At 39.4% G+C, this 72,089-nt stretch overlaps 1 protein-coding gene, 1 non-coding gene and 1 pseudogene across 3 annotated transcripts; 1 reads left to right on the top strand and 2 right to left on the bottom strand.

Annotated features, from left to right (window-relative positions):
- Positions 1-20,909: 20,909 nt before the first annotated feature.
- On the bottom strand, positions 20,910-24,245 carry LOC114406314 (transcription factor HY5-like). 2 transcript variants are annotated; one of them, XM_028368999.1, is made up of 4 exons: positions 23,898-24,245; positions 23,062-23,251; positions 21,712-21,868; positions 20,910-21,194 (listed from the first exon to the last, which is right to left on the bottom strand). In XM_028368999.1, exons 1-4 carry the CDS (start codon positions 24,049-24,051, stop codon positions 21,123-21,125), a joined length of 573 nt encoding a protein of 190 aa, XP_028224800.1. In that variant the 5' UTR covers positions 24,052-24,245; the 3' UTR covers positions 20,910-21,122. The 2 variants fall into 2 exon arrangements, with proteins under 2 accessions (XP_028224800.1, XP_028224799.1); XM_028368998.1 differs by having other exon boundaries at positions 23,062-23,254; positions 23,898-24,238.
- A 2,949-nt stretch (positions 24,246-27,194) lies between these two features.
- On the top strand, positions 27,195-56,667 carry LOC114405043 (annotated as a pseudogene).
- Positions 39,915-40,021, bottom strand: LOC114407885. Its single transcript, XR_003665698.1, has one exon. It is a non-coding gene; the product is annotated as a small nucleolar RNA R71 (small nucleolar RNA).
- Positions 56,668-72,089: the final 15,422 nt, after the last annotated feature.

The following is a 72,089-nucleotide window of genomic DNA, read 5'->3' as shown; positions in this document are numbered from 1 at the left end:
GTCATGGAAATAATGTGGGGCATCCCTTTTATCCTTGAACCAAACCAAACCCTGACATATACCATGCCTAGTCATTCTACAAGTCTTGAGCCAAGATCCTGACTCACCATAAACCTTGACCCAGGGTGAGAATGTCAATCCTTATCCTCGAAAGCAAAAATAGAATAGAGGGGAAATTTCCAATCAAAGAAAAAGAGAAGGAAAATTTCCAATGAAAGCAAAAAAAGAAAAGAAGGAAAATTCCCCAATCAAAGAGTGGGAGAAAGCAAAAAAAGAAAAGAAGGAAAATTCCCCAATCAAAGAGTGGGAGAAAGCAAAAAGAAAAGAAAGGAAAATTCCCAATAAAAGAATGGGAGAAAGTAAAAAAGGAAGAAGAAGAAGGAAAGAAAGCTCCTGATCAGGGATCGAAGGAAAAACAGAAGAAATGTGCAGAGAGGTCTTTGGACCGGACAATATCTGAACAATACAGAATTGTCACCAAATGAACAAAAAAGAAGGAAAGGAAACCACGACCTAAAATGGTCTTCTCCCTTTGATTACCAACCAAAATCCCGTGCGCTAGCGACTTTTTCGCCCCGCACTAAACAAAAAAAAAACAGAAAAAGAAAAAGCCAACAAAAATCAAAAGTCAAAAACACACAAAAGCCGAAAAACCCACCAAAAGAACCCATTCCCGAGGGAAGTCCTATTGATCCATGATCACACATGTAATTTTTGATTTGATAGGAAATGATTTGCAAAGTCAAGTCATGATATATCTATGGTTCGGAATTAGGATGAAACACTTACCTGTGCGAGATTGATACACTTTGAGTGATTTTCTTCTATTTTGTCGAACCCAGTGTTTCCTCTAAATGTTCATTTAGAAAACGAAATGCTAACATCCAAAATCTCAGTTAAGGTTATGGGGGATTTCATCAGCAGACTCTCCTTCCCCGGTAAACGCATTGTTTTTTTTTTTTTTTTTACTCAAAAAAGCGTATGCTGCTCTAATCAGTTGGAATATTTATCTCTTTACTAAAGCATGTTTGCATTTTAGTAAAGAAAACACCGAGACTTTTTCAAGTCTCACAAGTTATCTAGAACTACGTAGGTCCTCATTGGAGGATACGTAGGAGCAAGAGCCTTGCTTTTGTCGGCCGCCCCATAATCTTTGTCATACTGACCCTGAGGTCATGTGACATGCACCCTTGTGTCATCCAGAGGCGGCGGGCCCGATGACACGCGGAGATACCTTACGGTTATCCGCACCCTTTTGTCATCCAGAGGCGGCGGGCCCGATGACACGCAGAGACAAAATTTGGTCATTCTGCACCCTTGTGTCATCCAGAGGCGGCGGGCCCGATGATACACGGAGATACCTTATGGTTATCCGCACCCTTTTGTCATCCAGAGGCGGCGGGCCCGATGATACGCGGAGATACCTTACGGTTATCCGCACCCTTTTGTCATCCAGAGGCGGCGGGCCCGATGATACGCGGAGATACCTTACGGTTATCCGCACCCTTTTGTCATCCAGAGGCGGCGGGCCCGATGACAAGCAGAGACAAAATTTGGTCATTCTGCACCCTTGTGTCATCCAGAGGCGGCGGGCCCGATGATACGCGGAGATACCTTACGGTTATCCGCACCCTTTTGTCATCAAGAGGCGGCGGACCCGATGACACGCAGAGACAAAATTTGGTCATTCTGCACCCTTGTGTCATCCAGAGGCGGCGGGCCCGATGACACGCAGAGACAAAATTTGGTCATTCTGCACCCTTGTGTCATCCAGAGGCGGCGGGCCCGATGACACGCGGAGATACCTTACGGTTATCCGCACCCTTTTGTCATCCAGAGGCGGCGGGCCCGATGACACGCGGAGATACCTTACGGTTATCCGCACCCTTGTGTCATCCAGAGGCGGCGGGCCCGATGACATGCAGAGACTGACATAGTCTTCTGCACCTTTTGTTCCTCCGGGAACAACGAGTCATTTACATGCGGAAATTTTACGGTCACCCGCGACTCTCGTCAACCGAGAGGAACGAAATTAGTGTCATACCCTAATTTCGTCCGGGGATCTTTGCTTGATGACATGCGACCTTTGTTTGGTCCTTGTGAGGTGCTTGGCACCCATCATTAGGCAATTTGTGAAATTCCGGGAACAACAAGTCATTTACATGCGGAAATTTTATGGTCACCCGCGACTCTCGTCAACCGAGAGGAACGAAATTAGTGTCATACCCTAATTTCGTCCGGGGATCTTTGCTTGATGACATGCGACCTTTCTTTGGTCCTTGTGAGGTGCTTGGCACCCATCATTAGGCAATTTGTGAAATTCCGGGAACAACAAGTCATTTGCATGTGGAGATTTTATGGTCACCCGCGACTCTCGTCAAATCGAGAGGAACGAAATTAGTGTCTTATCTTTACTTTCCTTTTATCTCCAATAAAAGACAAGTAAAGAGGGGCAACTGTCATACCCTAATTTCGTCCGGGGACCTTTGCTTGATGACATGCGACCTTTCTTTGGTCCTTGTGAGGTGCTTGGCACCCATCATTAGGCAATTTGTGAAATTCCAGGACATGCCGGAAAACCAAAAAATATTGATGCACAATTCGTAAGTTTCCGTGACACACCGGAAATCAAATGGAAGCATCGTTGCATAATTAAATGAGATTCCGTAACATTCCGTAAGTCAAAAAGGGGATGATTATGTAATCCGCAAGGTTCCGTAACATTACGGAAAGAAAACAAGTATCGTTACGAGATACGTAAGTTTCCGTAACTTTACGAAAAAAGAATCACCAAAAAAGGTAAGGGGGTGAACTTATCAAGATAGGGGTGTAAATAGCAATTCAAATATAGGCCCTTCCAGAACATTTTGGAAGTTGGGTTGCTTAAGGAGGAAGCAACTGGGCGGCAAGCTCCTCCACGTTTTTGAAAAATGGTTTTCGGGGCTTCCGCGGCTTCCGTAATACTTCCGTAAAATTTCCGAAAACCTTGGGTAAGCATATTCCACTTAACATTGGTGAAAGGGAAGAGAAAAAAGATGAAAATCAAATTCGAAAACAGTTCCGTAAGGCTTCCGTAACTTTTCCGTAAAATACGAAAAGGGGGGTGAACTTAGTAATTCGGGTGCGCTTAGAAATCTTCTTCATTAAGTCTTTGGGCGGCAAGCACCTCCTTTTTTTTCTATAAATAGGGGAGGGGGGAGCTGTTTCAAAATGTTCAAGACCCCTTTGGCTATGCATTTCGGCTATTTTGGGCAAAAAACACGTTTTCGTGAAGAAAAATCAAGTCGAAGTACTTCCGTAACGCTTCCGTAAGCGATTCTGTGGAAATTCTTCATCGTTCTTCGTCGTTCTTCACCGTTCTTCATCCGTTCTTCGTTCGTTCTTCGTTCTTCAACGGGTAAGTTTTCGAATCCGAGACTTTCAATTCATTTCTTGTTTTGTGTACTTTCACTTTAATTTCGTTTACTTTCAGTTTTCTTTTCTTCCGTTTTTAACGTGCTTTAACCATTTATTTAAGCCGTTTTCTCGTCTAATAAATGATAAAATGAACTTCAACCGATCATTTGTGTTGTAATCTCGTTTAATCACTGTTAAAACGAAATCTAACCGATCGTTCACGCTATAACCTCGGTTAAACCAAAAAAAGTAAAATAATAATAAAATAATCAAAATATCTTTGAATAAAATAATAAAAAAAATCAATCGGACGTTTTTCTTTGGAAGTTTCCTTGAATGAATTGATTAATAACCAAAGTGAAACTAAGACTAAAATCAACTCACAAATCAAGTTTTTTTCCGAAAAATCACTAAAAACCGTTTTAAGGTCCAACGCCTTAAACGGTCCTCTTTGCTTTTATCGGTTAACATGGACCGTTCAAAAGCATAAAATCAACATGTGACTTTACCGCTTTTGCAAGAACTACGTAGGTCTGATTTCCTCATCGCAATTGAGGATACGTAGGAGCAAAAGCCCCGCTTTTGTCGACCACCCCAAGAGATCGTTAATGGTCCAATGCCTTAAACGTTTCTCTCCTTTCAAAAACAAGAGGTCGTTAATGGTCCAATGCCTTAACGTTTCTCTCCTTTCAAAAACAAGAGATCATTAATGGTCCAACGCCTTAACGTTTCTCATCTTTCAAAATCAAAAGACCGTTTAATGGTCCAACACCTTAAATGACCTTTTGTTCAATAAAAACATATTTTACAAAAAAGAAAAAAACAACTTAACCAAACACTTTGTTCCGAAAGAACTACGTAGGTTTGATTTTCTCATCCCAATTGAGGAATACGTAGGAGCAAAGGGAAACACCCTTGTCGACCACAAAAAGAGAAAAAATATAAAAAGGGTATAAAGGATATAAGGACATAAAAGGGAACGTAAAAATCAAAGTCATGTTTGCACATTCGATTAAAGGCTGCCGTCCCTTGTGACGGACGTGTGGGGTGCTAATACCTTCCCCGCGCGTAAATACAACTCCCGAACCTTTCACTTAAAAGTTCGTAGATCGCGTCTTTTCCGGTTTTTCCGACGTTTTCCTCAAATAAACGTTGGTGGCGACTCCGCACGTATTCCTTTCATGGAACACGCATCCCGCGAGTCACGCGTCGCCCTCCCGCCGAAGGGTAGGTTGCGACAAATGGCAACTGCACATTTCTTTCCGGAATAATCTTTCCGCCAAAAATATTGTTTGTATAACGATCCCATGCTTTTGGGGATGAAAATTTGTGTCTATCATATCTTGTTTCAGAAGATGAAGAAGCAGGGGCTTTTCTTTTCTGAGATGCCATCTACAAAATGTAAGACAAAACGCACAAGATTAGCACAGGTTCATTCTCAAGAAAATAGAAAAATTAAACTAAAAACAGAACTGGGCGCTTAGCGCAGCATACTGGCGCTTAGCGCGCCTTATGAAATTAACACAAGCGTTAGCTCGAGGACACAGAAAACATTTTTTTCTGCAGAATAGGCTTAGCGCACTGGGGCGCTTAACATAAGTCTACAATTTTTGAAACAGTAGAGGACTGGGGCTTAGTGCCACATGCAGGCGCTTAGCTCAGACTCAACAGAGAGACATTGAGGCTTAGTGCATAGGCGCGCTTAGCCTTATTACAAAGGTTAAAGAAACAGAACCTAAGTGGCGCTTAGCTCAGTGATGTGTCATTATTTTCTCCTATTTCTTAACCCTTTTTGTCACCATTTTAATTACTGATTAGCCTTAATTGTCAAATTAATTATGTAGTTTTATCATTTGGGCCTACTTGACTAATTTTGTGTTTTTTAATTTAATTTCCGGAGAATTATAAGCAATTGGGCTTGAATCCGGAATTGGGCTTGGACTTGAAGAGAGCAGACAATTTTATTTTATCAAATCTTATCTTATCCAGATTTTATTTCATCTAGATTTTATTTCGTCCAGATTTTATTTCGTCCAATCTTATCTTATCTTGTCCAGATTTTTATTTTATTTCGTTTATGGGCTTGGACTTAAAATAGATTTGTAAGCTTTGGGGCTGAGGACCTATATAACAGCACCAGGGTTTTAGTTTAGGAGTTTTTTTGGAGAGGAGAATAGTTCTAGGGTTTTAGAATTCTAGTTTTTACTGTTCATGCACACTGTTCACGTAGAATAAAATTTGTTTTCTGCAATTTTGTTTCTGCTTCAATCTACAATTTCGTTTTCTTCTTATTAATGGAAGGCTAAGTCTCCAGCGTTGTTTTCTCTTGAGGATCAAGCACATCTCTCTTTGAGGTTTTGTTATTACTATTGAATACTGATCAGTTTTTCCTCTTCACCAATTACTCTGTATTTGTTGCTATTAATCCATGCATGCTTAGTGCTTGATTAATTGTCTCTGCGCTTAATTTATGCTCATGCTTAATGATCAGTTTCCTTCATGATTAATTGGTGTATGTGTTGTTTAATCACATAATGACAGCCTTATGTTAATTTTCGCTTAGTAATTTAATTTAGGGTTGGATTAAGTGGTTGAACTGGTTAGGGATAAATCCTCGTAACCTAGGATAAGAGACTTACTTGTGAATCAAGGGGAAATAACATGTTTTAATTCTGTTATTTTCTAATTCAAATTTGCTTGTTGTTTAATTTACAAAAACAAACAACCCCCCCCCCCAATTCGTTACTGTTTTATTACTATCTGTTATGAACATTTGGTTGACCATTGCTCGTTGAAAGACGACCTAGGATCACTTCCTAGATACTGCATTTTTAATGTTTATTTGATTCGGGTATGGCCTCGATCAAATTTGAAGTTGGGCTTAGCGCCTGAACTACACTAGGTATCTCAGTGTACCATTGATGCTTAGTGCACAGACGTGCTTAGCGTCTTCATCGTTTTGGTTTAACAGCCAAGATGAATGCGCTTAGCGCGACATGGTCCGCTTAGTGCGATCATCGAAAATCTGAAAAATTTAAATAGTTGCGATTAATAGGTTAAGCGCAGCAGGCGCGCTTAGCGCGCTCATCGTGAATCCCAGAAGATACTCAGGGGTTTTCACCCTCATTTTAACCACATTGCCCCTAATGGGCTTCTAAACTACCTAAGGTCCTAAAATACCTAACCCTAAAACTAAGTAACTTAACCTAACAACAATGCTAACTAAGAAAACATAAATCCACTATCCTAAGGTGTGAAGAATGAAATACAAAGTAAAAGAAATCAATAGACTTACTTGGATTGTGTAACGCAGAGAATGAAGAAGCAAATGATGCAGAGGGTCAGTAGCACACAACAGAAAAAAGAGAATGCTCAAGGATGTGAGAGTGTAGAGGTTTGGGTGCCAAGGTAGCAACCCAAGTGTCTCTGCCTCTACTTTTTAAAAACTAAATTTCATATGGCGCGCTTAGCGTGCCAACGTGACGTTTAAGTTTAAAACACTGGCACTTAGCCTAGCCTCACACTAAGCCCAACTTGAAGTTGTAACTTCCAGTAAGTATTTGGGGCTTAGCGCAGCAGCGGTGCTTAGCGCTTTCTGCAACACCAAAAATCTTTCTGCAACATGCGCTTACCTGAGATGCGAGGCTTAGCGTACGTCAAGCTTCAACTTACAGTGAGTGATTCAGGCTTAGTGCAACTACCTGCACTAAGCGCACTTCCAATGACTTCAAAACATAATGATGTTGGTGCTTAGCGCACCTTTTCTCACTAAGCCCAGCTTGATAGCTAATCTTACAAAATGAATTTGGGGCTTAGCGCAGGATGGCGTGCTTAGCGCAACTATAATAAATTTTCACAGAGAGGAAGTGGCGCTTAGTGCATCATCCACGCTAAGCCCACTGCTTAAGGTGCAACTTACAGTGAAGATGTTGGGCTTAGCGCAGCGATGCGTGCTTAGCTGAACCATTCAGCTAATGAATCAGGGGTCCTTGCGCTTAGCCCAAGCAAGCTCGGCTTAGCGCGTGAAGAGATGGTGCTTAGCGGAAGGTTTGCGCTTAGCGAATAAGCAATCTAAAAATTTTCTAAGTCATTTTCTGCTTATCTCTTCACACATAATTTTAACAACCCTTTTTGTTCATTACTAAACAAGCTGAAATCAATCACAATCACAAGCAAGATGTCCTAACTACATGCAAGTAATAAAAATGAAGATAGAGAATGGAAAGAAAAGCTAGGTTGCCTCCATGTAAGCGCTTCTTTAACGTCATTAGCTTAACGCATCATCATGTTATCCAAGATCCAATAATGTTCTCACTTCAAGGACCTTCTTCTCAGGTCTTCTTTCCTCCATCACATGAACTTTAAAACAGACATTCAGGTCAGGTGGCTCTTTTTCTTCATGAAATAAAACAAAGTTGATTTTCTGATCTTCTATGCCCATTTGCATCATCTTCTTACCCATATCTACTACACAGCTTGCAGTAGACATGAATGGGTGACCAAGAATGAGAGGAATATCAGTGTCCTTTTCTATGTCTATCACAACAAAATCAGCTTGGAATATAAGGTGTTTCACCTTCACCAAAACATCTTCAATCATTCCATATGGTCTTGCGATGGAGCAATCAGCTAATTGGAGGGTCATGCGTGTAGGTATTATCGTGACAACTCCAGGATCTTTGTGCTTAGGTGGAAGAATGCATTGAATCACAACATTGCAATTGCCTTCCACCACAATTTTGTCACTGTGGATGTACCGGTTCTTCTTTGTTAGCATATCTTTTAAAAATTTGGCATAGAGTGACATTTGTTGAAGTGCTTCTCCAGAGGGTAAAGTAATTTCCAGTTTCTTGAAGATATCAAGAAATCTGGCCAAATGTCTTTCTTTCTCTTTCCGGGAAGGTACCAAAGGATAAGGTACATCATTGCCTTCATTTAGAGTAGTATCCTTCTTCTTGTCAATGTTTGCCTCACTCTTGCCTTTCTTCATCTCATCATCAATAACTTTCTCTTTTAGTTTTTCATTTTTCAACTTTTTTTATTTTTTTTCTTCTTCTTTTATTGGTGCCTCTTCTTCCTTGTCATCTTCAGTCTCCTCATTAATCTCTTTAAGTTCTACAAAATCAGAAACATGTTCAAGTGATGGCTTAGGTGCCAACTGTTGTTTATGTTCCTCCATCTTCTTTCCATCTTCACTATCATCTCTTTGGATGGCCATTCTACTTCTAGTCATCACAACTTTACATTCCTCCTTGGGATTTTTCTCTGTATTAGCTGTAAAACTGCTTGATGATCTATCCGTCAATTGCTTTGCAAGCTGTCCCACTTGGACCTCAAGATTCTTTATGGCAGACTTTGTGCTCTTCTGATTGGACATGGAAACCTGCATGAACTGAGCTAGAGTCTCTTCCAGCTTTGTTGTGCGATCATAGAGACTAGGCCTTTGTTGCGATGGCCTTGTGGATGGTCCACCTTGATCTCTGTTGAACTGATTTCCAGGGTGGTTCCTCCATTGTCCCTACTGTGGATTATATTGTTGGCCATGTTGGAATCCAGAAAATCCTCCTAAACTGAAATTGTTCCTGGGATGATTTCCCATGTAATTGACTACTGGATTCTTCTCCTATCTTCTTCTGTCCACTTATCTCTAGGTTTTTGGGTTGTAGTGCTTGTGCTTACATCTACTACAGTGGGTATGTGTGGTCCTATTTCTATTGCTTCCCAAATATTTAGATCTATGGCTTCAATGAATATCTGCATACGGGTTTTCCAATAATGGTAACCCTCACCATTGAAAATGGGTGGTCTGTGAATGGAATTTCCTTCAGGAAACAAGGGATTTGAAGAGGCCACGAATCTTGAAGTGGTTAGACTTTCTGAAGAAGTCAAAAAACAATTTGAAAAAGTCAAAAACCTTTTTGAAGAGTTACATCTTTTGATTTATCAGAAACAGTCACTGGTAATCGATTACCAAATAAGTGTAATCGATTACACAAAGCTTTTGAGTGAAAGGATGTGACTCTTCACATTTAAATTTGAATTTCAACGTTCAAGGGCACTGGTAATCGATTACCAAAACATTGTAATCGATTACAGCCTTTTGAAAATAATTGGAACGTTGTAAATTCAGTTTGAAAACTTTTTCAAACTCATTTTGCTACTGGTAATCGATTACAACTATATGGTAATCGATTACCAGAGAGTAAAAACTCTTTGGTAAAGGTTTTGTCAAAAACTCATGTGTTATTCAAAGTTTTGAAAAAACTTTTTTAATACTTATCTTGATTGAGTCTTTTCTTCATTCTTGAATCTTGAGTCTTGAATCTTGATCTTGATTCTTGAGATCTTGAACCTTGAATCTTGATTCTTGATTCTAGGCTTTCTTCTTGAGTCTTGAATTCTTCTTGATTCTTGAACTCTTGAATTGTTCTTGATTCACTTGAGTTGTTCTTTTGATTGATCTTTGAGCTTTTTGTCATCACCTTTGTCATCATCATTGTTATCATCAAAACACCTTTGAATCACCTTTGATTCACCATGAAGCTTTGCTTCTACACTTTCTACAAGATACCTGCTTTGATACCACTTGTTGGATCAAGTGGCCTCAAAATAATTAAGAAGGGGGGGTTGAATTAATTATTCCTAAACCTTTACTAATTAAAAAATTACTCTTCTAAGGCTTTTACTATGTTGTTAAGAGAATAAAGAGTAGAAGATAAACTTAACCAAAAGTAAAAGAGGAAAAATAAAATGCACAGCGGAAATTAAAAGAGTAGGGAAGAAGGAGACAAACACACAAGAGTTTTTATACTGGTTCGACAACAACCCGTGCCCACATCTAGTCCCCAAGCGACCTACGGTCCTTGAGATTTCTTTTCCAACCTTGTAAAAATCCTTTTACAAGCAAAGATCCACAAGGGATGTACCCTCCCTTGTTCTCTTTGAAAACCTAGTGGATGTACCTTCCACTAGAACTGATCCACAAGAGATGTATCCTCTCTTGTTCTCAGTCAACAACCTGAGTAGATGTACCCTTTACTTGTACCACAAAGGATGTACCCTCCAATGTGTTAAGACAAAGATCTCAGGCGGTTAAACCTTTGAAACTTTATGAATGGGGATACAAAAGAATTCTCAGGTGGTTAGTCCTTTGAAATCTTTTGTATAAGGGAAAGGGAAGAATAAAAAGAATTCTCAGGCTGTGCCATTTTGAATTCTTTGACAAGGGAGACACAAAAGAATTCAGGCAGTTAGTCCTTTGTTCTTTTGGAAAAGGCAGAAGAGAGACACAAAAAGAATTCAGGCGGTTAGTCCTTGGCGAATTCTTTTTGGCAAAGGGAGAAGAGATGAAAAGATGAATAGCACAGTTTTCAAGGTTTGGAAAACCAGAAAACTTTGAAAAGTTTTTGGCAAAAGGAAGAAGAAGAAGTTCAAAGAGACTCATAAATGAATGTGGAAAAATTGCTTGTGTAAAGAATGAATTGGAAAAAGATAGATTGATGGATTAGATAGATGTGAAATGCAAATCAAAGTCTTGCTTTTATAGACTCTTCATGTCTGGTCAAGAGAACCATTTAGAAGAGTTATGACTTTTAGATAAACTTAAAACCAATTTGAAAAAGACAAAAACCATTTGAAGAGTTACATCTTTTGATTTATTCAAAAACAATCACTCTTAATCGATTACCAAATCAGTGTAATCGATTACACAAAGCTTTTATGTGAAAGGATGTGACTCTTCACATTTGAATTTGAATTTCAACGTTCAAAGACACTGGTAATCGATTACCAAAACATTGTAATCGATTATAGCTTTTTGAAATCAATTGGAACGTTGTAAATTCATTTGAAAGCTTTTTGAAAAACATTTTTGCTACTGGAAATCGATTACAATAATCTGGTAATTGATTACCAGAGAGTAAAAACTCTTTGGTAAACATGTTTTGAGAAAAATCCATGTGATATTCAGTTTTTGAAAAAACTTTTTCATACTTATCTTGATTAAGTCTTTTCTTGATTCTTGAATTTTGAGTCTTGAATCTTGATCTTGATTCTTGGAAGCTTGAACCTTGAATCTTGATTCTTGATTCTTGAAATCAAATTTCCTCTTGCACCTTGAAGTGTTCTTGATTCAATCTTGAACATCTGGAACATCTTAAACTCATTCTTTGATTATCATGAATTGACCTTTGATCTTTTTGTCATCACCTTTGTTATCATCACAACATCTTTGAATCAATCTTGATTCATCATGAAGCTTTGCTTCTACATGTTCTACAATAGGAAAACTAGAAGATGCCTCAGAAGATTGAGGTTCTTCCTCTGGAATTGCTGCTGCCTCTAAGTCTTGCAAAAATTTGCTAATTCTCCCTTGATTATGCCTTCTACAAGTGGCGTTAATATCCAAATCAATGGGAATCAAATCACCTGCGGAAGATCTGCTTTGCATACAAGAACAGTACAACAGTTATCCAGTTCAAAAGAACAATAAATATACTAAACTACTATGTGATGTAAGCTCCATTGGAGCTTGTAGGCCTAGGATATTCTTCATCAATGGATTCCTTTGCTTCTTGGAAGATGAATGGCAGCGGAATGGAGAAGGAAGAGAGAGAGGAGACGCCACTTCAAGGAGAAGATGAGTCTAGAAAAAGCTCACCATCATAGGAGGCTATGGATAAGAGCTTGGAGGAAGAGGGAGATGAATGAAGGGAGAGGGAGAGAAGAGCATGAAATTTTGTGCTCTAAAAGAGCTCTGAAATATGAAGTTAATATTCAAATGATCAAAGTTCAAAAAAATGGACACACATGACCTCTATTTATAGCCTAAGTGTCACACCAAATTGGAGGGAAATTTGAATTTCTATTCAAATTTCACTTGAATTTGAAATTGAATTTGTGGAGCCAAACTTTGGAGCCAAAATTTCACTAATTATGATTAGTGAATTTTAGTTATGGTTCAGCCCACTAATCCAAGATCAATTCCAAGATTCTCCACTAAGTGTGCTTAGGTGTCATGAGGCATGTAAAGCATGAAGGACATGCACAAAGTGTGACTATATGATGTGGCAATGGGGTGTAGCAAGCAAATGCTCACCCCCCCCCTCTAAAATTTAATTGGATTGGGCTTCTCCCAATTCAATTAAATTTATTTTCCAACACACACATCAAATATTCACTTAATGCATGTGAAATTACAAAACTATCCCTAATACAAAAACTAGTCTAGGTGCCCTAAAATACAAGGGCTGAAAAATCCTACATTTCTAGGGTACCTTACCTACATTATGGAGCCCTAAATACAAGGCCCAAAAATAATGAAACCTTAATCTAATATGTACAAAAATAAGTGGGCTCATACTTAGCCCATGGGCTCGAAATCTACCCTAAGGCTCATGAGAACCCTAGGGCCTTCTCTTGCATCTCTGGCCCAATCTTCTTGGAGTCTTCTATCCAATGCCCTTGCGGGGTAGGATTGCATCAGAATCTTCCACTTGTATTTCGAGGCATTTTGAGTAGTCTTTGTAGTAGGGATTTTTTTTTGTATTTTCATGTATTTTGTCATGGGGGTGAGCTTAGCTATTATAGGGGGTGTGTAGCTAAGCTCTAGCTTCTCATCTCAAGGAGGTGAACTTAGCTATTAGAGAGGTATGTGTAGCTAAGCTCTAGCTTCTTTAGGAATCTTCTTAAGGAAGCTTCTCAAGGAGGTGAGCTTAGTTATGAGAGGGGTGTGTGTAGCTAAGCTCTATCTTCTCAAGGAAGTTTTCTCAAAGAAGCTTCTCAAGGAAGTTTTCTCAAGAAAGCTTCTCAAGGAAGCTACAAAGTCTATAAATAGAAGTATGTGTAACACTTGCTGTAACTTTGATGAATGAGAGTCTTGTGAAACACAACTCAAAGTTCAACTTCTCTCCCTTTTTCTCCCTTCAATTTCGTGCTCCCCCCTCTCTCTTTCTCTCCCTCTTTCTTTTCCTCCATTGAAGCATCCTCTCCAAGCTTCTTATCCAAGGCTCATCTTGGTGGTGAAGCTCCTTCTTCCATGGCTTATTCCCTAGTGGATGGCGCCTCCTCTCACCTCTTCTCCTTTGTCTTCCGCTGCATCTCCATGGTGGAAAATCACCATTAAAGGACCTCATTGAAGCTCAAAGATCCAGCCCCCATAGAAGCCCCACAAGCAAGCTTTCATCAACTGGGCTGTAAAGACCTACAACTTCTTTATTGATCAGGCTAGAGAGGAAAGGAAGTTGCAACTAAGTGAGCTAGATGAGATCCGGTTAGAAGCCTATGAGAATTCCAAATTCTACAGAGAGAAGACCAAGAAGTTCCATGACAACTTGATAGCTAAGAAGGACTTCGTGGTTGGACAGAAAGTTTTATTGTATAACTCTAGGCTCGGAATCATGAGTGGTAAGTTAAGGTCAAAGTGGATTGGTCCTTTTGTGGTGACTAATTTTTTTCCTTATGGTACAGTTGAGATCAAAAGTGAATCCACAGATAAGAGCTTCAAGGTCAATGGACACCGACTGAAACCATTCCTTACAAATCCCTACTTAGTGGATGTAGTAGTGGAGGAGACCTCCTTACTTCACCCTACTTCTCTTCTGCCATGACTTAGGGAGTTTTCTTTTTCTATCTCCTTCTTTACTTTTGTTGCACTTGTCCAAATTTATTGATTGTTTTGATTGTTCTTGATCTTATGATTGTGCTACATTGAGGACAATGTGTTGTTTAAGTGTGAGGGGGGGGGGGGGAGAGAGAGATTGTTCTTTAATTTTGTTGGGTATTCTAGTTTTATTTTATTAGGTTTTTTTTTCTAGGTTAATTTTGTTATTTTGGTTTTATGTTTTGTGTACAACATTGCATGTTCCTTTTTGAATTTTTGGTTATGTACATGTAATGGGTTATTGTTTTTGAAATAGGAGTTTCTTGGCATTTTGTGAATTAAAACCCTTGTTTTTCTCTACATGTCAAGTTAGTTTTGAAAGTTCGAATTGAAAGTGATAGATTTACCCTTGGTGAGAATTTGAGCCATCATCATCTATTTTATTCGGTGTGTTTTGCCCCATTGATTGCTTGCACAATAGCCTTGGCTTGACTCTTGTTGATACTTCTTGCTTCACATGCATGTTGGGAGATGATTTAGGCATTTTGTTATTGTAAGCCTCTAGCCAAATAAGCCTACCCTGAATTAATCCCTTTCATAGCCCCTTTGAGCCTATGTTCCCCTTTCTTTGTTTTGAAGCTCATTACAAGCCTTAAGTGAAAAACCATGATTTCACCCTACCCTTAAGGAATTTTGGAGCTTTGGAATTGTTTTGGGAATAAATGTGAGGGGGGTATGTTTCATTGGATGATATGTTTTTATTGGCCATGCTTGATGATGTATACATATATTGCCTAATTGTTGCTTTACTTTTCAAATGCTTTCAATTGCTACTGTTCACGTTCAAAAAAACAAAACAAAAAAAAAACAAAAAAAGAATGAAGTTGAAGTTGAATAAATGAGATCTTGGTTTGAAGACTTGGATTGGTTGAGGACTTGGTTGATTTTGTTTTGGGTTTACTTTTTAAAACATAATTTGTAATTTTGGTTTTGGGGTTTACTACTTTTTCTTACTTCCCACTTATTCCCCATTGCTCCTCTATTCCTTTGGGTTTTAGCTACTATCCCATACTTTCATCTACCTTGTCCTTGGCCCCATTACAACCTTGAAAGACCTTTTGATCCTCATGTGCATGTGTTTGTGATGTGGTTGTCAATTTTAGAGTCTTTCCAAGTCTATGTGGTGTTTGTTTTCATGGGTGCTCTGAGAGTAAACAGTAGCCTAGACACTTGAGAGATAGAGTGCATATCTTGTGAGGCTTTATCACTTTTCATTCTTGAGCTGATTGACTATCTTGCCATGTTTGAGATGCTTGGATGATTTTCATGATGGCCTTGATTCTTTAACTCTTTACGTGTTGGATGTTACCCATTCTTTCCATTCCTTGAGATTCATTGAGAAATATGTAATTGTTTTTGTGTCTGTTTGTTTCTCTTTAGTGTCTCTGGATTTGTCCCTTGCTTTGTTTTTTTTTTATTTTTCCCAGGAGTGCAAAAGGCTAAGTGTGAGGGGATTTGATGTGTCATCATTTTCTCCTATTTCTTAACCCTTTTTGTCACCATTTTAATTACTGATTAGCCTTAATTGTCAAATTAATTATGCAGTTTTATCATTTGGGCCTACTGGACTAATTTTGTGTTTTTAATTTAATTTTAGGGGAATTATAAGCAATTGGGCTTGAATCCGGAATTGGGCTTGGACTTGAAGAGAGCAGACAATTTTATTCTACCAAATCTTATCTTATCCAGATTTTATCTAATCTACATATTATTTCATCTAGATTTTATCTTATCTAGATTTTATTTTATTAAATCTTATCTTACCTTGTCCATATTTTATTTTATTAATGGGCTTGGACTTAAAACAGATTTGTAAGCTTTGGGGGCTGAGAACCTATATAACATCACCAAGGTTTTAGTTTAGGAGTTTCTTTTCGTTTTGGGAGAAAGAATAATTGTAGGTTTTGCAATTCCAGTTTTTACTATTCGCGTAGCAATAAAATTTCGTTTTCTACTTCAATTTGCAATTTCGTTTTCTACTAATTAATGGAATGCTAAGTCCCCAGCATTGTTTTCCCTTGAGGATCAAGCACAACTCTCTTTGAGGTTTTATTATTACTATTGAATTATAATCAATTTTTCCTCTTCACCAATTACTCTGTAATTGTTACTATTAATCCATTCATGCTTAATGCTTGATTAATTGTCTTTGCAATTAATTTACGTTCATGCTTAATTATCAGTTTGGTTCATGATTAATTGGTGTATGTGTTGCTTAATCACATAATGACTGCCTTATGTTAAATTTTGCTTAGTAATTTAATTTAGGGTTGGATTAAGTGGTTGAGCTGATAAAGGATAAATTCTCGTAACCTAGGATAAGAGACTTGCTTGTGAATCAAGGGGAAACAAAATGTTTAGATTCTGTTATTTTCTAATTAAAATTTGCTCGCTATTTAAATTACAAAAACAACAACCCCCCCCCCCAATTCGTTACTGTTTTATTACTATCTGTTATGAACGTTTGGTTGACCATTGCTCATTGGGAGACAACCTAGGATCACTTCCTAGATACTGCATTTTTAATGTTTATTTGATTCGGGTACGACCTCGATCAGTCTGTCAGGTCTCTCCCTTCTAATTCAGGTCCAACCCAAAAAATATTTTAACACGCAAACTCTTTCTATGAACTATACAAAACACACGACGCCTCAATTGTTCTCAAAATGATTTTAAGTTGTTGTGCCTCAAAGTGATTAAACTCGACAGGTTCCCAGAGAGGATCCCATCATAAAACTCGTCACGCATTAACTTGTCGCCTTAAAGTGTCTTACAGTTGTGTGATTGTACTATTCATAGCCCACAACTCAATGCACACAACATCTTAATGCACATATGATCTCACAATTTAACACATACTCAACTTGTCACTTACAATTCATCAAACTTTCATAATCCCAAGACATCACGTTATCATGCATCATGCACCATATACATATCACATAGTAATAATATTAATATTTACATGACACAAAACGTGTATATACTAAATCAAACTATATTATTTTCAATTGAAAAGAGTTAATAAATAATGAAACTAAAAATGCATTGAAAGTGTTTATCGTTGAATCTTAATATATTAATTTCTTTCAATTTAATTTTATTATTTGAACTATTAATTCCTAATATATTTTAACAATTCATATGTGTGTGTGTGTGTGTGTGTGTGTGTGTGTGTGTGTGTGTGTTATAATCATCAATTCACGCTAATTAGAAGAAAAAAAATATCAATGTCTAGGGTTCACACTTAACTCAAGAACACATCAATTTCATAGCAATTTTGCATTGGGACATCAATTGGTCCATCAAACATAAAAAAATCAGTTATAACTGTAGAGATAATATCAAAATTGTAGACACACTCTAAAATAAACCTTAATTTGATCCTCTAAGAATCCCTACACATGTTCATTATAACTCCAATTGTGATAAACTCATCCCTTACCTCTAAGTGAGCTCACTTGTGTAGTCCGGTGGCCATAAGAACATCTCTAGTGGTTCCCTAAGATTCCTCTAGCTTTTCCTCTAGTTGTTATACTAGGGTTTCCAAGTGTTAGAGGGAAGGAGAACGGATTGAAGCCTCAATTTCATTGTCTCCTTTCGAGGTGCAATGATTCAAAGGTGTTTTGATGATAACAATGATGACAACAAAAGATGATGACAAAAGTGATGAACAAAAAGCTCAAGTGAATCAAAGAACATCCATCTCAAGTGAATCAAAGAACATTCATCTCAAGAGAATCAAGAACAAGTCAAGAGTTCAAGAATCAAGAAGAATTCAAGACTCAAGAAGAAAGCCTACAATCAAGAATCAAGATTCAAGATTCAAGATCTCAAGAATCAAGATCAAGATTCAAGACTCAAGATTCAAGAATGAAGAAAAGACTCAATCAAGATAAGTATTAAAAAGTTTTTTCAAAACTTTGAATAGCACATGAGTTTTTGACAAAACCTTTACCAAAGAGTTTTTACTCTCTGGTAATCGATTACCATAATGGTGTAATCGATTACCAGTAGCAAAATGAGTTTGAAAATGATTTCAAACTGAATTTACAACGTTCCAAATATTTTCAAAAGACTGTAATCGATTACAATGTTTTGGTAATCGATTACCAGTGCCCTTGAACGTTGAAATTCAAATTTAAATGTGAAGAGTCACATTGTTTCATTCAAAAGCTTTGTGTAATCGATTACACATATTTGGTAATCGATTACCAGTGTTTGTTTCTGAAAAATCTAAAGATGTAACTCTTCAAAAAGGTTTTGACTTTTTCAAATGGGTTTTAAGTTTTTCTAAAAAGATATAACTCTTCAGAATGACTTTCTTGACCATACATGAAGAGTCTATAAAAGCAAGGCTTTGTCTTGCATTTTAAATTAATTGATTCCAAGTCTTTCTAAGAATCTCTTACAATCCTTTACAAGCCTTGAATCTCTTTGAACTTCTTCTTCTTCTTTGTACCAAAAGTTTTCTGAAGTTTTCTGGTTTTTCCAAACCTTGAAAACTAGTGTTATTCATCCTTTTCATTCTCTTCTCCCTTTGCCAAAAAGAATTCGCCAAGGACTAATCGCCTGAATTCTTTTTGTGTCTCTCTTCTCCCTTTTCCAAAAGAAGGAAGGACTAACCGCCTGAATTCTTTTGTGTCTCCCTTCTCCCTTGTCAAAGAATTCAAAAATGACACAGTCTGAGAATTCTTTTGATTCTTTCCATTCCCTAATACAAAAGCGTTCAAAGGTTTAACCGCCTGAGAATTCTTTTGTATCCCCATTCACAAAGTATCAAAGGTGTAACAACCTGAGATCTTTGTCTTAACACATTGGAGGGTACATCCTTTGTGGCACAAGTAGAGGGTACATCTACTTGGGTTTAACTGAGAACAAGAGAGGGTACATCTCTTGTGGATCAGTTCTAGTGGAGGGTACATCCACTAGGTTCAAAGAGAACAAGGGAGGGTACTGTTAGTGCTTAGCTTTACTGAGTCTTAAAAGATTGGCTAAAATTTTGTTAAAACATAAGCACTTAGACAATGAAGGAAAGCTGGAGTTGCTGCACATGATGTCTAACATTATGTCAAGGAATCAGATCGGGCTGCACAATGCACAAGGCAAGATAAAATGTCAAATGAAGAATTGAAGCTGCAGGATCCACGATGTCGGATACAATGTCCAGGACATCCTGCCCGAAAATACTGGACACATAAATCTGTTATACCTTTAACAGATTAATGTGCAGTCAGCAACAGATTAGGCGATCTATCTTTAGGAACGAATTAAAAGATAATTAAAGTTCGAATTACAAACTTGAATAGTTCGTTCAGGGATTAAAGATTAAAGATAAAAACTAAAAGATCAAACTTTATCTTTTAGATCTTTAAGTGCAGATTTTTCAGGAGAATGATAGATCTTATCCAGCGCAAGTTGTTGCAGCCCAGATACGCACACTGCTATATAAACATGAAGGCTGCACGAGTTTTCTACCAAGTCCGAGATTGAAGAGTTATTTTGTGAGTTTTGGGACTTGAGTGTTTTGTGAGCCACCTTGATGTTACCCTAACATCAAGTGTTGGACCTGAGTGTGTAGAGTTGATCTCTATTGTTCAGAGAGCAATCTCTGGTGTGTCTTTGATTTGTTTGTAAACACGGGTGAGTGATTGAGAGGGAGTGAGAGGGGTTCTCATATCTAAGAGTGGCTCTTAGGTAGAAGTTGCATGGGTAGTGATTAGGTGAGAAGGTTGTATACAGTGGCTGTTAGATCTTCGAACTAATACTATTCTAGTGGATTTCCTCCCTGGCTTGGTAGCCCCCAGATGTAGGTGACGTTGCACCGAACTGGGTTAACAATTCTCTTGTGTTATTTACTTGTTTAATCTGTTCATACTGTCATATATAATCTGCATGTTCTGAAGCGGGATGTCGTGACATCCTGTACGACATCTGTCCTCAGTATCAGAATTTCAGGTACATCCCTTGTGGATCTTTGCTTGTAAAAGGTTTTTACAAGGTTGAAAGAAATCCCAAGGATCGTAGGTTGCTTGGGGACTGGAGGTAGGCACGGGTTTGTGTTGAATCAGTATAAAAATCCTTGTGTGTTTGTTTCCTTCTTCCCTACTCTTTTACTTTCCGCTGTGCATTTAATTTCCGCTTTTACTTTTTGTTAAGTTTCTCTTCTACTCCTCTTTCTCTTAACAATTTAGTAAAAGCCTTAAAAGAGTAATTTTTAATTAGTAAAGGTTTAAGAATAATTAATTCAACCCCCCTTCTTAATTATTCTGAGGCCACTCGATCCAACATGGAGATGTGCAAAACTGAGTTCTGAAGGTGATGTCCACATTTCAGGATGATTCAATGGTTAACACGTTCGGGATCGTAATTTTACTGGAACATGTTTGAGTGTATGCAAGAAAATGAAAGGGTTTTGGGAGAGGAGAAATTAATTTGGAAGGAAGAGAGAGCATAGAAATATATCATAAATGTAAAAACTCACCTAATATATCTCTATTTATAGTTGAAGTACTCTGAGTCTATTATTTATTCTATTTTTATTTATTTTATTATTTTATAAAAAAAATGCTTTATTTTACTCTTATCAAATGAATAAATAAAACATCATTTTATTTTCTAAAAACACATATTTATTTTATTTACCTTAAAACCATTATTTTGATTAATAAAATTATTTCTCTTTTATTTAATTATAAAAATATTTTTTTTTAAAACTCTATTTATTTTTAAATAAAATCTTTATTAATTTATTTTACGAAAAATAAGATGTTACACCTTTCAATAGAAAATACTCCCACACCTAAGTGTGGGTCGATCTAGACGGGAGAAACCTCATAATGAGAATGACAAATTGTAAATGGCTTTTTATATATAGTCTGACTAAAACTTTACATCACAATAAAGTTTCTTTTTAATTCAAATCTATAGTCTTGAGGGAAGTATAATAACGAGTAAAGAAATAAAGTAATAATATATTTATAAATTTATAATTTCTAGTGTCTAAAATAAATCATAAATGCATCTCTTGAATGCCTTACTTTGACGCACCCTCTAGCTTTGCTTGTTAGCTCTTACTTAACTGGTCTTGCTTTTGTTCAATGCTGTCATCATTTTTTGGCCTCGCATTCATAAGAACCTGTTGGTGAATGATGGTTAGTATACATACCACTATCTTTTTTCCCTCAATTTTACAATGTCATGAATTTTGCCCCCTCAAAGAATTTTTCTCTCACAAATTTGACTCTCACATACAAAAATTGTTAAAATTAAGATATTTTATGGCAGTTTTACTTTAAATCGCCATAATTAAGACAATTTTGTAATATTTTCATTAATTGTTGGGGTATATTTTTGCATAGGGATAAAATTCATGATATTTTCAAAATTGGAGTGGGTGAAGTTTGCGGGAAAAATTTTGGAGGACAAAATTTGTGACATTATAAAACTTTGATGATAAAATATGTAATTAAACCTAATATATGAGTTTAATAAACATGTTTTATCTGTATAAAAGTTTTTACACTGTTGATTAATTAGATATAATCTTTAAATGATAGTGATTTGTAATTAGATAATAGTATATAAAATCTTTTAAGTGTGTATATTATTTATTCTTAATAAATATACAAGACTAAAGTTCTACAATGTGTTACCTTCCGCAGCATGGTGTTCTCATTGATTAAAGTAGAGATACGCTCTTCTAAGATAGCGTTTTTATCTTGCATCTCTTTAGCTCTTGATTCCAAGTCATTCACATAAACCTTCTTTCTTTCGCGGGCTTGTTGAGCAGAGACCCTATTCCGCAACAACCTGTTTGCAATAATATCAAAATGTCATATATACACCCTTTATGGTTTATGATAATTTTATATTCATAGCAAATACTTTACACATTTAAAAAAATGGGTTTTAAAAAGTTTGTACAATTCAAACGCGTGCACACCATAAATATATGTTTATAGTATTACCTTGAACTGGTTGTCTATATTTATTATATGGTCCCGCCAATGATTTTTCAAGATATTTTGTCAAAGAATTAAAAATTAATAAAAGGTGTAACTTTTAGTATATTTAAAATTTAAAAAGTGTTACAACTACAACAACAATAACAGGAACTTTTTCCTTATTAGGTGAAATCAATTATATGGATTAGATGACATCATTGAACTCAATTAAAAACTATATTTTCAAAATTAATATTCTCTATGCATGAGATTTTTTTAATAATTTCTTTCAATGTAGTTCTTAGTATTCTTCTATCTATTTCACATATTATCTTCTTGTCTAAAAGTAAGCTACCAATCTTTTGATAGAATCAGATGATAAAAGAACAAAATTTCAATATTTAGTTTTTTTTTATATAACAACAGATTCAAAATCATGTCATTAAAAAAATGGAAATTTTTCCATTGAAATAAACACATGTTAATAAATTTATACATTAATCTAATGACACGCATAAATTTGTATACATTGAATATTTGTATTTTGAATGGCTTAGTATATTAACTCTATAGTAACAAGAATTTCTTCCTTCGATCACCCATTAGTTGAATACCTCAAAAACTTATATTGTGATTGCCAACTATTTCAGATCAAATCTACAATCAAATTCTATATCTCAATTGATTCGACACATACACTTATACATTTCTATAAAGAATTACCCGTCAAGGTCAACCTAGTGATAAGAAATTTAGATAATATGCATAAGTCATAGGTTTCAATCAGAGTCTCACCAAAAATACTAACCAAAAGAAGGTTAGACCTTTTAAGACCCAATTCTCCTCTTTGCACTTGTTTCAGCCACCAATTTATGAAAACATTTGAATAAGGTAGCAAAAATATGCAAAATATATACAAAATATGTGTATGTATATACTAAGGGATCTAGCTTAATTGGTTGAACAAGTGTGTGAGTGTCCTAAACTCCCTAATACCGTGTTTAATTCATGTAAATAAAAAAACAAAAAAAAAAAAAACTACTCTATATGTATATGTACCTCTTGAGGCGTCTATGTTCCTTATCTGCAGGATTTCTTCCCCTGCGGCGCTTTCCAGGAAAGCCAGATTGAAATTGAGGGTCTGTTACATTACGTTGATTAAGGTTACTATTTTGAAGAGTCACTGCAGAATGAACATTAATTGGTGTGGCTTCCACATCTGGAACTGTGAACATATCCTCATCACTGTCTTCTGGATTAGTAAAACAGTCCACCAATTAGTTCACCATGCTTAATGTGCATACATAAAAACATTATCTTTACTGCACAAAAACTCTTTATTGTCATGTAACATTCTTTCTTTATTTCCATTTTTTAGAAGAAAAAGAAAGTTAATATTTAAAATTAACTCTCTTGAAGAAAATGAAAGAAAGGAAAAGAACTAGCATTATATGTGATGCATTTGAAGAAGGATAAAATTTAGATACAGTTCTTTAAGGACACGTGATTTCTCTTCCAAAATCTATTTAGTTTTAAAAATTGTTTACAAAACAAGTGTTTTAAAAACCAAAAACAGCTGATAGATATTTTTTCTTCCTCTTCTGTTATCTTGATCAAGTGCCCAAAGGACAAACTTTTAGAAAGCAGAATGTGTTCAGAGAGAAATACTTTCAAATGTAGGTACAAATAAATTTTAGAAAACAGAAGACTAATGAAAATCCAGCAGGTCACCGAGATGTCGACCTTAATCGAGCAGGTCACCGAGATGAAAATCCAGTTTTAATTGAATAACAACAAAATTACCTAATAAAACTGCCCTTTAATTTAGTCCTTTTAAGAACTGATTAGTGTTATGTTGTGTTCCATAACACACAAAAAAAGAATGTGCAACCTACCAATTTTGCTATTCTTGTTGTGTAGAGATAAAGGAGGAAAAGTGTTTAGCCTATTATTCCATGAAGAAGAGGTTGAGGCTTCAGCAGCAGCAGGTGCTACTCCTTCTTTCAGCTGAGAAGGGGCTTTACCCTCACTGGGTCTTGGAAGAGACATCTCTCTCTCTCTCTCTCTCTTTGCTCTGAAGGGTAGCTACAACAACAAAGGGATTTTGGAAAAAGGAAAAAAGTGTATGTGTAGTACTAGTACGTGTGTGCAAGATGGGGGCCATGAAGTCTTTTAAGTCTTGGATGGAACCATCTCATCCCAAAACCATTGACGATGAAGCATGGGAATGGGGCCAAAAAGTTTGGTTCATAAGTGAACACGTTGATGTACACAGAACCGCCCCTTTCCTAACACCATTTGTAATGGCAGTTACACAAATGACAAATACTCTGCTTCTAAATTCTAATTTCGGTGGTCCACTATTTCCACCTATTTTTGCTGATGACAGCATTCTAAGGTGCCGTTAGCAAATATAATAAAATTGGTATGGAACCTCAAATATCCTCCGTACCACAGGAAACAATTATGTTGTTCGAGTTAGGTAATATCATCCTGAATGGCATAATTCTTTATGTGAATATTTAACTCGAAACTAGTTATTAAAAATAAAAATAATCTCGTATTAGTGGATTCGCATGCTCGTAATAATTCTGTCTTCACATATTTTGCTGCATTTGACATGACTTGTTATCCTAACAGAACACACATAGCATGTGACTTGTTACCAAGTTCTTGGACTAACTCATGCATGGAATATGATTGCTTAGAAACAATTTGATGCAACTCAGACAACATGAGCTACTGATACCAAATCAATGCTCGTATTTGATGTGTAAATTCACCATTAAGATAAGTTTATGAATTTAATCTAAACGTCTAAAGTAAGGTGCATAATAAATTGACACATTTTCTCACTTAAAAGTAGGTAAATCTTAAGTGTTCAACTACAAAGAATAGTATTAAATGAACGGGTCAAATACAACCTGACTGGGTGAGCTTTGTAAACCACAAATGTATGATAAGCTCACAAAATTCAATATATATATATAATCAATTCATATGTTCGTCTAACACAATTAGTCTCTTTCACCACATTATTGTTAACTAAAATTTATTAAAAATTATATGAATTTGTTATTAACATTTATCCCTAATTTTAAAACTATGAGTGAGACTTATTACATAAAGAGTGAGACCCGTAAACTTTTATGATTTATAATAAATTTTGATACATATTAAAAATTATATGTTCAAAAAAACTTGCTTGAAAATGTGTTGCTAGCGCTTCTCCCTAATACAATTCTTATTCTTGTGTACTTTTCAATGATAGAACTGTTTAGATAGTTTTTAGATTTGAAAAAGGATTTGAATTAAGAGATATTATTAGTGCGAAAAAAATTAGAGTCGAGTTGCTCAAGTTTTTCAAGAAAAAAAATTGTGACATTATTAGCTGAAGAGCGTGGGCATTGGTTGTGGCTGCCTTTGTTGAGAAGTTACTTTATTCTCGTGAAAAACTGACAGTGAATGTATGTACTAACAATTATAATTACTTTAATGGCTTGGATGCCCATGTCTTAAGTATCCTGTGCATACGTTATTACCATTAAATGGAGTAAATATTAGTCAAAACTTGCATTCTAAGCATTGACTTTGAAGAATTTGCAGATAATGAACGCAAATTCAAAAGAAAAATCACCTTGCCTCAAATAATAATTCTTTTTTGAAGGGAGAATAATAATTTCTTTGACAATCGCAAGATACACATGAAAATGTAAGCTTATCAAGTCAAAATGCATGGCAACCCAAATGCTGTGGTTTTGGCTGGTTATATGGCATCCCTTGATCATTAATTTACACGTGATTGATTTGACACAAATTGCCGATGTAAATTGTTTTTGCACAACAAAGCGAAGAGATTGTTCAAAGGATTTAATGGGAAAGCATTTTCGGTCTAAAAGTTTTTATACTATTCAATCAAAAGTTATTTTTAATATGATTTTAAAATAGTTATTATAAAAATTAATAAACTTTATAATGTTTTGTGATTGGATAATAATATAAAAAATTAAAAGACACGTTATTATTACATATTAAGTTCTATAAATTAAAATAAGTTTAAATATTTTTTTATTTTAATACTTTATTTGAATTTGATATTTTAAATAAAATTGATTTAAAATCATATAAATTTTACTAACGCAGCGCAGAGGCTTACAAATTTTGAGTTAATTATGTTGCTAGTGTCGGAAAAAATTGGTTCATTGGTGGATTTGGTTTTGTCTGTGCCATTGAAGATTAGGATCTGATTTGTCTTAGCGGGGAAAGGGTGAGAAGCAATTTCCGGCAGTTGAAAACCGCCTAAATCTGTTTAATATATTTTAAACTCTTTAGTCAAGCAATTTCTGGTCAACCGTCAATGGATGCCAGATAACTAAACAACCAAAATCACAAGTTTAAGAATCCAGGGAATCAAATGTATCAATTAAAATATAGAAGACCAAAATTGTAGATTTATAAAACTAGAGATCAAAATTAGAATTTAATCTTTTAAAAATTAATACTCCACCAAACAAAGATCCGTTCTAAATTTCCACTCCTTTTCCCTTCCTTCAAGCTTTGTCCTGCATTTTATTTTCATCATTTTTCTTTACTTCTAGAAATGATTATGATTAATAATCAATTCAATGTACAACCTGTGACACTATTTATTCATTGATGGATTTTCTTATTATCTATAGTTAAGAAAAAGAGATAATAGACATCAGTGTTCATGACCTCGTGGACTTGAGGGATGGTGACTTCTTTTTGTTTTGCAGCTTCTGGTTTGTCACTTTCTGTGAACAAGATGGTATGTATGTATATATACTTTTTTGAGACCATTCACAACATTAAGTATTGAAGCTGGCTTCCTTTTTTCAAGGTATTATTCTCCATTTGGTTTCATATATGTTAAGAAGTGAAAATGATGAGCATGATTTTAGCTTTGTGGCATGTACTTAAAAGTAGGACATTACCTGGTAAATGTTCTCTAAAATGCAGTGCTGGTATGAAAAAGGTTACTGTTTCTTTGCATTTTCTCAGCAATTAATAATAACTTTTGTACTTATGTTGTTTTACACTATGATTGATGATTCCATTGTTTGAATGTCAAAGACATGACCAAATTTCTTAGTAAGGTCAACCACATGTAATTTTAAATTCTTATAGATTTTCTTCAACAAAATAAATAAAAAAATAAAAATAAAAATCTCATGAATTATCAATGGACAAATTTCTTGAGTCTTTCTTGTGGTGGAAGAACCAGTTTCAGGAATTCATCTAACATTTCATGGGTACCAGACACCACCTACATAACCTCGGACAAGACTACTACCATCACTTATATTGATGGTTCCTCATTATTGAACATCTCATCGTAGTTCTTCCCGAATTCCAAAAGGCGAAAATGTTACAGAATACTAGCAAACAATTCAACAACTTTGGTTCTAGTTAGAGCAAAATTTGTGTACAAGAACTATGATGGACTTGGGAAATCCCCTAAGTTCTTTGTTTGTATTGGGATAGCTATCGCTGCAAGCATAAATCTTGTTGAATCAGATCCATGGAGTGAAGAGTTTCTATGGACTTTCCACAAGGATACACTGTCATTTTGCTTAAATGCAATTCCAAAAGGAGGTTCACTTGTAATTTCTTCCCCTGAAATTAGACCACTTCCTCAAGGAGCCTACACGAATGGCATGGAAGATTTTCCTATTAAGTTGATAAGGAAGAGTTATAGAATTAATTGTGGACACTCCAATGATTCTATAAGGTAAGAAATGCTAGTAACAACACACTTTTTTAACATACACTTTATTATTGGTTGTAATTTATTGGAAATCATCAAATTTTGTGGATCACACTTCTTATTTAATGAGTCTCACTCATGATGTATATAGTTTTCAATAAGTTTTAACTAATAGTAGAGAGAGTGTGTTGCTAGCACTCATTTCTTTCACATTAGTGGTTAGCCAAGGTTTTAAAGTTTTAGCTTTATAAAATACAGGTATCCATTGGATCCATTTGATAGAATATGGGATGCTGATAGAAGTTTCACACTATTTCATGTTGCAACTGGGTTTAAGATTCAACTTAGCTTCAAACAGTCTAGTCTTGTCAAAAAACCACCACCAGTTGTTCTTCAAACAGGGAGAGTTTTGGCTCGAAGAAATACACTGACATACAGTGATGCAATCCTTCCAAGGAGGGGATCCATCACTAGAGCCATGGCTAGGAGACTCCAAGAATATTGGGCCAGAGATGCAGGAGAAGGTCACAGGATTCTCATAAGCTTTAGGGTAGATTTTGGACGCATGGACTAAGTATGTGTCGCAACCTACCCTTCGGCGGAAAGGCGACGCAGGGCTCACGGGTGCGTCTTCTAAGGAAGGAAGGCGCGTGGAGTCGCCACCAACGTTTATTTGAGGAAAACGTCGGAAAAATCGAAAAAGGTGTGGTCTACAAACTTTAAGTGTGAAAGGTCCGAGAGTTGTTTTTACGCACGAGGAAGGTATTAGCACCCCACGCGTCCGTCACAAGGGACGACAACCTTTAATCAAGTGTGCAAATATGACTTCAAAATATTTTATTTTCCCTTTTTTATGTCTTTTTGTGTTTTTATGCTTTTTATGTTTTTTGTATTTTTTTTACCTTTTTGTGGTCGACAAGGGTGTTTCCCTCGCTCCTACGTATCCTCAATTGCGATGAGGAAATCAGACCTACGTAGTTCTTTGAGAACTGAACGTTGGTTAAGTTGTTTTGATCTTTTTCCGCAAGATCAATTTTAACCGAACAAAGGTCATTTAAGGCGTTGGATCATTAAACGATCTTTTGATTTTGAAAGGAGAGAAATGTTAAGGCGTTGGACCATTAACGATCTCTTGTTTTTGAAAGGAGAGAAACGTTAAGGGGTTGGACAAGGAGAGAAACATTAAGGCGTTGGACCATTAAAGATCTCTTGGTTTTTGAAAGGAGAGAAACGTTAAGGCATTGGACCATTAACAATCTCTTGGGGTGGTCGACAAAAGTGAGGCTTTTGCTCCTACGTATCCTCAATTGCGATGAGGAAATCAGACCTACATAGTTCTTGCAAATGTAGAAGCAAAGACTTTGCCTTTGATGATTTTGATGATGCCATATGTTCGTGATGTTTTGATGACATATGAAAATGCGCTTCTCAAGTTTAATTCAAGACAAAAATCCAAGAATACAAGATACAACATCAAGAAGATCTCTAGTGTTTTAGGAAGGGAATTCCAAATTGAAACTGCAAAAGGTTTGGCCAAGAAATTTAAGCAAAAATATCTTTTTCAAGAGATTTACTCTCTAGTAATCGATTACCAGAGGATGTAATTGATTACCAGTGACCAAAATAATTTATAACAGGTATTAGAAATTTGAATTCAAATTTTACACTATGTAATCGATTACACATGGATGGTAATCGATTACTAGCAGTTACTGAACGTTTTGATTCAAATTTTAAAGTCTGTAATCGATTACACAAGTCTTGTAATCGATTACCAAAGGAGATTTTCAGAAAATTATTTCCAAGGGTCACAACTTTTCAAATGGTTTTTACATGGCCATCAAAGGTCTATTTATATGTGACTTGGAACACGAATTTGCTTAGAGTTTTTCAGAACAAAAATTCTTATCCTCTCAAAAAGCAAAATCATTTTATCCTCTTAAGAATTCCTTAGCCAATACACTTGTAATTCAATAAGGAATTATTTGAGTGCTCAAATTGTTCAATCTATCTCTTTCAAGAGAGATTTCTTCTTCTCTTCTTTCTATTTCTCAGAAAAGATTAAGAGACCAAGGGTCTCTTGTTGTAAAGAAATTTGAACAAAAAGGAAAGGTTGTCCTTGTGTGGTTCAGAACTTGTAAAGGGATTTTGCAAGATAGTGGAACTCTCAAGCGGGTTGCTTAGGGACTGGACGTAGGCACAAGGGTGTGGCCGAACTAGTATAAATCTGAGTTTGCATTTTCTCTTTCCTTAAACTCCTTTACTGTTTATTGCTTATTATTTTTATTTAGTAAGATTAATTTGCATTATTATCTAGGAGTTCATGTTTAAAAGGAATCTTGGGTTGTTGGGTTAAGTTAAAAGTAGAATTTTTAATTAGGGAATAGTTTGTGATATCTTAATTCAACCCCCCCTTCTTAAGATATCTGAGGCCACTTGTCCAACAACAAAAGTGGTAAAGTTACATGTTGATTTTATGCTTTTGAATGGTCCATGTTAACCGATAAAAGCAAAGAGGACCGTTTAAGGCGTTGGACCTTTAAAACGGTTTTTAGTGATTTTTGCGGACAAAGCTTGATTTGTGAGTTGACTTTAGCCTTAGTTTCGCTTTGGTTATTAGTCAATTCATTCAAGGAAACTTCCAAAGAAAAATGTCCAATTGATTTTTTTTATTATTTTATTCAAAGATATTTTGATTATTTTATTATTATTTTTTCAAGATATTTTGATTATTTTATTATTATTTTGCTTTTTTTTTATTTAACCGAGGTTACAACGTGAATGATCGATTAAATTTTGCTTTAGTAGTGATTAAACGACACTACAACACAAATGACCGGCTGAAATTCATTTTATCATTTATTAGGCGAGATAACGACTTAAATAAACGGTTAAAGCACGTTAAAAACGGAAGAAAAGAAAATTGAAAGTGAACGAGATGAAGATGAAAGAAAACAAAACAAGAAATGAATTGAAAGTCTCGGATTGGAACACTTACCAGTTGAAGAACGAAGAACGAACGAAGAACGGAGGAAAATCTTCACAGATTTGCTCACGGAAACGTCTCGGAAGCGTTACGGAAGCACTTCGACTCGATTTTTTTCACGGAAAATGTTTTTTTTACCCAAAATAGCCGAAATGCATAGCCTAGGGGTCATGAACATTTTTGAAACAGCCCCCTCCCTTATTTATAGGGAAAAAGGGAGGTGCTTGCCGCCTAGAGGCTTCTTGAGGAAGATTTCTGAGCGCACCCCAATTACTAAGTTCACCCCCTTTTCGTACTTTAAAGAAAAGTTACGGAAGCCTTACGGAAGTGTTTCATATTTTATTTTCCTCTTTTTTCTCTTCCCTTTCACTAATATTAAGTGAAATATGCTTACTCAAGGTTTTTGGAAATTTTACGGAAGCATTACGAAAGTCCTGTAAGCCCCGAAAACCATTTTTCAACAAAACGTGGAGGAGCTTGCCGCCCAGTTGCTTCCTCCTTAAGCAACCCAACTTCCAAAATGTTCAGAAAGGGCCTAGATTTGAATTGCTATTTACACCCCTATCTTGATAAGTTTACCCCCTATTTTTGTTTTTTTGGTTGTTTTCTTTCCGAAATCTCATGAAACTTTACGGATTCCACTACGATGAGTGTTAAGCCTTCCGAAGCGATCAATAATGGTCCTCGGATGAAATTAGAGTGTAACAGTTTATTTACGCACACCCACTTTGCTAAATACACTCCTATTTTCGTGTTTTTGACCCGTTTCTTCCTGAAACATCTTGGAACTTTACGGATTCCACAACGATGGGTGTTAAACATTTTGAGGTGGTCAAACGAAGTTAGTCACTGCATGCTATCGGGCTTTGAGTCTAATGGATAGCGAATGAGTGTGTGCGGGTTACCATATAGGGCGTCTCCGCGTGCCAACGGACTCACAGGTCATGATAGCAAAAGGTGGGGCGGTCAACAAAAGCGAGGTCTTTGCTCCTACATATCCTCAATTTCTGATGAGGAACTCAAACCTACGTAGTTCTTGATTTTGTGATGTGTGAGACTAAAATAGTCTCGGTGTTCTTTCACTAAAATGCGAATATGATTTAGTAAAGAAACAAAACCTCCAACTGATCAGAGCAACATATAATTTTTGGTGAAAAACAATGTGTCGACCGGGGAAGGAGAGTATACTGATGAAATTTTCTTATAACCATAAATGAGATTTTGGATGTTAGCGTTTCGTTTCTAAATGACCATTTAGAGGAAACTCTGGGTCAATAGGACTTTTTCGGGAATGGTGTTTTTTTTTTGGTGGGAAATTTGGCTTTGAGTGTTTTGGCCTTTTCCTTTTCTGTTTTTGTTTAGTGCGGGGCGAAAAAGTCACCGACGCACAGAATTTTGGTTGGCAATCAAAGGGATAGGACCACTTCAAGTCGTGGTTTCCTTTATTTTCTTATTTGCTTGTGACAATTCAAATATTATCTGGTCCAAAGACCTTTTTGTATATTTCTTTTGTTTTCTTCCAATCTTCGATCGGAAACTTTTCTTTTTCTTTTGTTTTCTTCCGATCTTTGATCGGGAATTTCTTTTTCTTTTGGTTTCTTCCGATCTTTGATTGGGAACTTTCTTTGTTCTGGAAGCGTGTTAGCAACTCAATAGTGAATGACTTTTTTTTTTCTTGGGAGACCCCATTGTTCCTTCTTCCGAGGACAGGGGTGGAAATTCTTATCCTGGGTCAAGGTTTATGGTGGTTTGAGGTCTTGGGTCAAAAGGCTTGCAGAACGGCCGAACATGATGTATGTCAGGGTGTTGGTTTGGCCAACAGTTCAGGGATAAAGGGGATGTCCCACATTTATTTCCATGACACACATACAACAATGATGATTTGGAAATTTTATGCAAAACTGGTCATGCATGCACCCATGTGGACACTCAAGCATCAAGTTTTTATGGTCATGTGACACTAGGGCTCAAGATTCATGTTTCCTATTTAAGTCAATCCAGTGTTTCCAAAACATGTTCTTTCATCAATTCATGCATTCATCCGAGTCCATTTTGGGCGTTCGGGAAAATTTTCACAGCATTCACCCTTTAGGTGCATACACATTTTTCTTCAAAAACCTTATGTTATGATCAGTGAATCTTTTTCAAAGAAAAGCTGGAAGTTATTTCTTTTCAAAAGCGTGCAGGCTTTTCAGCCGAAAGATATATTTTTGTTCTTGTTTGTTTTTGTATTTTTCTTCAAAAGATTAAAAACAGCTTGTAACCTGGGCACGACTGATGCCCGAGATGACATCTTTTTGAAAAAGGCGTGCGAACGAAAGTGCACAAGACCTACACATTTTTTTTGTGTTTTAGACAAATCGTTGTAAAGTAAGTACGACTATATGCCCAAAGCGATAAATTACTTGCAATGCAACAGATAACTGCATGTTCAGTTTAATCACAATGGACATAATAATTGGAAGCAGATAATGTCAGATCACAAGGCAAATAACAAAATAATAGAAGAACTGAAAGCATTAATGAAGGATAAATAATAAGTTAGACGATCCCAGTTGTATGGCTCCGCCTCCTCCAAGGAAGTGCAGAAATTCATCATCCCTTAGCTGCCCCTGTCTCTGTCTGAGGAATGAACATCCTTTGATGGCCTCGAAATGCTATTGATGTTCCACGCTCTGGAATCGGTGTTTGTCAAAGCCTGTATTGGCTTGTGGGGCCACATTGGAATCCTCTTCGATGGTGCCCTTCCTGGACTGCTTCGCAGGGAGCTTCTTCGTAGCCAATTCTAGGTTTCCTCCTAGTAGTGCTTCTTTAATGTGTTGAGCCAGACGCGTCATGACTTGTTGATCACGGACCTAGTACTTTTGCTTACCTTTGGCTTTGGACTTGGTCGCCTATTGGTTGGCCACGGGTCATAGGAAACGCTCCAACCTTTGTAGATGAGGGGCTCTGAAGGTGGTGGCGATGGCGGTGTGTCTGTTGCCCGCTGCCGACCATCCACAAACTGTTATGGTGTCTCGCCCTGTGCCTGCCTGGGGGCGCAGTACTTCTTGATGAAAGCTCGGTTAGTAGGGGGCCTGATGACCTTGCTGGGGGCGACGGGCACTCCATAGAACTAACAGAGGCCCGTAATCAGAACTGGAAACCCCAGGACCCTGTTGAAATTCTCCGGGTCCACTGGGTGTCTTGCGGGCGCAATTCCTGCAAACAGTAGATGACATCAGAAAACAATTGAGCCATGTGCATACTTACCTATGTCACGATGGCATGACCTTGCTGGGGGGGACAGGCACCCTGTAGGATTGACAGAGGCCCATGACCAGAGCCGAAAACCCCAGGGCCCTATTGGACTTCTCCGGGTCCACTGGGTGTCCTGTGGGTGCGATCCCTGAAAATAGTGGATAACATCAAAAATAAGTTGAGCCACGTTCATACTTACCTATGTCATGATGACTCAGATCAACTAACAATTCGGTAGGGGGAGATCAGAGTTGTGGTGGTGCGCATGATCCACACTCGTCTTCCTGTCGCGGTCTGGGCGAAATCTTGCCCCGGCATGTATAGTAGCTGCATGATAGCCTCCCTCTTTGGTTGTGCTCGCACAGTTGGCCCTCCTCCGGGATCAGGGGGTGGCCAAGGAACTGATAAAGGGAAACTATTGGCCCCTCACTCGGGAGCACAAGACTTGGTTAAGCACTAAGGGCAGAGGACTTTGAGTTCTCTAAAGGCGCAAATTTGGAGCCTCAGAAGGCGAGGGTGTGTAACCCCCTAAAGGCGAGAACGTGTAGCCTTCTAAAGGCGAGGGTGTGTAACCCTCTAAAGTTGAGGACGTGTAGCCCTCTGAAGGCAAGGGCATGTAGCCCTTTAAAGACGAGGGTGTGTAGCCCTCTAAAGGAAAGGACGTGTAGTCCTCTAAAGGCGAGGGTGTGTAGCCCTCTAAAGGCGAAGGCGTGCAGTCCTCTAAAGGCGGGGACGTGGAGTCCTCTGAAGGCGAGGGCGTGTAGCCCTCTAAAGGCGAGGGCGTGCAGCCCTCTGAAGGCGAGGACGTGTAGTCCTCTGAAGGCGAAGGCGTGTAGCCCTCTAAAGGCGAGGGCGTGTAGTCCTCTGAAGGCGAGGACATGTAGTCCTCTGAAGGCGAGGGCGTGTAGTCCTCTGAAGGTGAGGACGTGTAGTCCTCTGAAGGCGAGGGCGTGCTACCCTCTGAAGGCGAGGATGTGTAGTCGTCTGAAGGGAAGGACTTGTAGTCTTCTGAAGGCGAGGGCGTGTAGCCCTCTGAAGGCAAAGGCGTGTAGTCCTTTGAAGGCGGGGACGTGGAGTCCTCTGAAGGCGAGGGCATGTAGTCCTATTAAGGCGAAGGCATGCAGCACTCTGAAGGCGAGGGCATGTAGTCCTCTGAAGGCGAGGGTGTACAGCCCTCTGAAGGCGAGGACGTGTAGTCCTCTGAAGGCGAAGGTGTGCAGCCCTCTGAAGGCGATGACGTGTAGTCCTCTGAAGGCAAGGGCATGTAGCCCTCTAAAGGTGATGACATGTAGTCCTCTGAAGGCGAGGGCATGTAGCCCTCTGAAGGTGAGGACGTGTAGTCCTCTAAAGGTGAGGACATGTAGTCCTTTGAATGTGAGGACATGTAGTCCTCTGAATGTGAGGTCGTGTAGTCCTCTGAAGGTGAGGATGTGTAGTCCTTTGAATGCGAGGACGTGTGGTCCTCTGAAGGTGAGGGCGTGTAGCCCTATGTTGGTGAGGGCGTGCAGCCCTCTGAAGGCGAGGACGTGTAGTCGCCCTACGAAGGTGAGGGCGTGTAGCCCTTTGAAGGTGAGGGTGTGTAGCCCTCTGATGGCGAGGACGTGTAGTCCTCTGAAGGGGAGGATATGTAGTCCTCTGAAGGCGAGGGTGTGTAGCCCTCTAAAGGCGTGGGCGTGTAGCCCTCTGAAGACGAGGACATATAGTCCTCTGAAGGCGAGGGCGTGCAGCCCTCTGAAGGCAAGGGCGTGTAGCCCTCTGAATGCGAGGATGTATAGTCCTTTGAAGGCGACGACGTGCAACCATCTGAAGGCAAGGGCGTGCAGTCCTCAGAGGGTGTGGACGTGTAGTCCTTTGACGGTGAGGACATGTATTCCTCTGAAGACGAGGACGTGTAGTCCTCTGAAGGTGAGGGCATGTAGCCCTCTGAAGGCGAGGACGTGTAGCCCTCTGAAGGTGAGGACGTGTAGTCCTCTGAAGGCGAGGGCATGTAGCCCTCTGAAGGCAAGGGCGTGTAGCCCTCTGAAGGTGAGGACATGTAGTCCTCTGAAGGCGAGGGCGTGCAGCCCTCTGAATGTGAGGACGTGTAGTCCTCTAAGGGTACTAGTACCCAAGGGTCCACCCTTATGAGATAACAAGAGATTGACTCATTGAGAGGGCCGGTCCTTTGAAATTCTAAAAGATTGGACAGTAAATGTAAGGAAATCTATGTAGTTAACATGATTTTTAGGGATCCAGATGCGTGCAACCTTTGTCTTGAAATGCGGCAAATGCGGACTTCGTATGCAACAATGCAATGTAACGTAATGTTGTACAGTGTTCATGACATTCTTTCCCTATTTTGTGATTTTGATTTGATTTAATTTTTTTGGAAAACACAGATTGACTGTCCTTTTGAAAGAGGTGATAATTCATGCAACCTTATCCTATCTTTTGCAAATCTCTCCAGGAACTCCCTCAGAGTGTATGCTCTATTTGATTTAAACACTTGACCATTTTGGAGTGACGCAATGGAGCTGTTTTACGTTTAATCAATCCATTGAAATCCTAGGGTTTGTCCCCCCTTTTTTTGTTTAAAAACATCGACGGGTGAGAACTTTTGATCTGCCCCTAGGTTCGCTTGAGGCTCATGCACGGTGCCCCTCATTGCCCTAGTGTAAGGCTTTCAGGTACCAATTGTTATCTTTCATCATGAGCTTGTAGCTGGGAACCTATTGGGTGAGAACTTCTAATCTGCCCCTAGGTTCGTTGGAGGTTTATGCATGGTGCCTTTCATTGCCCCAGTGTAGGGCTCTGAGGTATCCATCGTTGTTTTGTTTTCACAACCTTGTAGCAAGGAAGAATGAAAGAAGCGATTGATTCTCGCAAAAAGAATTTTTCAAGGACGAGAAATAGTTGAAGGATTTTTTCAGTTGACGGGTTAAGTCAAATGACTCCTATTCTTGATAACTCACTTCTCTCTAAAAAAGACAAACTTTCCAGAATGATAAAATGAGGTCACATGAACGTCTATATTTTACTTGAAAACACAGTCAATCAAATGCTTTTTTTCCTTTTTCTTTTTTAACCTTTTTTTTCCGCTTTACTCACAGCACCCTTACCAAATGTGTAGCACGAATAATTTCTGATTGAACGGTCTTGGAAGTCCAAACTCAGGAGCGTAGGTCGCTTGAGAAAACAAACCAATGGCTTGCACCCACATTCTACTGGAAGCAAAGATGTAATTACGAGAGGATGAGGGACAAAGATGTCAAATTTATCCATTTTATTTAGCATTGTAACTGTGGTTTACAATAATGGCATAAACTTGAAAATCCTAATGAGTCATTAGAGACATCTAACAACAGCTTTCAAAATTTCCCCATGTCTGGTGTCACTTGTCAATGTTAGGATTCACAAGCGATTCTCCTCAAATTTCAGCCAGCCCTCATCAATTAGACTTTGCACCTTACGCTTCGAGGTCATACAGTGCTTAATGGAATGTCCCGAAATACCTCCATGATATGCAGATGTAGCATCATTTTCTTCTATTTTCTAAACCCTTTTTGTACCATTTTAATTATTGATTGGTCTTAATTGTCAATTAATTAGGCAGTTTTATTATTTGGGCTCATTTAGCTAATTTGATGTTTTTAATCTAATTTCAGGAATTAATGAAACATTGGGCTTAATCCGGATTTTAGTTGTGGACTTGAAGAGGGCAAATAAAGCAGCGCTTACCTTAGTTAATTTCTAATTAGGAAATTTCGCAATTTTATTTTATGTTGTTAAGTGTTTATTTCGTTTTGGGCCAGAGTATTGTAATAGGGCCCAGTGACTTTGAGTGACTCTTTTTAAATAGCTGCCTTGGGATTCGTGCAAGGCATTCTATTCTGCTATTTTTCATTATTCAGAGCTTTGGTTTTAGGTTTTCACGTTTTTCTGATCCCTTGTTACAATTTTCGTTCTTAATGCAAATTTCCGTTTTCTGCTTCTAATTACGAGTTCATTCATGCTTCTTCTTCTACTTTCATTTACATTTCTATTCATTTACGTTTCTGTTCATTTATGTTTCTGTTTCATGTTTCATTTGCGTTTTCTGTTTGAATCCATGGAAGGCTAGGTTTTCTGGTGTTGTTTCCTTTTGATGACGAAGCCAACTCTCTTTGAGGTTTCGCTTGTAATGTGGGTTCCTGGCAGTTTTCCCTTCACCAGTTATCCCAATTTCGTGAATATTAATAAGTGCACGCTTCGTGTTCGATTAATTGCCTCTGAGCCTAACTTGCGTTCATGCTTAATGGACGAAGGGCTAACTAGTGTATGTGGTGCCTAATCACGTATTGAAAACCCTAAGTTGATTTTCGCTTAGTAAATTGAAACAGGGTTGGATTAAGTGGTTGACTGTTAGGGACGAATTTTCAATAACCCAGGATAAGAGAATGGCTTCTGAATCAGAGGAAACAACCCGTTTTTAATATTAGTATTTTCGTATTCCAGTTTACTTGTTCTGCTCTTTAATTACCAAACAACCAAACCCCCCCCCCCAATCGTTACTGTTACTGCAAGTATATTATGAACATTTGGTTTGTCACTGCTCGTTGGGAAACGACCTAGGATCACTTCCTAGTTACTGCATTTTCATGTTTATTTGATTCGGGTACGGCCTCGATCAAATTTGGCGCCGTTGCCGGGGAGCAGTGTCCAAAGGTTCATAATAGCTAGCTAGTGTTGTGTGTTTAATCCTTTCGTGTTTTATGTTTAAATTGTTAGTATTGTGTTAGTATGTGTGTTAGTGTTGTTTAGTGTCCTGGTATTTTGTTTAATGTGTGTTCTGTTTCAGTTTTTCCATTAAGCATTTCCCCTGTTTCGGTCTTGGGTGTTTTGCTGTGAAGAGTGTGCTTGCGGCAAAAACAAAGTAATAGTAGAAATCAATTAGAGACGGATTTTAGCGACCACCCATGCTGAATTATTTGAGATTTTTTGTTTTAGTAGCTAGGGTTGTTATTTTTGGCTGAATTTTTTTGTGGTAACTTCTTTTAATCCATATTTTGTGGGAAAAATAGCTAGAGCCTTTAGTTTGGTCAGATTTGAAAGTTCCAAAAAACTAGCAAATTTTGTGTTTGTCAAAACTTCAAACGGCCATAACTTTTTTATTTTTCAAGTTTTATTCACTTATTTTTCTTAACTTACCATTTTTAGCTTTCATAGTTAGACTTTGAATTTTTGTCTGAAATTTTTTGTGCTATCTTCTCATCATTTTATAAGGTTGCTCACAAAATTTAAAGTCATTTGGATATCATTTGAGGGTAGCTGTAGTTCAAACCTACACCTTTATTTACATGATAAGGCAACTAGTTGTGTGCATGCTGAATGTAGTGTATGACTAGAGGCAATCCATCTGACTTACAACCCTTTGATCCTGAGATAGATAGGACATTTCATAGATTAGTTAGGCATCATTTTATACCTTTTGATCATTCTGAGCATTCCATTACTGGTGAATATGTGCATTCTGTTATTGGTGATTTTGAACATCCTGATCTTGAGCATTATAATTTTGAGCATTCTGATTCTGAGCATTCTGATTTTGCACATTCTGAGAACATGGCACAACCTCCACCCCGTGAGAGGACTCTAAGGGAAATGGCTGCACCTGATTTCACCTACGAAAGCTTGTGCATCCAATACCCTGATGAGGATGTCCCATATGTTCTTAAAACTGGACTGATTCATTTGCTTCCAAAGTTTCATGGCCTTGCAGGTGAAGACCCGCACAAACATTTGAAAGAATTTCACATTGTCTGCTCCACCATGAAACCCCCAGATGTCCAAGAGGATCACATATTTCTGAAGGCTTTTCCTCATTCATTAAAGGGAGTGGCAAAGGACTGGCTGTATTACCTTGCTCCAAGGTCCATCACGAGCTGGGATGACCTTAAGAGAGTATTCTTAGAGAAATTTTTCCCTGCTTCCAGGACCACAGCCATCAGGAAGGATATCTCAGGTATTAGACAACTCAGTGGAGAGAGCCTGTATGAGTACTGGGAGAGATTTAAGAAACTATGTGCCAGTTGCCCCCACCATCAGATTTCAGAACAGCTTCTTCTCCAATATTTTTATGAAGGACTCAGTAATATGGAGAGAAGTATGATAGATGCTGCCAGTGGTGGAGCCCTTGGAGACATGACTCCTGTTGAAGCCAGAAATTTAATTGAGAAGATGGCCTCCAACTCCCAGCAGTTTACCGCCAGAAATGATGCCATAGTCATTAGAGGAGTGCATGAGGTAGCTACAAACCCATCTGCATCATCTGAAACTAAGAAGCTTGAAGGCAAACTGGATGCATTGGTTAACTTGGTAACCCAGCTGGCCTTGAATCAGAAATCTGTACCTGTCACAAGGGTTTGTGGTTTGTGCTCCTCTGCTAACCACCATACAGACCTTTGCCCTTCCATGCAGCAACCTGGAGCAATTGAGCAGCCTGAAGCTTATGCTGCAAATATTTAAAATAGACCTCCTCAACCTTAGCAGCAAAATCAACCACAGCAGAGCAATTATGACCTCTCCAGCAACAAATACAACCCTGGATGGAGGAATCACCCTAACCTCAGATGGTCCAGCCCTCAACAACAACAACAGCAGCCTGCTCCTTCCTTCCAAAATGCTGCTGGCCCAAGTAGACCATACATTCCTCCACCAATCCAACAACAGCAACAACCCCAGAAACAACCAACAATTGAGGCCCCTCCACAACCTTCCCTCGAAGAACTTGTGAGGCAAATGACTATGCAGAACATGCAATTTCAGCTAGAGACCAGAGCCTCCATTTAGAGCTTAACCAATCAGATGGGACAATTGGCTACCCAATTGAATCAACAACAGTCCCAGAATTCTGACAAGCTGCCTTCTCAAGCTGTCCAAAATCCCAAAAATGTCAGTGCCATTTCATTGAGGTCGGGAAAGCAATGTCAAGGACCTCAACCCGTAGCACCTTCCTCATCTGCAAATGAACCTGCCAAACTTCACTCTATTCCAGAAAAAGGTGATGACAAAAATTTACCTAACAATTTCTGTGCAGGTGAATCTTCTTCCACAGGTAATTCTGATTTGCAGAAGCAGCACATTCCCCCTCTTCCATTCCCTCCAAGAGCAGTTTCCAACAAAAAAATGGAAGAGGCAGAGAAAGAGATCTTGGAAACGTTTAGAAAGGTAGAGGTAAACATACCTCTGTTGGATGCAATAAAGCAAATTCCAAGATATGCCAAATTCTTGAAGGAGCTGTGCACTAATAAGCGGGAGCTTAAAGGAAGTGAACGAATTAGCATGGGCAGAAATGTCTCCGCATTGATTGGTAAATCTGTTCCTCAAATTCCTGAAAAATGCAAAGATCCAGGTACATTCAGCATACCTTGTATCATAGGGAATAGTAAGTTTGACAATGCCATGCTAGATTTAGGAGCTTCTTTTAGTGTTATGCCTCTGTCTATTTTTAATTCTCTATCTCTAGGCCCCTTGCAGTCAACTGATGTGGTAATTCATTTAGCTAATAGAAGTGTTGCCTACCCTGTTGGTTTCATAGAAGATGTCTTAGTTAGAGTTGGTGAACTGATTTTCCCTGTTGATTTTTATATTTTGAATATGGAAGATGGATTTTCTCAAGGATCAGTTCCCATCATTCTAGGCAGACCCTTTATGAAAACTGCTAGAACTAAGATAGATGTTTATGCAGGCACACTGTCTATGGAATTTGGTGACATAACTGTTCATTTTTATATTCTGGATGCTATGAAATACCCATCTGAAGATCTTTCTGTATTTCGTGCTGAAATAATTAACCATGTTGTTGATGAATACATGACTGATCTTTATTCTAATCTGCATGCCTCTCACTCTTCATGCATTGACTCTGAAATTGTACTTGATCATATGTCTGAATTTGATGCTGAGAGTGAATCTGAGAGTGATATTGATTGCGTGCCTGGTGGTGGTGTTTTACCTCTTGAGATTGATTTTATAGAGTCAGATAGGACTAACCATGTTTCAGGAAGTACACATACCTCTGACTTTCTTTATGAGGTAAAGGCTGAGAAACCATCCCCTTCCACCACTGTCTAGCCGACCACACCAGAATTGAAGCCTCTGCCATCAAATTTAAAATACGCTTACTTGGATGATAGCAAGAGTTTTCCAGTGATTATATCTGCCTCCCTTGCTGATGAGCAAGAGGAGAAGTTGTTGTCAGTTCTCAAGAAGCATAAGAAGGCTATAGGCTGGACCCTGGTGGACATTCCTGGTATTAGCCCATCCACATGTATGCATCGAATAAATTTAGAGGATGGAGCTAAACCAGTAAGACAACCACAGAGAAGACTCAACCTGGTGATTCTTGATGTAGTGAAGAAGGAGATAACCAAGCTTTTGCAAGCTGGAATCATTTATCCTATCTCCGATAGCCAATGGGTGAGTCCCGTCCAGGTAGTCCCGAAGAAGACTGGCCTCACAGTGATCAGAAATGAGAAGGAGGAGCTGATTCCTACTCGGGTGCAGAACAATTGGAGAGTCTGCATTGACTATAGGAGGCTGAACCAGGTTACCAAAAAGGACCATTTTCCCCTGCCATTCATTGACCAGATGCTTGAACGCCTGGCAGGTAAATCCCACTACTGTTTCCTTGATGGTTTTTCTGGTTATATGCAAATTACTATTGCTCCTGAGGATCAGGAAAAGACCACATTCACCTGCCCCTTCGGCACTTTTGCCTATAGGAGGATGCCTTTCGGCCTGTGCAATGCCCCTGGTACCTTCCAGCGGTGCATGATTAGTATTTTCAGTGATTTTTTAGAAAATTGCATAGAGGTGTTCATGGATGATTTCACTGTATATGGATCCTCTTTTGATGGTTGTTTGAATAGTTTGGAAAAAGTTTTGAATAGATGCATTGAAACTAACCTTGTTCTAAATTTTGAAAAATGTCATTTTATGGTTGAGTAAGGTATAGTTTTAGGCCACATTATTTCCAATAAGGGTATTGAAGTAGATCCTGCAAAAATTTTTGTTATTTCACAATTGCCTTACCCCTCTTGTGTGCGAGAGGTGCGATCTTGGTCATGCAGGACTCTACAGGCGCTTTATAAGGGATTTTAGCAAAGTAGCCCTTCCATTGTCCAACTTGTTGCAAAAGGAGGTGGAGTTTGACTTTAATGACAGATGCAAAGAGGCTTTTGATTGCCTAAAAAGAGCGCTGACTACCACCCCCATCATCCAGGCACCTGACTGGACATCCCCTTTTGAGCTTATGTGTGATGCATCAAATTATGCATTGGGGGTTGTCCTTGCTCAGAAAATTGATAAATTGCCCAGGGTGATATATTATGCTTCTAGGACTTTAGATGCTGCCCAAGCAAATTATACTACTACTGAGAAAGAGCTTCTAGCCATAGTTTTTGCTCTTGAAAAATTTCGATCTTATTTGCTTGGTACTCGCATTATTGTTTATACTGACCATGCAGCTCTAAAGTACTTGTTGAAGAAGGCTGATTCTAAGCCTAGGTTGATCCGATGGATGCTCTGGCTCCAAGAGTTTGACTTGGAGATCCGTGATAGGAGCGGAGCACAAAATCTAGTTGCTGATCATTTGAGTCGGATCGAACGTGTCTCTGATGCAGATTCACCTATTCGGGATGATTTCCCGGATGATCATTTGTATATATTGTATAGTATTTCTGACTCTCTTTCTACTCCCTGGTTTGCTAACATTGTCAATTATTTAGTTGCCTCTGTTTTTCCTCCCTTAGCATCTAAGGCCCAAAAAGATAAAATTAAAAGTGATGCTAAGCATTTTATTTGGGATGACCCCTACTTGTGGAAATTGTGCAGTGATCAGGTCATTAGACGGTGCATTCCAGATCATGAGACTGACTCAGTCCTATAGTTCTGTCATTCTTCCGCACCGGGAGGTCATCTGGGTGTTCAAATGACAGCTCGCAAAGTGCTTGATTGTGGTTTTTATTGGCCCACCATCTTTAAAGATGCGTGGAAGATCTGCAGCACTTGTGAGCAGTGTCAGAGAGCAGGAAATACACTTACATGGCGACAACAAATGCCTCAGCAACCTATGCTATTCTGTGAGGTGTTTGATGTCTGGGGTATAGATTTCATGGGTCCTTTTCCTGTCTCTTTTGGTTATGTTTACATTCTCCTTGCAGTTGACTATGTTTCAAAATGGGTGGAAGCCAAGCCCACTAGAACTAATGATGCTAAAGTTGTCGCAGACTTTGTCAGGTCTAATCTATTTTGCAGGTTTGGAGTACCTAAAGCAATTGTTAGTGATCAAGGAACCCATTTTTGCAACAGGACAATGCATGCCCTGCTTAAAAAGTACGGGGTGGTACACAGGGTATCCACACTATACCACCCCCAGACTAATGGACAGGCAAAAATTTCTAACAGGGAAATCAAGAGAATTCTAGAGAAGATTGTGCAGCCAAGCAGGAAAGATTGGAGTACCAGGCTTGATGATGCTCTCTGGGCACATCAGACTGCCTACAAAGCACCTATAGGAATGTCTCCTTATCGGGTTGTCTTTGGAAAGGCATGTCATCTTCCAGTAGAAATTGAGCACAAAGCATACTGGGCAGTGAAGACTTGCAACTTCTCTATGGATCAAGCTGGCGAGGAAAGGAAGTTGCAACTGAGTGAGTTAGATGAAATCCGCCTGGAAGCCTACAAGAATGCCAAGTTCTACAAAGAAAAGACCAAGAAGTTCCATGATAGTATGATAGTTAAAAAAGACTTCGTGGTTGGGCAAAAAGTGTTGTTGTATAATTCTAGGATTGGACTCATGAGTGGTAAGTTGAGGTCTAAGTGGATTGGTCCTTTTGTTGTTACTAATGTTTTTCCTTATGGTACAGTTGAGATCAAAAGCGACTCCACAAACAAGAGCTTCAAGGTCAACGGACATCGACTTAAGCCATTCCTCATGAACCCTTCTTTAGTGGACGTAGTGGTGGAAGAGACTTCCTTACTCCACCCTACTCTTCCTCCACCATGACTTAGGGAGTTTTTCTTTTCCTATCTCCTTCTTTGCTTTTATTACACTTGTCTGATTCTCTTTGATGATTTAATTGTTTTTAATCTTTTAATTGTGCTACATTGAGGACAATGTGTTGTTTAAGTATGGGGGGGGGGGGAGTGTTCTTTGGTTTTGCTAGTTTTGTTGGTTTTGTTAATTTGTTAGTTGTGTTAATTTGTTAATGTTGTTAGTTTCGTCGGATTTTTAGTTTAATATTTTGGGTCAATTTTGTGTGCACGTACGAATTTGCATGTTTTTCTTTGAATTATAGGATATGTTCAAGAAATGGGTAATTGTTTTGAAAATAAAAGTTCTTGACATTTTGTGACTTGAAATCCTTGATTCTTCTCTACATGTCATGATAGTTTTGAAAGCTCAATTTGAAAGTGATGATTTTACCTTTGTGAGAATTTGAGCCATCCATCATCATAATCATTTGGTGTGTTTTGCCCCATTGATTGCTTGCACAATAGCCTTGGCTTGATTCTTGTTGATGCGTCCTAATTCACATGCATATTTGGAAATGATTGAGGCAATTTTGTTCTTATAAGCTTCTAGCCAAATGGACTTACCTTGAATTAATTCCTTTGATAGCCCTTTTGAGCCTTGTTTCCCTTTCCTTGTTTTGAAGCTCACTACAAGCCTTAAGTGAAAAAACATGATATCACCATATCCTTAAGGAATTTTGGAGCTTTGGAATTATTTTGGGAATAAGTATGGGGGGTTTTTGTTTCATTGGAAAACTTGTTTTGTTGGCTATGCTTCATGATGTATTTTGGGCCATACTTGTTGTACATTGTATATTGGTTAAATGTTGGACATGCTGAATGAAATGTTGTTTCTCAAAGGCTATAGAGTAAATATATATATATATATATATATATATATATATATATATATATATATATATATATATATATATATATATATATATTAAAAAAAAATCGAAAAAAGAAAAAGAAAAGCAATAAAGTTGAGTGAATAAGATCTTAAATGGCACAAGAATGATGAAACTCTTGGTTCTACTCTTCATGTTTAATTTTTATCTTTACTTCTTTTTATTTTCTTATTTTTTTTCTTAATATGCATTTATTCCCCTTTGCTCCTCTATTCCTTTGGGATTTAGCCACTTATTCCATATTTATCCATACCTTGTCCTTGGCCGCATTACAACCTTAAAAGACCTTTTGATCCTCATGTGCTTGTGTTTGTGGGTTGATTGTCAATTTTAGATTCTTGCCAAGTCTATGTGGTGTTTGCTTTCATGGGTGCTTTGAGGGTAAATAGTAGCCTAGACACTTGAGAGATAGAGTGTATATCTTGTGAGGCTTTATCACTTTTCATTCTTGAGCTGATTAACTATTTTGCCATGATTGGGTTGCTTGGATGATTTTCATGAATGTCTTGACTTTTTGGATTTCCTTATGTTAGATGTTACCCATTCCTTTCATTCCTTGATGTTCATTGAGAAATATATGAATGTGTTTGTTTGTCTCTCTTTGATATCCTTGGATTTTGTTCTTTGTTTCATTTTGCCCAGGAGTGCAAAAGGCTAAGTATGGGGGGTTTTGATGTGCCATCATTTTCTTCTATTTTCTAAACCCTTTTTGCACCATTTTAATTATTGACTGGTCTTAATTGTCAATTAATTAGGCAATTTTATATTTGGGCTCATTTAGCTAATTTGATGTTTTTAATCTAATTTCAGGAATTAATGAAACATTAGGCTTAATCCGGATTTTAGTTGTGGACTTGAAGAGGGCAAATAAAGCAGCGCTTACCTTAGTTAATTTCTAATTAGGAAATTTCGCAATTTTATTTTATGTTGTTCAGTGTTTATTTCGTTTTGGGCCAGAGTATTGTAATAGGGCCCAATGACTTTGAGTGACTCTTTTTAAATAGCTGCCTTGGGATTCGTGCAAGGCATTCTATTCTGCTATTTTTCATTATTCAGAGCTTTGGTTTTAGGTTTTCACGTTTTTCTGATCCCTTGTTACAATTTTCGTTCTTAATGCAAATTTCCGTTTTCTGCTTCTAATTACGAGTTCATTCGTGCTTCTTCTTCTACTTTCATTTACGTTTCTGTTCATTTACGTTTCTGTTCATTTATGTTTCTGTTTCATGTTTCATTTGCGTTTTCTGTTTGAATCCATGGAAGGCTAGATTTTCTGGTGTTGTTTCCTTTTGATGACGAAGCCCAACTCTCTTTGAGGTTTCGCTTGTAATGTGGGTTCCTGGCAGTTTTCCCTTCACCAGTTATCCCAATTTCGTGAATATTAATCAGTGCACGCTTCGTGTTCGATTAATTGCCTCTGAGCCTAACTTGCGTTCATGCTTAATGGACGAAGGGCTAATTGGTGTATGTGGTGCCTAATCACGTATTGAAAACCCTAAGTTGATTTTCGCTTAGTAAATTGAAACAGGGTTGGATTAAGTGGTTGACTGTTAGGGACGAATTTTCCATAACCCAGGATAAGAGAATGGCTTCTGAATCAGAGGAAACAACCCATTTTTAATATTAGTATTTTCGTATTCCAGTTTACTTGTTCTGCTCTTTAATTACCAAACAACCAAACCCCCCCCCCCAATCATTACTGTTACTGCAAGTATATTATGAACATTTGGTTTGTCACTACTCGTTGGGAAACGATCTAGGATCAGTTCCTAGTTACTGCATTTTCATGTTTATTTGATTCGGGTACGGCCTCGATCAATGCACATGTTGCGTTTGAGTCGTATCCTCAGAAAAATGGAGGTTGAGGAACCCTGGCAGGGGTTATGGCTACCATGGCATTATCAAGTAGATATGGGAGCAAGTTAGCATATGACACCGGAATTTGGGGTGAATCCTACGGGCTTTTTGCTACAAAATTCCTTTTTGGTTGGTGTTTTGGCACCGGATGTGCGGCAGGCAGGCTTTGTGGATGGTTGGGGATGACCTTTGTGGATGATTGGGTGAGAGGGACTGTTATTGGCTAAGTAATGACATTGTTGGGCTGATGGGAAATTTGACCGTGTAGGAATGACAGTCATAGCAAGGGTTTCTCTCTCATTCTCATCCTACCCTTTTGCGGGCGAGCGAGGCGAGGCTCACGGGTGCGTCTTCCAAGAAAGGAAAATGCACGGAGTCACCACCAACGTTTATTCGAGGAAAACGTTGGACAAACCGGAAATACGTGGTCTACGAAATTTAAGTGTGAAAGGTTCAAGAGTTGTATTTATGCACGGGGATGGTATTAGTAACCCATGCGCCCGTCACAAGGGACGACAGCCTTTAATCAAGTGTGCAAAGATGACTTCAATTTGTTTTATTTTCCTTTTTATGTTTTTATGTCTTTTTATGCCTTTTTGTATTTTTTTTATCTTTTTGTGGTCGACAAGGGTGTTTCCCTTGCTCCTACGTATTCCTCAATTGTGATAAGGAAATCAGACCTACGTAGTTCTTTCAAAAGGGGCGAATCAAGTGATTCTTTTTACTTGGAAGGTGGTCATTTAAGGCGTTGGACCTTAAAATGATTCGGTTTACTTGGTGAGAAAAGATGAGGCGTTGGACCTCTAACCATCTCACGATGTCGACAAAAGCAGGGCTTTTGCTCCTACGTATCCTCCATCGAAGAGGAAATCAAACCTACGTAGTTCTCGCAACTGCGGTAAAGTTACATGTTGATTTTATGCTTTTGAACGGTCCATGTTAACCGATAAAAGCAAAGAGGACCGTTTAAGGCGTTGGACCCTAAAGCAGTTTTCAGTGATTTTTGCGGACAAAGCTTGATTTTGTGAATTGATTTTAGCCTTAGTTTCACTTTAGTTATTGGTCAATTCAATTAAGAAAGAAAAATCCCAAAGAGAAACGCCCGATTGATTTTATTTGTTTTATTTTACTAAAAAATATTTTTTTATTATTTTACCTCTTTTTTGGTTTCCAATGTGGTTACGGCATGACCGAACGGTCGGATTTCATTTTAATAGAAATTAACGGATGTTACAATTCAAATGATCGGTGGAAATTTACTTTATTTTTTGATTAGGCGAGAAAATGACTTAAATAAATGACTAAAGCACGTCAAAAGGGGGTATGGAAAGTAAATGAAAAGAAAATAAAACTGCGCGAAACAAGTGGGGACCACCAAGGGTACATAGAATGAATTAAAAAGTTCAATTTCGGGAACTTACCGGTTGAAGATCGAAGAACAACGAAGAACGAACGAAAAGACGGCGGAAAATCTTCACGGATTTGCTTACGGAAACGTCTCGGACGAGTTACGGAAGCGCCTCGGCTTGGATTTTCTTCACGGAAATGATTTTTTTTTCACTAATTTCAAGTGATCCCAAGATACCAAGAGGGTTGAACGTTTTTCTTCTTCTCTCCTCCCCCTATTTATTGGAAAATGAGGAAGGAGCTTGCCACCCAGCTCGCCCAGGCGAGGAAGGAGCTTGCCACCCAGCTCGCCCAGGCGAGCTAGGTTGCTTCCTCCAGAAGCAACCGCCTTTTGGAGGAACATCCTGGAAGGCCCAAATGGGCCTTGTTGCTATTTTCACCCCCTATTTACTAAATACACCCCCTGCTTTTTTTGCTGATTCTTTTTCCGTAACGTTACGGAAATTTATGAATTCCGTAACGATACTTGTTTTCCTTCTGTAATGTTACGGAACCTCACAGATAACGTAATCATCCCTTTTTTGGCTTTCGGAATGTTATGGAACCTCACGGATTGCGTAACAATGCTTCCTTTTGATTTCCGGCATGTTACGGAATTTCACGGATCGTGCAACAATGCTCTCTTTTGACTTCGGGCACGTTATGGAACTTTAAGTATTGTGCAACAATGGGTGCCAAGTACCTCGAAGTGGTCAAGCAAAGGTTGCATGCCATCAAACAATGGTCCCGGACGAAATTAGGGTATGACAATCAAATTTGTCTTTTTCCAGACCCATTTTGATCCTTTGGCCGGTGAAGACCAAATCCGCAAAGCTTGAAGGTGTGTAACCCACCATTTTTCCATAGAAGGGTTGTGGTTGGGGGCGAAATTGAGGCCCCTCCAAAGTGTTTTGCAGGGGTATACCACCAACTGCTTGCCCTTCAGTGGCATATCCGAGGCAAGGCTCGGAGTCAGCTAGATTGTGGTGGGGAATTTCATGTGTCTCCCCCATGAGTTGAGAGACATGTACATGATGAGGTTGTCGGCTCTCAATGAGTATGGGAGTGGAGTTATTGACATCCTCTTTGGGAGTGTATGCCACATTGGGTGGTGTATAGTTGGGAGGCAAGCCATATGGTGGGAAGGCAAGCTCGTTTTGAATTTGCACATCATGGGGCCATTCGTACTTCCTAGATCTTTGCCTACCATATCTGAGGCTGGATGATTCATTTGGTTGAGATCAGATGGGGGCATCGGGTTCACCTTAGCAACAGCACTGGTAGTGGCAACTGCAACCGCATTGGCTTCCATTATCTTCTTCATGCTCATCATGGCCTCCATCATTGTGGCCATTTGCGCTTTCATGACCTCCATGTCGGCCTTCATTTGCTCTTGCACCTCCTCTGCTTCACCCATTATTCTAGCTCTTGCACGAGTTCGGTAAGGGCACCGTAAAACGTGTTCTTTTATTTTTGATAACAATGATTGAGTTCATTTTTTTTCAAGGAAAGAATGCAATGAGCAATGTAACCAATAAAAAGCATGGATGTATGCGAATGATGCATAGTTGAAGTATTGCAAATTTTTACGCAAGACATGGGGTTGAATCAATTTAGATTTTCAACATGGTCCATGACATCTTTGTAAAGGTGAAACTGGAAGTAACAAGGACATCAACAATTCTAAATTTGTTTGGCAATAGACGAAGCAGCGATGTAACCCAATCCATCTTTTGCCCCAATTTTTGCAAGATGGTTACTTCTATGTTTCAACTTGACTTGATGAACCTTTTCATAAAAGCATGATCTTGGTTCAACCCCATAACCCAAGGAATGGCAATTTTGATCGCCAATACTCGATAACATTTCATAGAGATGAAAGACTCGGGAATACGTATGCTATGCATGGAAAATGTAATTATGAGATTGAGATGCCCGAAGAAACATCATTTCCTAGTTAACCACACATTAGGTACCATGCTCAATCATTTTGTTTTGTTGTTTTTTTTTTAGAAATGGGTTTATGATCCCAACATGGTTAGCTCATGGTACCTAACACATGCAACTAAGAATGTAGTGTGAATTTTCACACTTTCTTTTTTTGTTTTGCAGAGGAAAACGCAAGGATCATGCATGAGCAAACATGAAAACAAAAGGTATGCAGTTTGTAGAACAAAAAGTATGTTGAACGCATATGCATGATGATGTAATGACTCATGCAAAATTTGATGCTGGAATATGATAACGGACAAATGCAGGAACGATATGTTTATTATGACGCCATGAAGAGATACTTATGCGATGCATGATATGAATGCATTAACAAACACGAGAGCCCGAAAAATTATCTCTTCTTACTTGCGCATTCGGGGGCGCAGTGCCCCATGTGTACACAACATGACAATATCCTCAAATAATCATACAGCAAAGGCGTACATGACATTTAGGTTATATGCATGGCAGTGATTAAAAGGCACGCAGCGTATTCACTTCGTGCCCCTATTTTAGGGACCTAAATGGGAGGAACTAAAAGGCTTTTAGTGATAATTTCCAAGGTGGTCATATCTCTCTTGATGGTTTCTAGAGGTATCATCCCCTTCGAAAAAACATATTGCGGCAGTAGGGACTACCAACAACAACATGCTATCAAAGAGAAAAACTCTAGATGAGGGTTCACTATTATCAAGCAAGTCGGAGACCCAGCATGACCACAAATTCACATCCACTCCTTATGTTCCCATGGACCCGGGTATTGGGCCCCTTTTCAACTCACCGTGTGTACAAATAGTGTTGGTATTTGTGCGCATCAAATGAATAAATATCTATCTCATACATATATTTCAAAAAACACACTAAAAACATCAAAGAGTTATATACAAGAACATAAGAGAAATACAAGGAAACCGACAAAAGAGGAAGTCATGATATTGCACGAGATTATAAGGCCTAACTCTCTAAAAACAGTCCCTAGTGGAGTCACCAACTGTCGCAACCTACCCTTCGGCGGGAGGGCGAAGCGGGGCTCACGGGTGTGTCTTCCAAGGGAGGAAGGTGCGCGGAGTTGCCACCAACATTTATTTGAGGAAAACGTCAGAAAAACCGAAAAAGGTGTGGTCTACGAACTTTAAGTGTGAAAGGTTCGGGAGTTGTTTTTACGCACGAGGAAGGTATTAGCACCCCACGCGTCTGTCACAAGGGACGACAACCTTTAATCAAGTGTGCAAATATGACTTCAAAATATTTTATTTTCCCTTTTTTATGTCTTTTTGTGTTTTTATGCTTTTTATGTTTTTTGTATTTTTTTTACCTTTTTATGGTCAACAAGGGTGTTTCCCTCGCTCCTACGTATCCTCAATTGCGATGAGGAAATCAGACCTACGCAGTTCTTTGAGAACTGAACGTTGGTTAAGTTGTTTTTGATCTTTTTCCGCAAGATCAATTTTAACCGAACAAAGGTCATTTAAGGCGTTGGACTATTAAACGATCTTTTGATTTTGAAAGGAGAGAAATGTTAAGATGTTGGACCATTAACGATCTCTTGTTTTTGAAAGGAGAGAAATGTTAAGGCGTTGGACCATTAACAATCTCTTGTTTTTGAAAGGAGAGAAATGTTAAGGCATTGGACCATTAACGATCTCTTGGTTTTTGAAAGGAGAGAAACATTAAGGCGTTGGACCATTAACGATCCCTTGGGGTGGTCGACAAAAGCTGGGCTTTTGCTCCTACGTATCCTCAATTGCGATAAGGAAATCAGACCTACGTAGTTCTTGCAAAATTGGTAAAGTTACATGTTGATTTTATGCTTTTGAATGGTCCATGTTAACCGATAAAAGCAAAGAGGACCATTTAAGGCGTTGGACCTTTAAAACGGTTTTTAGTGATTTTTGCGCACAAAGCTTGATTTGTGAGTTGATTTTAGCCTTAGTTTCACTTTGGTTATTAGTCAATTCATTCAAGGAAACTTCTAAAGAAAAATGTCCGATTTATTTTTTTATTGTTTTATTCAAAGATATTTTGATTATTTTATCATTATTTTTCAAGATATTTTGATTATTTTATTATTATTTTGCTTTTTTTGGTTTAACCGAGGTTACAACGTGAACCATCAATTAGATTTTGCTTTAACAGTGATTAAACGACATTACAACACAAATGATCGATTGAAATTCATTTTATCATTTATTAGGCGAGATAACGGCTTAAATAAACGGTTAAAGCACGTTAAAAATGGAAGAAATGAAAATCGAAAGTGAACGAGATGAAGATGAAAGCAAACAAAACAAGAAATGAATTGAAAGTCTCGGATTGGAACACTTACCGGTTGAAGAACGAAGAATGAACGAAGAACGGATGAAGAACGGAGGAAAATCTTCACAGATTTGCTCACGGAAATGTCTCAGAAGCGTTACAGAAGCACTTCGACTCGATTTTTTCCCCCTCCTCTTTATGGAAGCATTACGAAAGTCCCGGAAGCCCCAGAAACTATTTTTCAACAAAACTTGGAGGAGCTTGCACCCAGTTGCTTCCTCCTTAAGCAACCCAACTTCCAAAATGTTCCAGAAGGGCCTAGATTTGAATTGCTATTTACACCCCTATCTTGATAAGTTCACCCCCATTTTTGTGTTTTTGGCTGTTTTCTTTCCAAAATCTCTTGAAACTTTACGGATTCCACCGCGATGAGTGTTAAGCCTTCCAAAGCGATCAACAATGGTCCTCAGATGAAATTAGAGTGTAACAGTTTATTTACACACACCCCATTTTGCTAAATACACTCCCGTTTTCGTGTTTTTGACGGGTTTCTTCCCGAAACATCTCGGATCTTTACGGATTCCACAACGATGGGTGTTAAACATTTTGAGGTGGTCAAACAAAGGTCGCATGCCGACAAACAATGGTCCTCTGATGAAATTAGGGTATGACAGTATTATCCCACTTATCTTTGTACATATTAGATTAGGGTTTCATTATTTTTGGGCCTTGTATTTAGGGCTCCATAGTGTAGGGAGGGTACCCTAGTAATGTAGGATTTTTCAGCCCTTGTATTTTAGGGCACCTAGACTAGTTTTTGTATTAGGGGTAGTTTCGTAATTTCACATGCATTAAGTGTACTATTTGATGTGTGTGTTGGGAGAGAAATTTAATTGAATTGGTAGAAGCCCAATCCAATTAAATTTTGGACCATCCTAAGGGGGAGGTGAGAATTTGCTTGCTACACCTCATTGCCACATCATATAGTCAACTTTGTGCATGTCCTTCATGCTTTACATGTCTCATGACACCTAAGCACACTAAGTGGAGAATCTTGGACTTGATCTTGGATTAGTACACTGAACTATAGCAAAAATTCACTAATCATAATTAGTGAAATTTTGGCTTCAAATTTGGCTGCACAAATTCAAATTCAAATTCAAGTGAAATTTGAATAGAAATTCAAATTTCCCTCCAATTTTGTGTGACAATTAGGCTATAAATAGAGGTCTTGTGTGTTCATTTTTTCAACTTTGATCATTTGAGGATTACACTTCAAAGTTCGGACCTCATTTAAGGCATAAAATTTTGTGCTCCTTCTCTCCTTCTCCCTCTGCTCATCTTCTTCTACCTTCATTCTCTTATCCATAGCTTCCTATGGTGGTGAGTTTGTTCTTGACTCATCTTCTCCTTGAAGTGGCGTCTCCAATCATCTTTCTTCTTCTCCATTCCACTACCATTGATCTTCAAGAAGTAAATGACTCCATTAATTTAGAAGATCCAAGGCCTACAAGCTCCACATGGAGCTACATCATATAGCCTGCCTCTTGATGCATTAGGAGACTACTACTTCATTCTCTTCTTTGCTGGAATGCTTCTTGTCTTCCCCTCTTTTGACGTCCTTATAAATGGAGAACTAGTCAAATCAAACTACACAATAAATAGCTCAGAAACTAGTGCTTTATACCTAACGTGAAAGGGAATTGGGAGCTTGAATATAACATTAAAGAGTATCAACTTTTACCCTCAGATCAATACAATTGAGATTTAAAAGGTGGTTGATATTCCATCTGATGCCTCCTCAACCACAGGTTGCTCTCCACCTTGTCTTAGCTTACAATTTGCTCTCTTTTCCAATAACTGCCATTTGTTTCATTACATATTCTTTTGCTTAACTTGAATTCCAGTTTCAACACTGCAGATTATTCAGTAATCCACTGGATTGGATCTTGGATGGCAGGATGATCCATGCCTTCCTTCCCCATGGGAGAAAATTGACTGTGAAGGAAGCCTTGTTACATCATTGTGTGTGCATTTAATACACTAATTTTTTGCTTTACCTCTATATACTACTAGTTTTTATTTCATTGGAGATCTAATAGCAATGCCATTTTTCAGGGATCTTTCAGACATAAATTTGAGATCAATTATTCCAACATTTGGTGACTTGTTAGACCTCAAAATATTGTAATTTTCTTTCAAATATTTTGACATGATCCTTGTGCATTTATTTTGGAGAAAGTCTTTTTCTTGTCAGTTCGCAGAGAGAGCTTTCAAAAATTAAAACGTCATTTCTCCAAATTTAAGTGTTTCCAAGGATGCACTATATGTGTTTCTGGTATTCAATTTCTTATTCCTATCTTTAACCTTATAATTTATCAGGGATTTGCACAACACGTCGCTTACTGGTGAAATAAAAATTTGGATGGCTTGCAACATCTTGAGAAACTGTAATGCCTCCAAAGAGCATGAACTTGAATGTTGGTTTTTATGCAAAGTAGACTAATAGCTGCTTAACTTATTAGGAACCTGAGTTTCAGTCAACTAACATCCATGGGTGCAGATCTGGAGAACTTGATTAACCTTCAAATATTATGAGTTAGTTACAATTATGACATGCTTTTGAAATTCAGGGAGTTCAGGGCTCTATATGTATGAACTTGGAGGTTTTAACTTATATAAAATAATACTTGAACCTTTATCTATCTTTTGTCTTTTGAATTTATAGCATTGTCTTACAAAGATGATATTAATCTTACATTAATTTTCACTTTTCTTCCCCTTCATTTACTTCTTTCCCTTTATATGTGAAGAGACTTGCAGAACAATAATTTAATAGGAGTAGTGCCTAATAGCTTGGGAGAGTTAGAGGACCTCCACTTACTGTAAGCAAGCAACTGCAAAAGTAACTTAGAAATTAATGAGAATCTTTTCTTCATTTTAATTTATTGTTCCTTTTTTGCTGTTTCGTATTGTAGCCTTCATTCATTGACAATTGAAATATTAAAAATGTTGTTTTCAATCTGCAGGAATTTGGAAACCAACAAACTACAAGGTCCACTACAACAGTCTTTGAACAAAAAAAAACACTAGAGATCTGGTATACAAATAATGTACAAATCTGTAATCTCCTTAGTAAACAACATGCATGCTAATTAATTCCTTGATCTTTTTCAAGGACATCTGGTAATTTGCGTTTAACCTTTTCCACAACATCTTGTGATGATGCATCATCCAGTCCTCCAATTGAGGCACTGTTAGTTGTCGTTTACGACTAAATTTTGTATAGAAAAGTTTTCCAAAATGTATATAAATCTCCAAATTTAAGGTTCCTTTCAGTAGGATTGTAAATAAAATTTCTTTGTTTGAATCTCTGCTCAGTAGAAGCCTCTTTACATGGAATTAATGTTAAATTTTCTTTAATTTCAGGCAAAAAGGAGCTATTTTGAAAAAGTGCCAAAGGAGTCATCGCGCTAAGCGAGCTCAATGCGCTTAGCGTGCATCAACGACTAAGCCCAGCACCAGCGTGCTTAGCAAGTAAATGGGAATCTAGAAAGGCATCTGCTCCACAACCACGCTCTTAGCGCGTTATCAGCTCGCTAAGTAAGTCTTCTATCACTTTCCAGGCTTAGCGCGAGATTGGCGCAAAGATCAAATTCACTTACTCGCACTAAGCACGAGAATGGCGCTAAGCGTGGCGTCGAGATCAGGAAGCCCTTTTTAAGCCTGATTTGCACAAAATTAAGGGGGAGCCAAAGTGTGCTGAATAGCCATCAGAGGCCTGAAGAGTGTGAATTTCAGAGAGCATAGAGCAGAGCAAGGGGCCAAGTTTTCATCTTTTAGGGAGATTAGTGAGTTTTTGAGTGATTGTGAGATTCCTAGAGGTGGAGGAGACATCCCCACTCCTTTGTAAGCAAGCAATTTCTCTTTGTCGCAACCTACCCTTCGGCGGGAGGGCGACGCGTGACTCGCGGGTGCGTGTTCCAAGAAAGGAATACGCGCGGAGTCGCCACCAACGTTTATTTGAGGAAAACTTCGGATAAACCGGAAAAGACGTGATCTACGAACTTTAAGTGAAAGGTTCGGGAGTTGTATTTACGCACGGGGAAGGAATAGCACCCCACGCGTCCGTCACAAGAGACGACAGCCTTTAATTAAATGTGCAAACATGACTTCAATTTTTAGATTCCCTTTTACGTCTTTATTCCTTTATATATATATATATTTTTTATCTTTTTGCGGTCGACGAGGGTGTTTCCCTTGCTCCTACGTATTCCTTAATTGCGATAAGGAAATTAGACCTACGTAGTTCTTTGTGAATAAAGCGTTTGGTTAAGTTTGATTTTATCCTCTTTGCGAGATATGTTTTTATTGAATGAAAGGTCATTTTAAGGCGTTTGGACCATTAAACAAACTTTCGATTCTTTTGAAAAAGGGAGAAGACATTAAGGCATTGGACCATTAATGATCTCTCTATTTTTTGAAAGAGGTAATAAAATTACATGTTGATTTTAGGCCTTTAGAAATCTACATTTAACTAATAAAAGCGGAAAAGACCATTTCAAGGCGTTGGACCTTTGAAAATGGCCTTTTTTAGGCGATGATAAAAGTTTGGTTTATGAATTGATTTTAGCCTTTAGTTGCGCTTTGGTTATTAGTTGATTCGATTAAGAAAGGAAAATCCCAAAGAGAAACATCCGATTGATTTTTTTTGGCTTATTTTACTAAAAGATATTTTTGATTATTATATTATTATTTTACCTCTTTTTGGTTTCCAACGTGGTTACGGCATGACCGAACGGTTGAATTTCATTTTAAACGAAATTAACGGATATTACAACTCAAATGATCGGTGAAAATTTATTTTATTTTTTATTTAGGCGAGAAAATGACCTAAGCAAATGACTAAAGCACGTCAAAAGGGGGTACGGAAAGTAAATGAAATGAAAATAAAAGCTAATGAAAACAAATGAGGACCACTAAGGGTACATAGAATGAAATGAAAAGTTCGGTTTCGAGAACTTACCGGTTGAAGATCGAAGAACGATGAAGAACGAACGAAGAACGTCGAAGAACGGCTGAAAATCTTCGCGAAAATCCCCACGGAAACCTTACGGAAGCGCCTCGGCTCGGATTTTCTTCACAGAACCAATTTTTTTCACTAATTTCAAGTGATTCTTGAATTACCAGGAGGGCTGAACGAAATTCCTCTTCACTTCTCCCCCTATTTATAGGAAAATAGGGGAGATGCTTGCCACCAAGCAAAGGTCCCCGGACGAAATTAGGGTATGCCAATTCCCCCTCTTTACTTGTCATTTATTGGAGATAAAAGGGAAGTAAAGATAAGACACTAATTTCGTTCCTCTCGGTTGACGAAAGTCGCGGGTGACCATAAGATATCTCCTCATGCAACTGACTTGCAGCAGAAGACGATGTTAGTCTCCGCGTGCTATCAGGCTTTGTGTCTTACAGATAGAAAAAGAATGCTTATACGAATAACCACTCGGGTATTTCCGCCTGTCTGCGTGACTCCAGTGTCAGTATGACAGATCATGTGAGCGCGGAAGATGACGTAAATCTCCGCGTGTCAACGGGCTTGTTGGGCCATGATTGACGAAGGGTGCAAAAGACGATGTTAGTCTCTGCATGCTATCAGGCTTTCTGTCTTACAGATAGCAAAAGAATGTTTATACGGATAACCACCCAGGTATTTCCGCTCGTCAGCGTGACTCAAATGTCAGTATGACAGATCTTGTGAGCGCAGAAGATGACGTAAATCTCCGCGTGTCAACGGGCTTGTTGGGCCGCGATTGACGAAGGGTGCAGAAGACGATGTTAGTCTCCGCGTGCTATCAGGCTTTGTGTCTTATAGATAGCAAAAGAATGCTTATACGGATAACCACTCGGTTATTTTCGCCTGTCAGCGTGACTCAAATGTCAGTATGACAGATCTTGTGAGCGTGGAAGATGACGTAAATCTCCGCGTGTCTACGGGCTTGTTGGGCAGCGATTGACGAAGGGTGCAGAACACGATGTTAGTCTCTGCATGCTATCATGCTTTCTGTCTTACAGATAGCAAAAGAATGTTTATACGGATAACCACTCGGGTATTTCCGCCCGTCAGCGTGACTCAAATGTCAGTATGACAGATCTTGTGAGCGCGGAAGATGATGTAAATCTCCGCGTGTCTACGGGCTTGTTGGGCCGCGATTGACGAAGGGTGCAGAAGACGACATTAGTCTCTGCATGCTATCAGGCTTTCTGTCTTACAGATAGCGAAAGAATGTTTATACGGATAACCACTCGGGTATTTCCGCCCATCAGCGTGACTCAAATGTCAGTATGACAGATCATGTGAGCGTGGAAGATGACGTAAATCTCCGCGTGTCAACGGGCTTGTTGGGCCACGATTGACGAAGGGTGCAAAAGACAATGTTAGTCTCTGCATGCTATCAGGCTTTCTGTCTTACAGATAGCAAAAGAATGTTTATACGGATAACCACCCGGGTATTTCCGCTCGTCAGCGTGACTCAAATGTCAGTATGACAGATCTTGTGAGCGCAGAAGATGACGTAAATCTCCGCGTGTCAACGGGCTTGTTGGGCCGCGATTGACGAAGGGTGCAGAAGACGATGTTAGTCTCCGCGTGCTATCAGGCTTTGTGTCTTATAGATAGCAAAAGAATGCTTATACGGATAACCACTCGGGTATTTTCGCCCGTCAGCGTGACTCAAATGTCAGTATGACAGATCTTGTGAGCGTGGAAGATGACGTAAATCTTCGCATGTCTACGGGCTTGTTGGGCCGCGATTGACGAAGGGTGCAGAAGACGACGTTAGTCTCTACATGCTATCAGGCTTTCTGTCTTACAGATAGCAAAAGAATGTTTATACGGATAACCACTCGGGTATTTCCGCCCGTCAGCGTGACTCAAATGTCAGTATGACAGATCTTGTGAGCGCGGAAGATGATGTAAATCTTCGCGTGTCAACAGGCTTGTTGGGCCGCGATTGACGAAGGGTGCAGAAGACGACATTAGTCTCTGCATGCTATCAGGCTTTCTATCTTACAGATAGCGAAAGAATGTTTTTACGGATAACCAGTCGGGTATTTCCGCCCATCAGCGTGACTCAAATGTCAGTATGACAGATCTTGTGAGCGCGGAAGATGACGTAAATCTCCGCGTGTCAACGGGCTTGTTGGGCCGCGATTGACGAAGGGTGCAGAAGATGATGTTAGTCTCCGCGTGCTATCAGGCTTTGTGTCTTATAGATAGCAAAAGAATGCTTATACGGATAACCACTCGGGTATTTTCGCCCGTCAGCGTGACTCAAATGTCAGTATGACAGATCTTGTGAGCGTGGAAGATGACATAAATCTCTGCGTGTCTACGGACTTGTTGGGCTGCGATTGACGAAGGGTGCAGAAGACGACGTTAGTCTCTGCATGCTATCAGGCTTTCTGTCTTACAGATAGCAAAAGATTGTTTATACGGATAACCACTCGGGTATTTCCGCCCGTCAGCGTGACTCAAATGTCAGTATGACAGATCTTGTGGAGCGGCCGACAAAAGCGAGGCTCTTGCTCCTACGTATCCTCAAATGAGGAATTCATACCTACGTAGTTCTGGATAACTCGTGAGACTAGAAATAGTCTCGGTTTTGTTTCTTCACTAAAATATGAACATGCTTTAGTAAGGAGACAAATATTCCAAATGATTAGAGCAACATATGCTTTTTGAGTGAAAAACAATGTGTCTACCGGGGAAGGAGAGTACACTGATGAAATCCTCCCATAACCGCGAATGAGATTTTGGATGTTAGCATTTCGTTTCTAAATGACCATTTAGAGGAAACACTGGGTTCAGCAAAAATAGAAGAAACTCACTCAAAGTGTATCAATCTCGCACAGGTAAGTGTTTCATCCTAATTCCGAACCATAGATATGCCATGACTTGACTTTGCAAATCATTTCCTATCAAATCAAAGATTACATGCGCGATCATGGATCAATAGGACTCTTCTTGGGAATGGGTTCTTTTGGTGGGAAATTTGGCTTTGATTTTTCTGGCCTTTTTCTTTTATGTTTTTGTTTTACGTGAGGCGAACAAGTCACCGACGCACAGGATTTTGGTTGGCAATCAAAGGGAGAAGACCACTTTAGGTCGTGGTTTCCTTTCCTTCTTTTTGTTTATTTGGTGACAATTCTGTATTGTTCAGATAGCGTCTGGTCCAACGACCTTTCTGCACATTTCCTCTGTTTTCCTTCGATCCTTGATCAGGAATTTTCTTTCCTTCCTTTCCTTTCTCCCACTCTTTGATTTGGGAATTTTCCTTCTTTTCTTTTTTGCTTTCTCCCACTCTTTGATTGGGAACTTTCCTTCTTTTCCTTTCTTCTTTCTCTCATTTTTTTTTCTTCCGAGGGTAAGGATTGACATTCTCACCCTGGGTCAAAGTTTATGGTAAGTTAGGATTTTTGGCTCAAGGCTTGTAAAATGGCTAGACATGACACATGTCAGGGTTTGGTTTGGTTCAAGGATAAAAGGGATGCCCCACATTATTTCCATGACACAAATGCAAAAATGATGATTTGGAAATTTTATGCAAAACTGGTCATGCATGCACCTATGTGGACACTCAAGTGTCAAATTTTTATGGTCATGTGATGCTATGGCTCAGGATTCATTTCCTCTATTTTAAGTCAACCCAATGTTTCCAAAATATGTTCTTTTATCAATTTGTGTATTTATCCGAGTCCATTTTGGGTCTTCGGGAAAATTTTCACAGCATTCACCCTTCAGGTGTATACACATTTTTTCAAAAACTAGTCATGATCAGTAAATTTTTCAAAGAAAAGTTGGAAGTCATCTCTTTTCAAAAGCATGTTGGTTTTTCAGCTAGACAACTTATTTTTCTTATTTTCCCCCCTTTTTTATTATTTGTTTATTTCTTTTCCTTGCTTTATTCTTAGGACAACGTTCCTAAATGAAACTCTACACGGTTCTGGAACTTCAAATAAACATTATCGACATAAGCACTAACGCAACAATCTAAAAAAAATGTATGTGCAAAACAAAAGACTATCGAAACAACAAAAACAAACATTAGTTTCTCAAGCCATAAAATAACATAACATGAAAATGACAAATAATGAACATAAAACTGAAAAAGAACATGAATCTGGGGATCTCCCAGTCATGTGGCTCCACTCCCTCCCAAGAAGCCGAGCAAATCTGACATCTCCTCATCCATGCCGGCCTCCTCTCCATCGTCGGGAGCCTCTGCGGGTGCCTACCCTGCCTGGGCCTCGGGTCAATCCCCGGGCCATGCGACCTCTGCCTTGAACTGGTATGGAGTAGGGCACGGAAAAGGAGCGAAGCCCTGGCTCTGCATGCTGAGGCTTAGCTGGTAGAGACACTCATGTACCTGCCCCAGCCCCCTGTGGTTGGCCGCGTCCTGGCGCATCGAGTACCGCAAATACCGCTCTGTGTCAAATGACCCAGCTGGGTCAGCCTGATGAGGTGGTGGTGGCGCGCCTGTGGCCTGTGGTGCATCACTCTGGGCCTGTCTCTGCGTGCAATACTTCTCAATAAAAGCCCGGGTGATGGGTGGCCGAATCACCTTACTAGGTGCGACAGGGACTCCGAACGACTGGCAGAGTCCTGTGATCAATGCTGGAAATCCCAGGGCCCTGTTGGACTTATCCGGGTCTAGAGGGTGCCTGGTAGGCGCCATACCTGCAAACAAATAAATGGCATCAGCGATCAACTGAGCCACATGAATGCTCATCTGTGTCAGGACGGCATACACCAACCGACACTTCGGTAGGGGGAGGTCGGAATTATGGTCACAGGGCTGGATATTGCTAAGCAGCAACGTCATCCATATCTGGGTCAGAGTAGTCATGCTGGTACGCATGATTTGTACTCGTCTCCCGGCAGTGGTCCAGGCAAAATCCTGTCCCGGTATGCACAGCAACTGGGCGATGGTCTCCTCATCAAACCCATCGGCCCGATTCCTCCTCTGGCCATATACTCAGACTCCTGGCCCTCCTCCAGCACTAAAGGGTATCCCAGGAACTAGCTGAGGGCATCCGCATCGAAAGGAATCCACTGACCCCTCACCCAAGATCGCATATCCCGCACGCCCTCCTGTGTAGGCCAAGCATTGGCATAAAATTCCAGGACTATGTCTGGGTCGAACTTGGCCATGGGGGTAACCAGCGATGTCCATCGCCGGCGAGCTATCTCTTCCTGGAAGTCGGTGTACTCATCATCCCTGAGCTGGACGTGTCTCTCTCGGTGGAATGATCATCCTTTGATGGCCTCGAAACGCTGCTGGTGCTCAGCACTCCAGAAGCGATGGTTGTCATACTCAGGAGCGGCACTGGTCCCTTCAGCCGCTTTGTCCTTCCTGGATCTCTTTGCAGGAAGCTTTCTCGGAGCCATTTCCTGCGAGGACAAACATTTTGGGAAGTTAGTTTTACCAAGAAATGCTACTTTTTAAAGCAAAAATGGCATGTAAATTTTTTTTCCAATTTAAAACAAACTTGTACACATATTTCTTCACGAACATATATATGTGCACAAGATATTCTGCTAACTAAAAATTGCACTTATGCACATTCAGGGCACTTTTGTTACCTAGATCACATATATGCACTTCCAAGGCGTATTCGCTACCTAACTCACATGCATTTCCTTTGCTAAATTTACATATACGCATACTCAAGGTATTTTGGCTACAAAAAAAAAATTGCATACGTGCATATTCAGGTATTTCTGAGATTTATACATATACAAATTTTGTGAGGAACCTTGGTTACCTACACAATAAGGTATTACATTTCATGCCTATTCAAGTGTTTTTGCTACCTAAAACTGCATGCAAATTCAAGTATTTTTGCTAACTAAAATTACAATTCACGCCTATTCAAATATTTTTTGCTACCTAAGAATGCATTCAAATTAACAAGGTATTTTTGTGAGGTATTTTTTACATAACATGCAATATATATACATTTTGTGAGACATTTCAGCTATCCAAAAAAATTACATGTACACACATCCAAGTATCTTGCTGCCATATCCAAAGGCGTAAATCACTAAAGGTATTTTGTTACCTATTCTACACCTACATTTTCATCATGAACAAAATTTCTAAACACCTAGGTGTAAGGAAATTATCATGGCGTAGCCCATAGCTGATTGTTGGCCTAAAAGGGTAGCTTCACCTAATATGCACCCACTCTTGTGTTCTTTTGCATTAAAAAACAAGCTTTGGTTCCTAGGCCTAGGGTATATGTGGGGCAATTATTCTAGCCCTTATGAAACTGAATACATGCTCAAAAATAGCAAACACGCGCAAACCAAATTGTCCCATAGGTTGTTTCCTCCCAAAATCATGCGCAAATGCCATTGAGGCATTTCACCGAACACTTGGTGGGCGCATGTTTAGGCATGAATAGCAAGAGAATGGGGGCAATGTGGCATGCCCCATTGCTTCAAAATGCAACGTAGGCCTAGGGCCATCCCCTACAACCCCTCAATTCACAACAATCAAGCATGAATTCACATGTGAATTGCTTCACAAATTCTGCAAAAAAATGAGCAACTAAAACACCAAAACACATCAATGGAGAGCCAAATAAATAAGGGAAAGCGCACTTACTTGCGGGGAGTGAATTAAAGCGTGAAAAGGGAAGCAAAAACTCAACAATGGAGGCTTGGGGGCTGCTGCTTTCGTGGTTCCCGTGAGCTTGGGTCTTTTGAATGAGGGGGGGAAGTTTTTGAGTGCAACAACGTTCCCCTCCCTCGTTTTTTATATTTTAGTGCAGGGGTTGCTCGCCTAGGCAAGCTCAGCTTGCCTAGGCGAGCTAACCTGCCATTTTTTTAGGGGAAACATAACCATGCCCCCCCCCCCCCTTTACAGGTTAGTGTTTGCCTACTCGAACCTACTTAAGTTAGAATCATGCATCAATTACTTATTTAAAACAAACAATAGTAATAATTACTGTGAATTCAAAGGATAATGGGCTGCCTTGTAGCGACGTTCTCTGCTTGTCCAACGCCAGGAAGGGATGACTATCGGTCGGTCGTGACCCTATCCTCCATTTGCGTCCGTTCCTAAGTACCTGCAAGTAGGAAACAAACAATGTGCGGCCAATCGTGACCGGGTCATCGTCTTACCTTGGTTGATTTCTGCCGTCAACTTTGTCTCGACTTCTGATCAAGGCCTAAGATGATTCTGCCCTTGTTACCATAAGATATGCATGTGTATGCGTATGCATGAATGTTTTCAAACACAACAAATTTTTAGTGAAAGCTGGTTTAGGTTAGATTTTAATTAAGCGCTTGGGGCATCCCATGAACTGAGCGAAAAGGCTCAGGTGATCACAAACTAACACATGGTTCAAAACCAGCGTGAGGACTGAAGCCTCAAACCCACGTTCACTTCTTTTAAAGATTGTGACGAGAGATATACAGTAGATGAGGAATCCCTGGGGGAAACCAAGAAGAACACACAAAAATAAAAGAAAATGCGGCGACATCCTAAATTGCCCCAGATTCTAAGCATAGTATCGCTTGACAGCGTCAGAGTTCACGGGTAAAGGTAGTTCCTCGCCATCCATGTTGGTAAGTACCAGGGCTCCTCCGGTAAAAGCCCTTTTCACAACGAAAGGCCCTTCGTAGTTCGGGGCCCACTTCCCTCGATTGTCCTTGACAGCATGGGACATCTTTTTCAGCATCAGGTCTCCCTCATGGAACTTGCGCAAGCGTACCTTTTTGTCAAATGCATTCTTCATTCTTTGTTGATACAGGCGCCCATGACTCATGGCCGTTAAGCGCTTACCTTCAATAAGGTTGAGTTGGTCATAGCGCGTTTGAGCCCACTCTGATTCTTCTAATCCAGATTCCGCCAAGATTCTTAATGACAGGACTTCTACCTCAAATGGTAGCACAGCCTCCATTCCATATACCAATGAGAATGGCGTTGCCCCGGTTGACGTGCGCACTGAAGTCCGGTAACCGTGTAACGCGAATGGGAGCATCTCATGCCAATCTTTATATGACATGGTGATCTTTTGGATAATCTTCTTGATATTCTTATTGGCTGCTTCCACGGCTCCGTTCATCTTTGGTCGGTAGGGCGTGGAATTGTGATGTTGGATTTTAAACACATCGCACATTTCCCCTATCATCTTATTATTCAAGTTGGTGTCGTTGTCCGTGATAATCTTCCTCGGCAAACCGTATCGGTAGATGATCTCCTTCTTAATGAACCTGACCGCCACACTCCTGGTGACGCTAGCGTATGACGCGGCTTCGACCCATTTAGTGAAGTAATCAATCGCCACTAGGATGAAACGATGTCCATTTGCAGCTTTGGGCTCTATGGCTCCAATTACATCTATTCCTCACGTGGAAAAGGGTCACGGCGTGGCCATGACATTCAGAGGATGTGGCGGAGCATTGACATTGTCCGCGAACGCTTGACACTTGTGGCATTTCCTTACATGGATGCAGCTGTCACTTTCCATGGTGAGCCAGTAATAACCTGCCCTCAAGATTTTCCTGGCCATAGCATGCCCATTGGCGTGCATTCCAAACGAACCCTCGTGGACTTCCTCAATCATGTGGTTCGCCTCTTTGGCATCCACGCATCGCAGGAGAATCATGTCGTGGTTTCTTTTATATAGTATGCTCCTGCTCACGAAGAAATCAGCCGCCAATCTCCTCAACGTCCTTTTATCATTGTCGGAGGCCTCCGGTGGGTACTCTTTGCTTTCGACATATCGCTTGATATCGAAATACCAAGGCTTACCGTCCCGTTCCTCTTCCACCTGGCAACAATGTACAGGTTTGCCACGACACCAGAACTCAATGTATGGTAGATCCCCGTGTGGCGTTAGCTGGAACATGGACGCCAAAGTAGCAAGCGCGTCCGCCATTTGATTTTCCTCCTGGGGAACATGATAGAAGAAGATTTCATCAAAGGAAATAGCCAACTCCTTGATATAGGCTTTGTAGGGTATCAGCTTGGGGTCTCTAGTTTCCCATTCCCCTCTCAGCTAATGGATCACCAACGCTGAGTCCCCATACACCTTGAGTAGCTTGACATTGGAGTCAATCGCTGCCTGGACGGCCAGGGCAAATGCTTCATATTCAGCCATATTGTTAGTGCAGTCAAACCCCGGCCTGGCTGTGAAAGGTATACATTGATTGTCCGGAGAGACCAATACTAATCCAATGCCATGGCCTAGAACATTTGACGCTCCATCAAACCACACGGTCCATTTGTCCCGGTCCTCGTCTAGTTTTTCCTCAAACAAGTCCATGATGTCCTCATCCGGGAATTCGAGATGCATGGGCTGATAGTTGTTGAGGGGCTGTTGAGCCAAATAATTTGCTAAGGCGCTTCCTTTTATCGCCTTTTGGGTGACGTAAACTATATCAAACTTGGATAGCAGGACTTGCCACCGGGCGATTCGTCCCGTAAGAGCTGACTTTTCAAAGATGTACTTAACTGGGTCCATCTTGGATATCAGCCAGGTGGTATGACTTAGCATGTATTGCCTTAGACGATGGGATGCGCAGACTAAAGCACAACACGTTCTCTCGAGCAGGGAGTAATTCATTTCACAGGCCGTGAACTTCTTACTCAAGTAGTAGACGGCGCGCTCTTTCTTTCCAGACTCGTCATGTTGCCCCAGCATACATCCCATCGACTCGTCCAAAATCGTCATATACAAGATGAGAGGTGATGAAAGCTTGCTTGTGGAGCTTCTATGGAGGCTGGATCTTTGAACTTCAATGAGGTCCTTCAATGGTGATTTTTCACCATGGAGATGCAGCGGAAGGCAAAGGAGAAGAGGAGAGGGGAGGCACCATCCACTAGGGAATAAGCCAAGGAAGAAGGAGCTTCACCACCAAGAATTGCCTTGGATAAGAAGCTTGAAGAGGATGCTTTAATGGAGGAAAAGAAAAAGAGAAGGGGGGAGCACGAAATTGAAGGAATAAAAGAGGGAAAGAAGTGGAACTTTGAAGTGTATCTCATAAGACTTTGATTCATCAAAGTTACAACAAGTGTTACACATGTTTCTATTTATAGACTAGGTAGCTTCCTTGAGAAGTTTTCTTGAGAAAACTACCTTGAGAAGCTTCTTTGAGAAAACTTCCTTGAGAAGCTAGAGCTTAGCTACACACACCCCTCTAATAACTAAGCTCACCTCCTTGAGAAGCTTCCTTGAAAAGATTCCTAAAAAAGCTAGAGCTTAGCTACATACACCTTTCTAATAGCTAAGCTCACCTCCTTGAGATGAGAAGCTAGAACTTAGCTACACACCCCCAATAATAGCTAAGCTCACCCCCATGACAAAATACATGAAAATACAAAAAAAAGTCCCTACTACAAAGACTACTCAAAATGCCTCGAAATACAAGGGTAAAACTCTATACTACTAGAATGGCCAAAATACAAGGCCTAAATGAAGTAAAAAACCTATTCTAATATTTACAAAGATAAGCGGGCTCATACTTAGCCCATGGGCTCAAAATATACCCTAAGGCTCGTGAGAACCCTAGGGCCTTCCCTTGGATCTCTGGCCCAATCTACTTAGAGTCTTCTATCCAATGCCCTTGCGGGGTAGGATTGCATCATTCCCTCCACCTTGGAAAGGATTTGACCTCAAATCCCGAGGTTCTTCATACTCTGGGCTCCTTCCCTCAACACTTGAAGCTCTTGTGCTCTGATACCACTTGATGGAAGCTTGCTTGTGGAGCTTCTATGGAGGCTGGATCTTTGAGCTTCAATGAGGTCCTTCAATGGTGATTTTACACCATGGAGATGCAGCGGAAGGCAAAGGAGAAGAGGAGAGGGGAGGCACCATCCACTAGGGAATAAGCCAAGGAAGAAGGAGCTTCACCACCAAGATGAGCCTTGGATAAGAAGCTTGGAGAGGATGCTTCAATGGAGGAAAAGAAAGAGGGAGAGAAAGAGAGAGGGGGGAGCACGAAATTGAAGGAAGAAAAAGGGAGAGAAGTTGAACTTTGAGTTGTGTCTCACAAGACTCTCATTCATCAAAGTTACAACAAGTGTTACACATGTTTCTATTTATAGACTAGGTAGCTTCCTTGAGAAGTTTTCTTGAGAAAACTTCCTTGAGAAGCTTCTTTGAGAAAACTTCCTTGAGAAGCTAGAGCTTAGCTACACACACCCCTCTAATAACTAAGCTCACCTCCTTGAGAAGCTTCCTTGAAAAGATTCCTAAAAAAGCTAGAGCTTAGCTACACACACCTCTCTAATAGCTAAGCTCACCTCCTTGAGATGAGAAGCTAGAACTTAGCTACACACCCCCTATAATAGCTAAGCTCACCCCCATGACAAAATACATGAAAATACAAAAAAAAATCCCTACTACAAAGACTACTCAAAATGCCTCGAAATACAAGGGTAAAACTCTATACTACTAGAATGGCCAAAATACAATGCCTAAATGATGGAAAAAACCTATTCTAATATTTACAAAGATAAGCGGGCTCATACTTAACCCATGGGCTCAAAATATACCCTAAGGCTCGTGAAAACCCTAGGGCCTTCCCTTGGATCTCTGGCCCAATCTACTTGGAGTCTTCTATCCAATGCCCTTGCGGGGTAGGATTGCATTGAGAGGTCTTTCGGGTACCGGTGGCATAAGCACAGGAGGATTCATGAGACACTTTTTGATCCTCCCAAATGCTTCTTGACAATCCCCATTCCAACGGTCGATTTTGTTTTTGCGTAAGAGTTTGAACAACGGCTCACAAATAGCAGTGAGCTGTGATATGAATCTGGCAATATAATTCAAACGTCCTAGGAAACCTCGGACTTGCCTTTCAGTACTGGGTTCTAGCATCTCGAGCATGGCCTTCACCTTTTCGGGGTCTACCTCTATCCCCTTCTGGCTTACGATGAAACCTAGCAATTTCCCCAATTTGACCCCAAAAGTGCATTTAGCAGGGTTCAACCTCAACTGATACTTCCTAAGCCTTTCAAACAATTTTCGCAGATTGACGAGGTGTTCCTCCTTGGATTTAGATTTGGCAATTATGTCGTCCACATAGATCTCGATCTCTTGGTGCATCATATCGTGGAACAAAGTTATCATGGCCCGTTGATAAGTTGCCCCGGCATTCTTGAGTCCAAAGGACATCCCTTTGTAACAGAACGTCCCCCACAGGGTGGCGAAGGTAGTCTTTTCTATATCCTCGAGCGCCATCTTTATCTGATTGTAACCGGAGAATCCATCCATGAAGGAAAATAAAGCGAAATTGCCCGTATTATCTACAAGAATATCGATGTGCGGCAAAGGAAAATTGTCTTTGGGACTGGCCCGATTCAGGTCCCGATAATCCACACACATCCGCACCTTCCCATCCTTCTTAGGGACTGGTACAATGTTGGCAACCCATTCCGGGTACTGAGCAACAGCCAAAAACCCAGCATCAAATTGTTTCTTTACCTCTTCTTTTATCTTCAAGGATGTCTCGGGCTTCATCCTTCTCAGTTTCTGCTTTACCGGGGGACACTCGGGATTTAGGGGTAATCGGTGTTGTACAATGTCAGAACTCAAACCGGGCATATCTTGGTAGGACCAAGCAAAGATGTCTTGGTAATCTCTTAGCAGGGTTGTTAATTCTTCGTGGATGGGCGTGGTCATACCTGTGCCTATCTTTACTTCCCTTTTTCCACTGCCAGTTCCCAAGTCTACTAGTTCTGTCTCTTCTTGATGAGGCCCCATTTCTTGGTCCTCCTGGGCGACTATCCTTTCTAACTCAGGGGAAAGTCCCACATCCTCGTCCTCTTCGTCTTCTGTTTTATTCGTTTCTTGCTCGAAGTCGATGGGCGGGTCCCAGGTATTAGTACCTTCAAGGGACTCGTCGTCGGATCTGGCATTTTAAACATGCAAATGGATGAGAATGGGTAGAGACAAAGGAACAGATGAAAGAAAGATCTTTATATTATAGATTCAGGAGCAAAAGACACAAAGCCTTAACAAAAGGAAACTCTAAAGCCTAGGCCCAACTGTAGAGTTTTTTAAAGCCGTAAAAGGTTTACATTATGCTTGTCGCGTAAATGCCTGGGCGCTCCTCCACTCGCCAATTTCCTAGTTGGAAATCAAGAGGGCATGGTCGTACCAAATCCGAACCACTCAGAGCATCATCCTCGCATATTGCAACGACTTGGCCTTTGTCCCCTAGACCCGTGCTTATAAAGCTCCTACTTATGTGGCAGGGTGGGCTTCCTTCGTCTTCTTGTCTTAATCGCGAGCCTTGACCTCCGCTTTTCCTTCCCGCAATGCTTTTCCTTATATCTGCCTGTGTGGGTTTGTAGCCTAACCTAAACTTCCCACGATTTCCTTTGGCACTTATCAGGCTAGTTATGCCGCCGTTGTCCATGCCTAAACCCATTCCGGGCTCGTAGCCATTCCCCAACATTACCCGGGCCACCATTACTGTCGTATCTGACAGGCAAGGTTGCCCAGAAAAGGAGCCCACGGAGGAAATGCTTACCACCTCGAAAGACTGGAAAGCGGTTTCTAACGACTCCTCTGCGGCCTCCACGTATGGCATAGAGGATGGACAACTCACCAAGATGTCTTCCTCGCCCGATACGATGACCAAATGCCCTTCCACTACGAACTTCAATTTCTGATGGAGTGT

Source organism: Glycine soja, chromosome 3, assembly GCF_004193775.1.
Source record: "Glycine soja cultivar W05 chromosome 3, ASM419377v2, whole genome shotgun sequence".
Classification (NCBI taxonomy): Eukaryota; Viridiplantae; Streptophyta; class Magnoliopsida; order Fabales; family Fabaceae; genus Glycine; species Glycine soja.
Note: the sequence above shows the minus strand (reverse complement) of the source record. Positions and strands in the feature narration are given on the sequence as shown.

Excerpts from the sequence above, each read along its gene's own strand:
- LOC114406314 (XM_028368998.1), bottom strand. The coding sequence starts at position 24,051 with ATGTCTCTTCCAAGACCCAGTGAGGGTAAAGCCCCTTCTCAGCTGAAA. Across the intron at positions 23,255-23,897 it reads CAACAAGAATAGCAAAATTG|AAGACAGTGATGAGGATATG; the intron begins GTAGGTTGCACA and ends TTACTAATCCAG. Across the intron at positions 21,869-23,061 it reads GAACATAGACGCCTCAAGAG|GTTGTTGCGGAATAGGGTCT; the intron begins GTACATATACAT and ends TATTGCAAACAG.